This window comes from Ixodes scapularis, unplaced genomic scaffold, assembly GCF_016920785.2.
Source record: "Ixodes scapularis isolate PalLabHiFi unplaced genomic scaffold, ASM1692078v2 PGA_scaffold10__122_contigs__length_95168666, whole genome shotgun sequence".
Taxonomy (NCBI): Eukaryota; Metazoa; Arthropoda; class Arachnida; order Ixodida; family Ixodidae; genus Ixodes; species Ixodes scapularis.
Window position 1 is genome coordinate 55,728,646 of NW_024609836.1, and position 72,089 is coordinate 55,800,734.

Consider the following 72,089-nt stretch of genomic DNA (forward strand, 5'->3'; position numbering starts at 1 on the left):
TAAAATCATGTCGATATTTCATATCACGCTTCTGTTCGGCTTCTTTTATTTCCGCGCTCAGCTAATTGGTTACACTATTTTTCGCATAAAAAAGGCAATTAGCCTACCGCGTTGACACTTCTGCGTACTTTGTGCGCCTAGAGGCTGATTGGCGTTGATAATGACATTGTAGACATCGCCCAGCTGCCTACCGCGAGGGCTCTTATTACACGAACCAAAACTGCCTGCCTCGCCTAAATTAATACCGGCTGCCGTACGGCTTTTTACGACAAGCCAACTTTCACGATTGAACCAACACAGGCACCTCAGTGTTCGTCCTGCACACAAACTAAAAAGGAAAAAACACAAACGATGGAATGTTATCCGTTTAATATCTGCCGAAAGCGAGGCTTACGTGTGTAGTATGTACAGAAATGTTTAGAGGCTTACCATTTTTGTGTGTGTGTGTTTTTCTTGGCTCAAGTCTCTGCTGGTGTTTCACTGATCTTGTTCCTGGAACATTCGTGCATGCGGGGCACACTGATTTTCAATAATGTAAACATCAAACACTCTACGGGCCACTTTTAATAAAGTTACAAGTAATGACCGGACGCATTTTTCTAATTGCTTGTTTTCGTTTAAGACTTAATCCGCTTATACTCACACACACAAAAAAAAAAAAGAGAACGGTGAAACACATTGGAGATAAAAAGCGGAGACGTGTTTATACAAGGCGAGCAATCAGAGCCGCACGTAGCGCGAATTCTGGGAGCGTTAATGACCTGAATAATCTCGAGCTCAGGTAACGAACGTTTCTAGATAATGAGCTCAGGTGTAAGAGACAGAAATTGCACCTCCATCGAACGGATTGCTTTGGCTTGCGCTAGAGCCGAAAACTGCAAAGCTTACAGAGTGCGCACGGTGCCTAAACTGCCGTTCGAAAATTAGGCGCCGAGTGTTTTGAATTGTTTCCTACGTAGAGTGGAATTCTGTTCTACCCAGTGAAAGGGCCCATCGACTGAGGTAGACCTTAGAATCTAAAATAGGCACTAACGGTTTCGAGTGTACGCGCCTTTGCTTCACCATCGGTTGGCATTTGTGAAACTTCCACGCCTATCTGATGAGCGATTACATGACTTTTAATAGCTGGAAAACATTCGTCCTGTTGGGGCAGACCCTGAGAAAATATCTATACTAAGGTAGTGAATCGGACGAGTTGGTAAACGTTATACGCGATGAAAACAGCTCAAACGACGAAGACGAAGTGAAGAAACATACACGAGAGGGCGAAGCTGTCCTCGGAAATGAAGTGTTATGACTGAGAAAAATATAAAGAAAAAAAAAGTAGCCAAAACAGATAACATCAACAACCACCTACACATCTAGCAAGCACAACACTACCTTTGGAGCTGAAACACATCCAACAACACTGTTCATATTCGCTTGCAAAATGCACACCTCTTTATCTGTCGACAAGACCCCTTCCGTCGGTGGCTCTGTCAGATAAAAAGGTTAGCTTTTTTGCACGCGAATATGAATAGCGTCATTTGATGCGTTACAGCTCCGAAGCCAGTGTGGTGCTTGATAGATGAGTTGGTGGTGGTTGATGTTATCTCTTTTGGCTACGTTGTTTTCCTTATATTATTTCCAATAATAAAACTTTAGTTCTGAGTACAGTTTCGTCCTGTCGTATATGTTTCTTCACTTCGTCGTTTGAGCTGTTTTTATTATGTATAAATATTCAACCGGAGAGCAAGTCCGTCTGCTTCTTTTGCAGAGGTTGTGGTGACGTCAGAAAAACGCCGAGCTCTGATTGGCTCTGATCGGAGGACAGTGGGTAGACCTCAAAGCAAGGCGCCTTGATGCTTGTCCACTATCCTTCAATTCAGGCCTATTACAGCTCAGCGTTCTGACGCCACTGCCACTCCTGCAAAAAAAGCAGACGAACTTACGCTCCCCATACCTCTAGAATTGTAGTAAAATTAAAGAAGGCTTTAATTACCTTATACCCTAAGAACTTAAGATACGCAGGGAGTGGCGCCTCTTGAGCGTCTCATTACCTCTTCGCAGCCAAAGGGCTTGCTTTATTAGTCGATAAGAACGCCGACGGACCAATCAGGGAGAAGGAAGCGTGAACATAACCAAACACGCCCTGCGTTTCTGAGGCTGTCAGTGGCTGCGTTTACATGGATGCGTCAGTAACGCATCGAATCCATACGAAACCAATCAGACGCGCCCAGTCCCTATGTTTCTTTTTCGTCTACCAGACAACAGCCGCCATATATGTCGAATCGATGAGCTATGGTCGCATTCGTGTATACGCAGCTAATAACTATAGCGCTATTCATGTTTTTTTCTCTTTCTAACTCATATAAGTGCTATTTGCGCTATTATTCGATCTATCAATTAAATTAATCGATGTTTTTTGGGCATATTCGGTAGTCGCGGTTAATTTCCCGAAATCCGCATTAGCTTTAATTAATTACACATATGCCTACTCGATCTAGATGAGCTTACGGATATTTCATAAACTGAAATTTTGTTAGATTTAAAAAAAAAAGCTCCAATAAATTCTGTAAAAAAAAAAACAACTAAAGAACGCTCCAGCTTTCTTAAAGCAATGAAGCTTCAGTTCCCATTAAAAATGCAATCGTTTGAACCAACCGACAAAATCGAAAGACAGATGGCCGAAAATAATCATGGTTACGGGCCAATAGAATTCTTTTGCTCCCCAAACCCAAACTGAGGTAGATGACATTTTGCCGACGTTTGTAGCTGTGCTCTTGTTTTGTTTTCTCCGATATTTTTTTCTGTTTTGTTTTTCTCGCTGGCTTTATAAGTCTCGCGCGCTCATTCCAGCAGTAGCCTGAACAGTGTTGGTCGCAATCGCAACGACTAAGCATTATTTTTTTTTTTTGCTATTTGCTATTTGCCTTTACACGGAGAGCTTTCGCGCCCGCAATTTAGCGCATGCAGCCAAACCGACAATATTAATGAGAAAAAAAAAACCCTCAGGAGCCTCTACTGAATCGGCTGCCTATCCCCCTTTCCATCCTTGCCTCTCTCTCCCACACGGACGGCCCAACTGGCTTGGCTTCACCTTGGATAGGATTGGCTGCAAGGGGGAAGCCCAGATGAAATGGATTTAGCCGCGGCGTTGTTGTTGCTGAACGTTTCTCCCGGCAGGTGGCGTGGTCGGCGCCTAATGGTGGCGGCTAAATGACTCGTTGGTGTAATAACTCTAAATTGAGCTCGCCACTGGACATGCCTCGCCACGGCGTCCGCGGTCCAACGCAGCGCAGTAAAGCATATGGCGACGAGATACATTTTTCACCCTGTTTCTTTTGATGTGTGCATGGGCGTAGATGTATACCTGCAAACGTAGCTTCGTCGAATATATTTTCTCTCGTTGAACATTTTCCCTTCTAGGGGATTCTTTTTTTTTCCAGCATGGTTTAGTAATAATTACGAAACGACGCTAGTACCCTTTTTTGTCTTAAAAAAAGCCCCTCGTGGGATTATTTATGGCCCTTCCAAAGCAGCTTCTACTTCACACAACACCACATTCTATTTGTCAACGTTTCTCGTTTTCACAGTTTACTGGATCGCCTACGTTACTGTCCAGTATCCAGTGACATAAACTATGTGTGCTTGAGTTATAGCGGTGTCTTCCAGACGATGTAACTATCGGCGTTCCGCTGTATTGCAGAGCCGTATCTTACTCTGTTCGCTCAAGGAATCCAGGCATTCATACTTCTCCGTGGAGGGCAATTCGAATTGAACTCACGATGAAAGTGTCAACCGTATTCGGCGACGTGCCGTTTTTCTAATGGTCAAATGGCTTTAGTTCTGCTACCATGTAATGCGTTCTGAACCCGTTTAAAATATTACCCGCGCGTTTTTTGTCTCACCAAATACTCGGTGAGCCAAACGCAGAGATACAGAAAAGAAAACCTGGAGGATGAAATGGCCGAAAATATGTTTCGACCTCAATACAAAAACCCGCGATGCGACACTGAACATGATCTATCAACGAAACGGCACGCTCATCTTCTCTTATCGTAGACATCAGAACGTTCTGGTAGTTCGTTCTCAGACTTCTCAACAACGTCCTGCATTACAAACTAAAACGAATGCAAAGTCGTTTTAGTTTGACAGGTTAATAAACGCCGGGTGTGTCTTATGCGCATGCTCGTTGCTTCGCGATTCGTTGTTCGGCGAACACATCGAACTATTCTGCGATCTTATGGACTGAGGATCGACAATATAGGAAGCTCGTAAATCGCAGAATACATCGCATCTTAAGTTGTCAGTGGCAATATTTCAATCTAAATTGCACAAAGCCTTCTTTTTTTTTGTAGACGGTAAATTATTAGCAAGTGGACATCTTTGTGCAACTGTGCATTTGCTACCGTGGTTACGAAAGCAGTCAGCTTGTTAATAGGCAAACGCCTCCAACATCAGGCTTCTTTACTGAACGCTCCAGTCTATATGTGAGTGAAAAAATATGGGCGTATCTTAGCTTATGAGACTATCCGGATGCGGATTTTTAATAAATTCCATGTATATGTGCCGTCTGTATGAATTCAGCTTCTATAATTATGTAGGTACTAATTATCTTGGCCCTATTTTTTTATTTCCCGCTCAAGCTGTCAATGTACTGGATTCCGATTTCCATCTCCCTACGGGAGATAGAAATCGGAAAAAATATTTCCTTACGGGCTTTCCATTTAAATGTACGTTCTGCAAAGAACAAAGTCATTGACCTCGAGTGTCTTTTTGGACAGTTTGAAATTCCTTTCGATGTAATTACGTTAACTGAAACTTGGTATTCTGATGAAGGGGACGTTTTTCATTTGCCATCCTACAATGCCTATTGTTTAAATCGCACCACTAGTCGTGGTAGAGGTATGTGTACACTAATAAAATAAGTCATGGACTGTGAACTGTAACCATGTTTTTTCTCTATCTCTAGTGATTATGAAATCCTGTCTTTGCTGAGAGATGATACGTATGTTTCTGTGGTATACTGTCCACCTGATGGCAACATTCCAGATCTTCTTGCTTTCTTTGACACTCTCCTGGGTTTCCGTAGTGACAATAAGCTAACTGTCATAATTGGAGGTGATTTTAAGATTAACATGCTACTTAATACCAACCTAAAAATGACTTCGACTTTCTACTTGCTACGTATGATTGTGTTAATGTGATAACCAAACCAACCAGAATCACGGAAAACACGAAAACCCTTATTGATCTTTTTATCACAAATGTTGATAACACTTGTGTGATCAGCGGACTTTTAAATTATCATATAAGTGACCATTTGCCAACTTTCTTTTGCATAACAGGCAAGCGATGCCATAAAAATTACAAAAAGTCCATCAGGCCTTTTCAAGATATCACGCTTGATAACCTTGGAAAAGTTTCGTGAATGTATTAGAAATGAAAATTGGTCTCTCGTTGTTAATGAAACAAACCCTGATGTAGCGTACAATATTTTTCTGGACAGGTTAAAAAAACTGTATGCAAGCAGTTTTCCGTATAAGACATTTAAACCATCCAAAATAATTCGTAAGCGTTGGATTACCCCACACATCTCATCGAAGATCAATATAAAAAATTGATTGTTCGAAAAATTTAATAAAACAGGAGATCAGACGGATCTAAACAATTTCAAATTATGTAGAAATAGGCTAACAAAGAATTTTCAAAAGGCAGAGGCGGATTACTATCATAGGAACTTGGGCTCGTCAAGTGGACGTGTTGATGTTCTATGGAAAATGATTAATTCGTCCTACAATGTGACTGGTCTCATATTGGTGTGGAAAAGCCTCGTGTGAATGATACAGAACTTACAGATGTTGCTTAAGTTAATGCGATTAACGATCATTTTGTAAACTTAGCTACAAACGCATACAGTAACGAAGCATGTTTGTACACCGGAAAAAGGAAGGAGAATTTTGTTTTTCTAGATTAAGTTATTGATACCGAGGTGTTTTCGGTGTTTATGAATTTAAAGAACACTACGAGTAGAGATGTTGATGATATCCAGATTAAGCCAGTAAAGTATGTTCTAGACATTATAACACCCTATGTAACACATATTTCAAACTTGTGCATATTGACAGGAATATTTCCTGTGCGTATGCAAGTAGCCAAGGTTTCCGTTCTGTACAAGAATGGAGATAGGAATGGCATTAATAACTAAAGACCTGTATCAATACTGCCAGTCTTTTCAATGGGACTTGAAAAAGTTATTCCTGCCTGCTTGTCTAACTTTTTTTTACAAACATAAGCTAATTACAAGATCTCAGTTTGGATTTAAAAAGGAGAAATCAACTGAACTTGCCTTACTTGCAGAGAAATAATTTATTTTAAGAAATCTGGAGAAACGAAAACTAGTACTTGGTATTTACGTACACTCTACTAAGGCTTTTGATTTTCTAAACCATGAACTATTATTGAAAAATCTGGAATATTATGGAATTCGCGGATAAGCTTTAACTCTTCCTTAATGCTATCTTGGAAACAGCAAACAATACGTTTGTAGTAATAATTTCATTTCCCCAATCAAATCGGTAATATCGGGAATATCTCAAGGCAGTATTTTAGGACCTTTTCTTTTTAACGTTTAGGTCAATGATGTTGAGAAAATTGACCAGACAACTATGTTTGTTTTATATGCTGACGATGGGCGACGCTTCCTTTCACTGCTGATAAGGCACATCAACTTATATCTACGGCCAACACGGTGCTAGATAAATTAAGAAAATGGACCGATAAAACGCGTTAAAATAAATACCAATAAAACAAAAGATATGATATTTAGGCCGAAAAATAAAGTTATTGCTCCATTAGAACACAATTATATAAACTCGGTAAATATTTAATTGGTTGAGTCATTCAAAACGCTTGGCATTGTGCTTTTCCAAAACATGTCATGGGACCATCATATTGAGTATTTAAAAAATAAATTAGCAAAGGTTTTAGGTCTGGTATATCCTAATCGATATATATTTCCGAGGTCCATTAAATCATTTTGGTATACATCTCTATTTTTTGCTCATTTAAATTACTGCCACCTGGTTTCGGGTACTACCACGGCAACAAGTCTTAAGATGATACATTTACTCCAAAAACAAATGCAACGTACAATTGGTAATGTGTCGTTCTGCTCGCATACAAAAACCTGTTCAGAATGTATAATATATTAAGTATCTACAGCATGTATAATTATAGGCTTTCTGCAAACATGTATAAACATGTATAAACATGTTTATACATGTTTATACATGTTTATAAAGTACAAACATGAATTGTTCAGTAACCGTACTTTCATAATTGAAATGTCTGGTTTAAACCAACGCGTTCCCAATTATCAATTTCGAAACCCTGAATACTGGAATGTACCTACTTGCCGATTAAACCTAGGAAAAGAAATGTTATTCTACAGACTACCTAAACTGCTTAATTGTTTTATTCAGAGTGATGTTCACCTAGATAACATCAGCATGAAAGAATTGCCTGCGTTGATGTGCCATTTTGTTGTAGACGACTAATGTTTTGGTGTGCGTGTGTGTTTTTTAAGTCTCTCTCGCCTTGTCACTGCTGCAGAACGTAATTCGGGGGCCGAGAGCTCGTCAAGCCAATTCATGCGGCTTTTTTCTCGGCCTCCACCATTGCAAATGGAAATAAAGATATTATTATTATTCATATTATTATTATTATCTAAGTAGCTATATATCTTCAAAGGAAGCCTATTTATAAATGCAAACAAAATCATCTGCCTTCTTTTTAATTTAAGGTAACGTGTCGGCTCATAGTTTATCCAAGTATAATTAAGGTGCAGGATCTGACCATGGTGCTTGTAATTCGGCAAACGCCCCGCTGGAAAAAGTCGATACGCGTCCAAACCTTGGTACACGTTGTTAGTGTACAAATTTTAGTATTATAATGCACTTCATATAATGTGATGTATTTTCGTAAAATTGTTTATTATGCAGCAATTGTCATTAGTATTATCAATGAGCGAGCACGTGAAAAGAAAAGGCAGAGATAAAGGCTTCACTCCTTTATCTCTGCCCCCTGGGCGGAAAAAAAACACGCCAAAGAAATAAAAAAAAAAAAAAAACATCAATGAGAAGATCTTTTCGACGTCAGGACTGCATGTTTGATTAACATAATTACATTACCATATACAGATATAAATGCGAGTGGTTGTTTTTAATAAACTTAATTGCTCTTTAGGGCTTGAGTTCAGGAAGTTTGTTAATATTTAAATTTTACAACACTCTTCAAACTAACATTTAAAAGTGGGCGCTATGACGTTGTCACTTTGTTCGCGGAAATCACTTCGTGTAAGCCTTATATATTTATTACACGCTAGACATGTAAGGGTGTTCAAAACGTAGGGAAGGCAATAAACAAGTCAAAAACAAAGTCAGGGTTTTTCCTTACGTTTATTTATACTATCGTCAATTACTATTTACAAAAAAGCCAGCAACGTCCAGATGTTGCCAACTTCTACTCGCTGCGAAAGGTATGGACAGTTAACTTACTCAATATAATATTTGTATTTATATATTTATATTCCACTTTAAATTGCCTATGAACCATCTGGTTTATATTATTATTCAATGTGATTGCAAGTACCTTCTGGACTTTTTTTTTGCGAGATACAATTTTTTTAAGTACAACTGACGTTTCAAGACAAACCTTCTCGTGGCATTACTGTACCAGAAAAACAAAAGCACAGAAATATGTTCAATACATTCATCGTAAAGCACATCCTTCACATTGTACCGAGAAATCTGGTCAGTCTGATATTTCCAAGGGAGTTCATCCATGAAGACATTCAGATGTTTTCAAAATATTTCCAACATAGCACTTCCAAAATCATAGTAAAGAAACACCCGTAGGGTGCTCATGTAGTAAGCCGACAACATGGTGAATGTCTGCTCTCACACTCTTCACAAGATATTCTTTAATCTTAGGCAAGAGACCTCTCCTAGTTCCGTCGCAAATGATGTCTTGTTATCCGAACAATCGTTCAGGAAACGTCGAAGGTACTCACGTGTTTTTTTTTTTGTTTTGTTTTTTTAAGAACAGACCAATTTGTAACGCCTAACATTTGTTACCAAAATGAACAGAAGATTTGCAGCGCCAGTGGTATCAGTGAATTTAAAGAAAAAAGTTATCGCGAACTACCTCAGTCACATTTCATACAGACAGACATAAACGACACTTGTAATCTTTCAATGCACTGCAGCAGGTGCTCTTGTTCTTCTATACAGCCACACATCAAGCAAATCATTATATACTAAAAACACAAATCTAATTTCTTTTCAATTTGGATGTGTACGCCACATTCCTATCACATTTACCAAGAAAAACAAAACTGCAAAATAAAAATAATGATTCGTGTTCCTAGCGAGTCGAGTATAAACCGTATGGGACAACATCTCTATACAAATGAAGAATGTAACAAACCAAGTATCCTGGCGTCTGTTAATTCGTTGTGATTCTTGGTGTAGTGAAGTCGTAGCAAGTTCGTCATGTCTTGAAATGTAAAAAAAAACCTTGCATGCTTTGGAAACGCTTTTTTATGAATAGGTGTGCACCTGCAACATAGTCGGATTCTTTTCTTCCCAGCTTATTCGCTAACGTTATGCAATATTATTTGGATTGTTTTCCTTTCTTTCTTTTGTTAGAGCCACGCCCGACTATTGCACGACTCTGTTGATGAACAAAAGACTAGCATCTATCTTTTGTGGGATGCATGCCCGTGATAACGTCTAAGGATGTCATGAAAACGAGCTTTCCGAAAATCCACTGCACGCATTCGTGGTCCGGAACGTCACTGAATCCTGACATCTTGCAGAAAGATGACACCTCAGGTGACACAGTCGATACTCAGCGTGGCACAGCTGACGGCAACCCAAGTTTCCTAGACTGTCGCCCCACCTCTTTCACAAACACACACACACACATGGCCTCGCGCCACCTTACGCCTTGTGGTTTCACAGCGGTTCACCATGCAGATGGCCACACGCACAAGCTATCACCAGCGCAATCTCCGAGCTTCCTAAACACGACTAGCACTCGGCAAACTGTGCTTTTTCGGAGCCGACTAGTCCGTGAGGCCACTCAGCGCGGCAGCAGTCCGAGCAGATTTCAAGCAAGGAGCTCGTCTTTCGAAGCGATGTGATGGTCCAAGTGAACCTCTCACGTGCAGAACATGGACTCTGCCCTGGAGCCTCTTGTCTGGGAGGTCATCAAGTGGGGCGGTGGCTCCGGTGGCAGAAGACAGAGCGGGGACCAGCCGGATTCCCCGGCTGTCCCCGCAACTGATTGTCATAAGGCCTGGTAGTCCGGTGTCAGTCCCAGACTGAGGTCAGTCAGTGCCGCTGCCGAGACAAGCGGATGGCCCAACCTGAAGCCGCTTGTGGTTCCGGGCAGGACTGACGATGGGTCTCCTGACAGCGAAGACGACGGATGGGACAGGACAGGCGTGGACGTGGACGTCTTCAGCTCCGAGCCGAAGAGCCCGTTCATGCTGTGGTGGTGGTGGAGGGAGATGTCCGAAGTGGGTGTTGCTGGACTTCCCGGGAGGTTTCCCAGATGGAGGTGGAGGGGTGCTGGTGGTGGTGAGGGCTTTCGGTCGCCTCCCTTGACCACGCTGCTGTCCGGCGGACTCATGCAGCCGCCTGAGTCGGAGCCCGACTTGCTGGAGTGGTTGCTGTTCCCGGAACTCTTGTTGGGAGTCTTGTCGTTAGGATCCCTGCGCAAGGACAAGACGGAGAGGTTGAAGATACGTCATCAATTGCTTGTTGAACTATCTAGGAGGTCTTCCTAGTTTCTTTTTCTTTTCTTTGTATTCTGGATCACTGATGTAAATTTAAAAAGGTAAAAATGCCGGTTTACGGAGAGAGGGTGCCTTGCCGCTAACTGTATGTAAGGGGTGACAGACGTTTCCATTTCTATGCAGCACTATTTTACATAAGTGTGTCGTACAGTCTCCAATAAAATCCTTGATTTTAGATTCCCTAAAAGGCATAAACCTAGAGATCGAGTGAAAGAAAATCTTAGAGCGTCACTGAAAGCGTTCTATAACCATACATTCCGACCACATAAGATTTTTCATATTAAGGAGCGATACATAAGTGAACATAACAATATCTAAAATAATTTAATTTAGGTCATCATATGTTCAAGGTTGGCTAGATTCTAGATCAATTCAGAGCAATGCATTCTAAAAACTACGGTTTTATTACACAATAGTATGGTGCGCCCGAGTTTTAAAAAATGACTGAACTAAAATGACTTTTTTACAGTTATTGATGTGGCCCTCTCATAGATCCAAGATTTATTTACGAGTCTGAAGCTTTTGTTCCACACAAAAGAATAAATGACATTTATCTTCAAGTTTCCTCTCAAACACTTAAACTGCGTCAAAAAAGGCGGCTCTATTAAAACCGTTTTTTTTTTTCTTCTAGAATCTTAACAAATAAAACAAAGTTTTCTCATATGTTGCCTCTGCCCTTTAAATTGTGTCGACACAATGATTGCCAAACCAGCGAACGACGAAGCGGTTCCTGTCGGTCTTTCCGTGAAGCTGTTGGCGCGACTACGCGCTTGTTAGTCAGCACGAGAAAAAGACACGAACTTGGTCTCCCCCGATACCTATTTTTGGACTCGGGTCTAAAGAAGTAAAAGTAGCCGCAACCGAAGAAACGCAAGACATTCTTCAGCGAGACTTCTTTTTTTGTTTCCGCTGCTGAGGGTGCGTTTACTCTCATTGCAGGTTGCATAATGAGGCAGGAACACGTTTCACGTGAAGATGCCACGTAGTTTTCGTTAATCGCGAACTGTAGCGTACGCCTGCCATCCTCTGGAGCAAGCTCCTGAAAGCTGGCAGTGACCCTCCGTAGATGCCTTCCGCGCTGTTATGTCGAATAGCCTAATGAACGAAGAAGCTACCTCAATGACTATGCACTTATTTATATGCTATAATAAAGATCACTTTCCTTGTAACTGTATATGAGACACCCTGATTAATTTAGATATATATAAATCTTTAACTTGTTCAATGACATTGTTGGAGATTTCAGTGCGGGTTGTTGGATATACCTTTCTTCTGCGGACTATGCTACATCTATTTCATAAAAAGTGTAATCTGTCCCTATTTTGATATGATGGTGGCTACAAGACGCATTTCAGTGTTATTTGAGGCATACGTAGGTAATCATGCAAGATCTAAAGTTATTTTAGGTGCACCGCCCGCACGCCGCTTAATAGTACAAGTAACAATTAATGCCCATGTCGTACTCTATGCTAGGGCAGCTAAGTAACGCGATTTACCTCTAGAGCAGATCGCGCGACCTGGAAATATCTAGGTGAGTTTCCGAGAATGCTGTAGCGCGACTGAATGTCAGATTGAGCGCCGGAGAACATTCTGGAAGAAGGTGTACACTGTTTTGTACCCTATCCTCTACTCGAAATGAATACTCACATTGCTCCATATGGCGCAGGTTTCCAACAAAAACAGCGTTCCTTCAGTCATTAAGAGTGTTTCATGCTTTATTTAAATATGCAGTTTTCTAGGGATTCCCAATTTTGAACAGAGCTACGCTTTTTCATTGAAGATACAAGCCCTGCGTGAGAAATTTACTTAGATTAGTATCACGCAACAACAAATCAGGCTTACTTCTATGGGGCATTGAGGACGCTCCTGAGAAACAAAAGCGTTCCACTATGCGTGACGTATAAATAGACAGAGTCTGTCTTCGCTTCCATTATCTACACCGACCTGTTGCGGCGCACCACATAAATCAGAACATGCATCACGAATATCAGCAACTGGCTGATGAGACTTTAAGCCAACAGTACACCTCCCTGCAAGTTATTGAGACTCAAGAACAGATTGCACTTGCTCTCGCAAGTAATCAAGTTATTATCTTTCGTGGGCATATACTGTGATCGCACCAAATCTCGTTGCGGGCGGCATTTTTTTTTTCAACGGTTATCAGGTTTATTTTATTCCTGTACAGTCTTCCTCCTGTCAATGATTCTCCGCGTTCATATTGTTCGTGATGCCCGACCAGAAATAAATAGCCTCCGCCTCTCTCGTGGCAAAAATCAAAAATCAGAAATGCGCCACACAGAGCGCCACCAGCTAACAAGATGTATCCCGATTGACCAATTCACTCGCGTCCTACGAGTCGCATATTGCCACAGTCACTGACAGATCTAAAAGAAAACGCATTGTATGACGAGTTTCAAGTATTACAGCTCCACGGCCGATGCGTTCGCAGCATTATCCAATAAAAATGTCGACAACCAAATAGCGAAGCAAGAACTGTGAAGATTACAAATCATGCCCTGGATTTCTCGACCTCCCTGTGACTACGGAATTGTGAGTAAACATTGAGTACTAATCTTTTTATAAACATAGCAAACTAGTACTATGGTTGTTTTATAGACATAAAGAAAAACTACCCTTTTACCGCCTTACAAAAGAGGTTACTCCGCAATGTTTCTTGGCTGTGTTTGTTTTGTTGTGTTTTGTTAGAAACGAGAGACCTCGAACGACGAGTGGTCCCTTATGGATTGCTCGATCGCAAGCCCTCAGTTAATTCCCCGTTTTCCAATTTCGCTGTACTCCCCGCGGGGTGTCATCGCTGTTCTGCCTTGTCTCGTGGCAAACGGACCAAAGCGTCGAATATCGAGCGTAGCAAAAACGCGCGCTCGATTTCAAGCAGTTGTAGCAAGAGTAAAAGTATAACACTGTTCTCTTTCCGCCAATTTAAGAGCCTCCTGCATTGCCGCGACACTAATAGTGCTGCATATTTTTTTTTTTTTTGTATTGGTGTTTTAGGATTTTGTGTTCGAGCAGTTGATATTCGACTCACTTTGCAAGTCTTTCACCCTCACATAAACCTCTCCACTCCTCCACCACCCCCACCTCACACCAAGACCCAATGAAGAAAAAGAAAAAGTCAAAGAGGAAACGAAATTTATAAGAGAGCAGCGGGAAGCGAATCGTTCCTCGAATGCACTTCCAAACACAAGAAGGGAAAAGGAGCTCCCTGCCCCGTCTGTAAATCCTTCCGCCCCGCGCAAAGAAAATATTAAAAAAAAAAAGCCGACGAACACATTTCGCCGGTTCTGCGCCTGGTACATACGCCGCTGGCTTTCGTCGTCCAGCGTCTTCCGTTGCCTAACACACGTACTTACACTCTCTCTCCTTCAATCTTTCCCTCCGTATCTCTATTTCTTTATCTCTTTTCCGTTTTCTCTATTTTCTTGCCTCACACCCTCTTCATTTAGTGCTGGATCTTCGTTCTTTTATAGGGTACATTTGCCTCTTATTTTTTTCTTCTAGCCGGGTTTCTTGGGTGCGAGTGTTGTGAGCGATGCTTGAGACGGACGTGGTAGAATAGGCAGAGAACGAGATTTATTTTTAGGCGGAACGAGCGGTGGTCGCTCTCTCTTCCTTTATCTCTCTCTCTCAACCTCTTTGAGGCGAGGGGAAAAATATTGGTAAGAAAATGAAATGCCCACTATTTCTTTGCCGCGGTGGTAATTTCTGTCGGTGGTTGCTCAACACACGGCAACCCTCAAAGTTCACGGCGAGAATATTATTCTCTGTGTAAGTTCGGAATTAAGCCGTGAACATTTCTTATTTACATGCAAAATAATACACTTTAGTCGCTTCATAATCCTGGATAAGTAGACAGGAAAAACACCTAGTTCCTTCTTCCTAGAAATATTACAATCAACAGTTACGTTATCTGGCCATTAGGCATGCATATTTATTTATAACATTTTTAATCAGTTCGTTGATTGTGGATGGAAAAAAAACTAATGAAGCATATGCGATCCGTAATTTGTTCCGGCATCCGTCCCCACCAGTCTGAAATACGCATATATCAAGTCGGGTTTAGAATACCTAATGCCAAATCAAGCGGTCAAAACTATGCGTATGAACCTTTTAATTCTGCCCTCTGGTCATAGTTTGACGTTGCAATATATCGGAGGTTGGCTACAAGGACCATATTAGATCTCAAGCAAACAAATCTAGCACTGAGGTATGGCGTCGAAGGCTCTTTTCCCACTCAAACCTTTATCGGGGAGCAAAATATTTGCCTTTGAAAAATGTTCCATTTGTAGCCGATGTTTCTCAAGGTGCGTACCGGAGGCTAGCCATATCAATGACTAGAAAAGTATTTATTTTGCTTGTTAACGCAAATTTCAGCACAAGTATTAAAAAAATGGCTGTTTTAACATAATTCATTTATTCTTGCGCAGTCTAGTGCAATATCTAATAGTCCTATATGAATTATATAGCTAGATAAGTATCGAAACATGATTGCTTTGGGGTTTCATTGTATTTTTGTCTCGGGTAATATCAAGGTAGGAGCAATTTTGCATTGAGTATTAAAATTTATGTTGTAAACGTTTACATCATATTTCTGGGAAATATTGTTTTTAAATGTGATTTTTGAACATGTGTTTTATTTCCTAAGTCAAGCTTGAAGGCAGAACTATATACAGGGTGTTATTTTTTTAAGCTTAACAGATTTGTTTTAAAAAAGCCGTGAAAGTTACACTTATGCCGCTTGCAGAGGTGAGTTATACGGCCAGGGGGGCATATTATAGGGGGCTAATCGTAATTATCAGTCGTCTAATTAATTAAAACTTGTTAATTAACTTTTTAATCAATGAAAATAGACATCTGGTTCCAATTAGAAACTTGCTCAGAGTCATCAAAAACAACTGAATCAGTCATTTTCAGACAGACTTTCGGCGCCTGAGAAGCGTAGTAGTGCACTAAAGTTACCACCCGTGGAGCAGGTACAAGGCTGGGGCTAGATAAGCGACGGAAAAATCGCGCGGGCGCCTTATCGCAACCGCTAGCTTTGTACCTGCTCCACGAGTGGTAACTTTAGTGAACTACTACGCTTCTCACGCGCTCAAAGTCTTTCAGAAAATGACTGATCTAGTGATTTTCGATGACGCTGAGCAAGTTTCTAATTGTAACCATATGTTTATTTTCATTAATTAAAAAGTTAATTAACAAATTTTAGCTAAATAATTGACTGATTGTTACGATTAGTCCCCTATAATATGTCCCCCTGGCCGTATAACTCACCTCCACAAGCGGCATAAGTGTAACTTTCACGGCCTTTTTTAAACAAATCTGTTAAGCTTAATAAAACATCCTCTATATATATATATATATATATATATATATATATATATATATATATATATATATATATATATAAGAAATTTGCTTCCACGTCATAGCTTCGGATAAGCAAAGCAAATATATTACCCTTCGCACTTCTGTATTATAACATTTTAAAGAAATTATTATCGTTTTATCTCGAGCATTAGATGAGAAACTTTTTAACAAAATGAATTTCTATTTCAACACCACTATCACTTACGAAATCTTTACAACCAGCGGCGATAATAATTTCTCAGTCATATACTGAACGGATCTGCTACTGGCTTTTTTATTTGCCTTGAATCTTCACAAACAAGGGTAATGTATTAGCAAGGACATTTGTAAAATTATTCATACTTCGAATACACAAGTAAAAAAAAAAACGTTTTATAGCTATACAACAAGGTCAACAGGGGATCGAAGCCTTAAGTATACACATTCGATGTTGCGCATCCTGCACTGCCGCGGGAGAGTAGTTAAAGAATCTGGTCGATGTGCCGATAGGCGAGTTTTGGATAACAACAAATCTTGATCCGTCGCCGATTGCATTCCATCACTCTGTGTATTCCATGATTTAAGGCATATCGAGAAATGCCGCTCACGTAGTAAAGTAGTTGGTTCTTTAGAAACTTCTTTGAGTTTTTATTCCCGCAGAAGGTAATCAATGTTTTCGAAAAATACGTTCTGTCTAAAGGTTAAATAACTCCTATGAAAATAAAGCATCCAATGAAGCGTTGACGTACGCAGTTGCTTTTCAAGCAAATATTCTCAAAACAGCCTGCGAAATAAATAGCCCAATTCGGCACAGCTTTAATTATAACACTCGAAACGTAGACGTTTCTTGAAGTGACTTGAGAAGGGACACATCCAAGAAAACATTAAACTAACAACTGGCTTTGCAAAAAAATAAATAAAAAGAAGCTTAGTTTGTTTGCGATAATGGTTGAAGAGAGAACATCTAAAACAATCACGTCAGCTGTCATTCGCCTTCTACAAGAAAATGAAACTCCGAAGTTCATGTTTCTCATTTCAACCGTCGCTGCATACATTTCTACAGGGGCCCCGGAAAATTGAAACAAATTTTCTCATTTAAAATTTATGAAGAAATAAGCACTATCACCTACGCTTGACGCTTACCTTTATGGTCATGTTTATTTGGCATAAGTTAACTTTAGCTTTTATTCAGACAGGTAAATGAGGCCGAGGCCGAGAAAGTAATATTCTAGTGTCATTATAATAGTTTTTTTTTATTTTTGTATGGCTCATTATTCTAATATTGTCATCTAATCCTGTAATAATAATTACGGAAGCACATTTATCTAAATGCAAATTGAAATGCTACGGTAAGGGTGAAGGTTATTATATAGCCCTGCTAAATTTATATTTTTTTTTTCTGATTTACTTCCAGGTAAATAGCTTTTCTTGTGCAGGTGTTCAAAAATGTCCCTGACGATATCTTGAATTTGACGATCGAAACCTTAAACTATTCAGTGGAACGGGTCAACTAGTTGGATGTTTTACAAACTTATCTAGTTTTTTTACGTTTCTAACACTCAGATGCAATTCTCACAGTGCTAAATGTCTTGATATGTAAAGTTGAAGTAAATTTATCCCAAATAATACAAAAGATGAACATAGCCCCCTAGTTTAGGACAATGTATTCATACACTTCTTGAAATTCACGATTCAGCGAAGCTAAATAAATGTACCAGAACGAAAAATGAAAAAAAAAAAAAAAATTAGCACTGCACAAGGCAGTTCATGTCGCTGTTGCATTGCAAATAATTTTAAATAAATACTATAATAGCGTAACATTATTCCGTTAAACATTTGAAGCAGCTTTAACGGAGAATCGTGTACCTCCAAAGTAGGACAAAGACATACTTCTGAGAGAGGACTTCATAATGATACTCCTCCCCACAACATTGGTAGAGGTGAGAACATAACCACAAGCTCCGCCTTGAGAAAACCACTTCCTCGGACCAAAACCCTGACACACCATTATATGAAACGATCATCAAACCCCGTCATTACATAAATTATGCCACATCGCACCCTACCTTTCCGCAAGCAGGCCTACTAAGATCCCCCGTTAATGATGATCACCACGCTTCGCCATCCATGGTTAGCCCCGCAGCGGAGCGAAGAGCCAGTCTCCCAATCCGCCCCCCCCCTTCCCACCAGAACCACGTTTGTACGTTTCTTCTCTTTCTCATATTCTTCACTTTCCCAAAAGGCTCGTCCCCACAGATCATTTATTTTCTTTCTGGTGAATTTTTTTTGTATTTCTTGGTTTTCAGGTTAGTGGCAGGCGCAACATCTGTTCGGTATTTGCAGAGTCGTGCTCACGTGGTCGTGACCTTAGGCTAACACGATTGGGCCAGGCTGGCCTTACATTCTGACTCTTCATATCCTGATTGGTTAACTGACTTAACTCAGGTGGGCAGTCGCTAGAAACTTTGGTGTATGGGGCTTTTCCGCTTCAGGAGAGCTATATAACAGGAAACAGCGATGATTCAAGTACGTTTGAGTACTTTTTTGTGCAAGCAGAGAGAGGCTATCGTTGAAATCTTCAATTCAGTACCAGCAACCAAATTTGGAACGATTTCGGATATAAGGGCTTAAAACTGCAAAAAGTATTGAAATTGTGTACTTTTAAATACATGGCAACCTACGTTTAGAATACCAGGGGTACGTGCGGATTTATTGTGACCTGCACATGGACTGTACTTCTCTCTGGTTATAACTCGCTCACAGCAAGTATTTTCCCCCGTATTCCCAGCTTACTACAATAAACCTTGCAAATTTTGAAGTAACAAGGTAGGAGGTGTCACTATGCTGACAAAGCGGTGCTATAGAAGTGTATTGTTTTCAAGTGTTTTCATTAGACTTTCAGTTTTTGAACATCCATCAGGGCGGACGTCCCACGTTCCCGTGCGTGATACAAACAGTAGCGGTTTTATGCCACGTTTCTAAACAAAGGGCGCAGACTTCATGCCGTACAATTTGTACTTTCAGAATCATTCATCACTCTCACTGACACAGCCATTGCAAAAACACAGGTGTCGTGATAGCATGTTATATCTCGTACGCGTAAGAGTTACTTTTCAACGAGCGAAAACACCGAACAATATTTTTTCCCATACTGGGCGATGGTAACGGAATTGGTCAAAGTTTCCGTGGAATGAACTAATTATCTATAGCATGCGGATAAGCAGAGGTAGTTGGCATATAACGAATACTCATAACTGACCCTGACGGACCACCCTTTCTGCTATATAGTGTACGGCATCTGCAGAACGAAACAAGCAATAAGGTCAATGTTTCCCAACAACCCAAACGCAAGCAATAAAACGTTGTAATTTTGTTTCATTCCTATAGCGCTGATTTTTTTAATTTTTTTTTTTTTTTTTTTATCTTGGCAGACTAGTCTCTCAATCCGCAAGCCCCGGAGAAACTTCTGTCGCGAGTGCATGAAGAATCACCATCATCTGGCTCTAAACTCCTCTTCCGCGCGTAAATCTCTCTCGTATTCGGACAGAAAATACTTTACGCGTGCGCAAACGCTGATAAGATACAAAAGAGAATACGAACGTCATCCGCCCTGTACATTGCTGGCAGCACCAAACCCCAAGAAGGGTTGCCATACGGGCGCGCTTTTATGCCTCTCGCCGGGGGTGGCCGGCGAAACCTGTAATTTTAGTAATGAATCGTTCCACTCCTAAACGGCTACGCAGATTAACTCGAACCAAACTAAGACCTCCCCTTAACTCGGTTTCACCAGGATACCTCCCCCCTTTGGGGGAACGCCCCGCGTGTGTATGTTTCTTCCTACGGTCGACTCAAATCCTTTGTTTCAGTGAGACCCATTAGTTATTCGTTTCAGCCGTTTGCTGCGAAGACAGCCACACTTTTAGAAAATTGTCGCCGCGGGACTATGAAAGGGAACACGCGACTGTAGTTTGAGAATGAGTGGGCGGGAGTGTTGCAGGGTACAGAACCGAACACAAGCGCGAAAAAAAAAATCAGAGCAAGACAGATATTTTTGACCGAACCGGAACAAAACGTAAGCGAAATCAAGCATTTTTTACTGAGCCCGAACCTGATCTAAGCCGTAACCTCCCGTGGTGGTTACCAGTTCAGTAGAAGACAGTTCGACGCAATAAAAGTGAGCTGCGGCTTTTGCGAGTGGCGGCGCGAAGTCAATTCAATATTTGCGAGAATGGCGTCAGCGGGGCAGTTTTCATTAAACAAACGGTGGCGACGTGGAGACCGTACAACAATAATGAAGCAATCAAAACTATTTCACGTCTGTGTGCAGCACGACTTGGCGTCGGCAGGTCTGTGCGGTGGAGTACTCTTCTGTACTTTGTTTCACTTAGAGTCCCTGAATGTTCTCAGAGTACCGAAACTTCCAAGCTTCGCTTCAGAACCGAATAGCGGCGCAGCAGTCGCGATCCCTTACATGGCGCTGCCCTGTGCGGTCGAAGCGAAGCGCGTACAGTGACCGCTCAATCTCCTGGCCTGCGACGACACTGGTTCGATTCTATTAAAGTTAATTTCTTCGTTCCGAAGTGTGCGTCACTTACTCCTCGCTAACTCGTTTCTGTCTCCAGCCTGGAAACACATCGAAGTCGCGTGTTAGGCTTGGTGTCTGAAACGTAAAGTTTGAAACGCAGCATCAGCGCAACCGGAGCGAGCAAACGGACCGGCAATTTTCCTTGGCGAACCAAATTAGCGTCTACGTGATATAAAAAAAAAATCTAGAGAAAGCGAACGCACCTTCCATTCAGTCCTAACTGATTGATGCCCTAAGCTCTCGGCCGTGCGTGAACGCCATACCCGTGGCAACGCGGAAACGTTTTAGATACGTTTTTTGTTACTTTGGACCTAAATACATCATGGCCGACTGATGAGTTCCGCCAGGGGTCCGATCAGCCAATAAGAACTGCCTTCTGAGGTGATTTACTCCCTGTAAGCGGACTGAATGGAATTCGGTGCTCTGGGAACATACAGTGACTCTAGTTTAACCTTACCATGCACCGCAAAAGACGCTACGAGTCACCCCAGCAAATTCAGAGCTCGGATGGTGTCACGCGCCCTTCCGACAGGGCGGTGCGAGACGTGGAGAGCCAAGTCACGTTACAAGTTACGAGGGGTGGATTGGCACGGGTAGCTCGTAGCATAGGCACAACAGTTCGTAACCTTGTGGGCTAAGAAATTCGTAAGGCATGTGAGCTATAAAGCTATTATTTGTGTGTGTGTGCGCGTGCATATGTGCGTACGTGCGTGCGTGTTTCCTTTCTTGCTGCTAAGCAATGTTTCACAAGGAAAGTGAAAGAGAAACAGAAAAATCAATGTAGAAACAAAATGTCCATGGCTCTCGTCGTTTTTGTTTGGCGGTGGCAAAATCTGAAGTCGCCAAGAGATGAAGCCGCGACGAGTGTGACCAACACTGTGGCGCCGGTCGGGTAAGCTCCAGTCTCCTCGAGTGGCCGCGAACCCTGAAGCCTGCTTAAAAATTTCTTCTTTTTTTTCATTTTTTAAAGGCCTTATGTCGCGCATTTTATTTTATCTCCTTCTATTTTCTAATATGATTAGTTCACCCTTACATTGCTCTCTTTTCTTGAACTGAGTAGTTCAAGCAAGGCGTTGGGAAGTGCGGGGTAGAGGTAGTTTGCAATTACGGTGCGTCCTATACTGTCACGGTGCACCTGTGTATGCCGGCTGATCGACTTCATGTGTGCGTACTGCACTTTGGAACTATTTCTAGTCTCCTGTGTTACCATTTAATTTCTATAAAACGATGTTTTTCATAAATTCAAAAGATCACAAAACGAAATTAAGCATATATTTGTTTTGCTGTCCTCGTATTCGCAGCACGGCTTCTGCTTTCTATTTAATGCAGATGACACCATGAGGACACCAAAATTAATGCAGATGACACTATGACACCGTCTTGACGACTTGGGGCTGTGGACGTTTCTCTATAAGAACCGGTTTGAACCGGTCTCACATGGTGGAACCAATACCCAAACCGTTATTGTGAATTCATCGCTGAGTCGGATCCAGCCGGAAGAAAATGCAAAGCAAGCTGAACCCGAACCAGAACCGAACCGGAATAATGACCTGTTCAACTACTTGCAGCGTCATGCTCCTTCCAGGTGCATACTGCTTCTACATCGTTAATCGGCAAGTCAGAGTGCTTCGCGTCATAGAGGATCGCTGTGAACGTAAGCATAAAGGCCCGGTCACACTCTTGCGACCGGGTAAACCCTTGAGAGACCAGACCGGTTTTTAAGCCTCTTGCGATCTCTTAGGACCAGCTCCGCTGCATCGCATCCGGTCCTAAGAAGTTCCAAAAGGCTTAAAAACCGGTCTGGTCTCTCTCAGTCTTACTCGGTCGCAAGAGTGTGAACGGTGCTTAAGTGTGAACTGTGCAAGGATACAACACTTCGTTCCCATTAGTCACATCGCATTGCTACATATATGTCCCTGTTTCAAGCCCGATAAGTTTTGTTTTGCTAAACTTGTACATGGAAAGCAGGGTTGCACGGAACGGCGTTCCAAGGAACGACGTTCCTAGAACGCGTTCCTTTTAGGAGGAACAAAGAAACGCAGTTGTTCCATTTTGCATCGGTGAACTGGAACGGGAACTCGTTAGATTTTTACTGCAACGGAAAAAACAACGGCGTTCCTCTTTTCATCCAGTTGGGTCATTTTTAATTTATATCTAAGAGGGAAATTCTCAAATGTATAAACACAATATCATCACAACGAGCAGGGTCTCGTTAACCTTTTTGGTTACTTAGAAATTTATTTTGTGGGGTTTCGCTTGGTAACCGTAGGGTGCAGGAGAGCTAAAGGACATTAATACTTTTTTTTCAGTGCCTGAGGCTGCTGCACAAAACACCCAAAGTTTTAGTTTAATGAAAATACACAGAAAGAAGAGGGACGTGTCAAGCCCAGGTACTTTCTTTGCTCCCACGAATCCTCCTACACACAGACATCTTAGGCCGACTACAGCCATCACTGAACTTTCTTAAAAGAGGCCTACAGTTACAACAGAAGAAAAGGTTACTAGACATCGAACGAAACCTTGTATCCCGAACATTGGTAACCTAAAATATACGCAAAAATTGACCTTCATTCATTTTGTGTGTCGTTCTGTGTTTGTCCATTGTCCGTATCCCCGTCTCGGGTTGTAAAAATGCTCAATTCACACCAGCTAGCCTGCACCCTCACCATTGCTTCGCAGCAAAAACAAATTTGTTTGATGTAATTGAACATAACGATCATCAAAACACAAATTTGAAGTATATGTAACGATTCGTTCTATTTTTAAACTGTAACGGGAACGAGTTTCATTCTCACAAATAGAATTTGTAACGGTAACGCGTTTTAAAAATCAGAAGGAACGAGGAACGAGCTTCTGAGGAAAGTGTTGAACACTGATTGAAAGCTGTCTTCATTTATTCCAACCATTTAGGAAATAGAATAGGTATCTCAGTTTTAAAAATATTTTGTATTTGGATTTAACTGCTTTGGAGCTAAAATATCAGTGCCGTCTAAGCGAAGTCCCTGACACCTGTGGTGAACATTCAAAGCTAGACCACTAGAATTTGGAGTCGTAAACGGCGAGTGAACGAAACAACCAAACGGGCTCTAGAACGAACACTTCGAAAAAATGCCGGACTTCCTATTCTTCTTATTTCACAGTTGTTTCCTCATGATGGAAGTGATGAATTGTAAACAACTCGCGTAGCCCCTGTCTCCTTTCTTACAAACCCGAGTGAGTGTACACACTGGAATGTCTAACACAAATCAACAATCAACGACAAGCTTGCTCTACTACGACAGTTTCTGTGGGTGCTACCAGAATACGTCTTGATCCAGACAAGCTACCAGAAAAGTAGCAAATTGGCAAACTAAACCGTGATACCCTGCCAAAGCGTGGTTTATCAACCGCTGCTTTCTTTGGTTGCGGTAATCTCAAATAAGACTGCATTCGTAGCTACCTGTTCACTTCTGAGTAAAAAACAAACGAAATAGTTTTTGGGCGTTGTCTTAATAAGCTCTCCACGGACTCACTACCATAAAAGTCTCCCTTCTTAGCACTCAACTTTTAGAGGTACGAAGCACCCCAAATGAACGACGACAAGCAATACTACAAGTTCCAACTCAGAACACATGTCAAACAGGCCAAACAAACTACAATTTCGCGCTCTCGTGTCACGCGTCTTCGACATTCCAGATTAAACTGGAGTCTGGAAGCGTAGACAAAATTCTCAAAACAAGTTACGCCCCTGGATGTAAATAGAAAACGATCTGAACCTATATAGAGAAGAAAAAAAAAAGTCGAGGAAAGTGAGGTGGACGCTGGACTAACATCTGTATTAATATTAAAGACCTTTTCCCTCCTTTACCCCTGCTGCCCCCAAATAATTTGTCCTGTAATTTAACGGAACAGTGCTTACAGCCTCTGATGAGCAGTGTATACACAAAACAAATAAAAGTAGAATCCAATGTCAGCCAGCGACCTTTTAGCATCTTAATCGATCTGAGGGACAGACGCAACTTCCGCTGCTCAAAAAAAAAAAAAAAGAAAGAGAAGAGAGGCCCGTAGGCCTAAAAATAGGCCTATGCTTCCAGCGCGACGTCGAGGGGAGAGCTGCACAAGCTCGGCGATAGAAAAGACGGCGTTGCTTCGCTCGGCGTTGGTGCGGTTGCCTAGGCCTGCGGCTGCCTGCCGGGGCGGAAGATTCGTCTCGAGTGGGACGACGGGAGCTTCTTCCGGCCCTTTTCGTGGTGGCGCTTGGTTCCCTTTCTCTCTTCCGACGGCGTGGAGGACCCGTATTTTTAGCCGCCTCCGAGACCCGTGCTCCGAGGGGCCTGCCCGATTCCCTAGGGCACGTCTTCCTCCAGTGCGTTTTCAACGAACTGGACCCGCTGGCACGCTTTCGATGCTTCCGGTTCGATTGCATCTCCAGTGTATGGTCTGTGTTGGATATCAAGTTCCGGGGGAATGACGTGTTGACGTCAACCTATGTGCACGAAAATGCGGTCAGTGCGTAGGTGTGCTCGTGAAAGCTTGCCATGGCGATTAACCTAAGACGGGGTCACGAAACGAAAAATTAAGGTGGTACCCTTACTGAAAAAAAAAAAAAAAAGACATGCATATACGACGGGTCTTGGGTAGGTAATTTTCAAGACGTAGTTCGTTACCATTACTGTTACTTTAAGATAAAAGTAGCGAAGTTACCGTTACAGTCGCCTCATCGAAAAGTAAATCGTTACAGTTATAGCTACGCCTAAAATGTAACTGCGCCACTTTAAAGTTTCTTTTCCATAACACTACAAATTCAGAACAATGTAGAAAATCTGCCTCTCCCCAAGGTCATCTTCACTCGCCCAGAAAAGTGCGAGTAACGACGGCGCAAGTTGCCACCGGTCATGACACTCAATATCCTGGAACACAAAATTTTAAAAGTGAAAAGTGTCACTAGACTTTACTCGTGCCTTGATATGTAAATCTTGCATAAACTGCGACAAGTAGCGACAAAGGTGATACCCTTACTGCTTTCGTTACTTCAGAAAATATCCACAGTTACAAGTTACACCTTGAAAAATAGCGCGTTACTGATGAACGCGGCCAAAAATCGGAGAAGTACAGAAAGGCGTTACTACTTTAGAGTGCCTACGACCCATATTCGATAATACCACAGAAAAAAAGCCACGTGACACATTTCATGATATTTTCTGAATGCAGATCGGGCGAGCTCACAAATGGCTCTTAAATGACATTGTTTTGTTCCACCTGTTTTCTTGCATAATGTTCGAACTAACCATGCTTTAATTAAATAGGTGTTGCGCACGGCACGAACAATATTATGTGCGCATTATTTGTGTAACAAGTGAGTGTGATATTGTATAATAAATGAGATTGTCTGGAAGCGCGAAAATTATGAAGTGCGCTGAAAAAAGTTCGTAATTGTTTGACTGCATAAGAGCGTTTTGCCAATAATATTATGGGATCAGGGTTCCATGGGTGCATATAGTTATTTTCACTAGACTACAATTTAAGTTTTCTTTTTCGCGTCAAACCTTCGGATTAGTGCGAAAAGTAGAAAATGCAGTTAGACAGTAATTTACAAATCCACGCTTCGAAACTGCGTGATGGTTGACGTGGAACCTTTGTGGACATCTAGGGTGGGCCGCTTAGGTCCGGAATGAGACACTTCGACGACATTCGGTTGACGGCGTTCGAGATGTTGGCAATTAAAGCCTCGGAAATCGCTTGACTAAAGGGTGATGTCGTTGAGGCCCCAGTGTGGCATGGCATGAGCTTGTCCCCAGTTGCATTTTGCCAACTCGCGCACGAAAGAAAAAACAAACAAAGAGCGAAGCAAGAGTTTTTTGATTTCCTGCTGTTTGCTGAAATGCTCTTGGACTGAGCAAAATGGTGACTTCGAGTATAATTGCAATACATGATCGCAAGCACAAAGAGTCGTTGCGTTTCAGAAATTTTTCATGCTGCCAACAGTGCCTGTGGAGTCCTACACGACAAGATGGCACCTTTACGAGCAAACAAAAATCCCGTGTAATAAATGAAAAAAAAGCTGATTGGGGCTCAGTGTACAATTTGAAGAAAATGTTCCGGATACTCCTACCGTAGCGTCCTTGCTAACAGTGTCGTTATTTTGAAGGGTCTTATCAGGTCTGACTCTAAAGATGAGTTGTGAATAAAGAAAATATCACGGTGCATGCTCGGTGTAAATATCTATAATGTTTAAGGTAAGTAAAAACACCCCTTTGGCCTCTCCACTCTATCTTAATAAAGCCGACGTTTCGCAAGTGCAAAATGCTGGTAAAACGAGCGAGTGCCTGCCTCTCTATGCCGTGCCATATGGGCTATGCATGTGCACGTGAAAGATGCCCAAACATCGCAGTTAACGCGAATAGAGACGTTTTCTTCCAAGGTTGAAGCATATCCAAAACAAAAAAAGAAATATCAAGATTTTCTGCCCGAAGAATGAAATGCAAGACAAGTACAAACATTTGGCCATTCCGATTACTTATTATAACATCTCGTGCGCAGAAAGTGAAAAACAGGGGGTCTAGCCTCTCTATCTTTCCGATTTCTGTTGACTTTTCGAAAATATTGGAATTAAAGTACATAATTTCTTAAATAAATAAGCGTTTTCTCATGCGCAGTCATCTACATATATGAACATCAGTGCTAAATACTTTTTTGCACAAAGTAGTAAACACGCTGCAGTAATCGATTGATCACTAGCGACAATTCGTCCTTCCTTTCTTTCCGCTTGGAATGATCTAATCAGAAGAAGAAAGGTAAGCTAAAGAAAGGATGCCAAAGACAATTAGGACTGTCGAAGGATAATTTTTAAAATTTTTCTTCAATGAACACTTTTATTTTCATCTTGTCCTCGAATGGTTCCAGAAAGCTTTTTACTGAAGTCTTTCGAAGTAATTTAAAACGCAACACCATACACATAAGTTCCACATAGATTGATGTTTTACATAAAAGAATTGCGTAAGAACAAGTAAAATGAGTATGAGGTAAATGAAATATAAGTAAACCTCAAAAAGGTGAAAGGCTTCATGAGAAATAGTGATCTGGGTCAAATCCGCAACGGGTCCGATTAGGACGAAAAAGGAGAAACGAACAACAATGCCAAACATAATGCCCGGCATCGGAGACAATGTTTCAGAGCCACGGGTTTAGGCAGCTGGGGGCAGCGCGTATACGAAGATGGCAAAATGGCACACGGTGAGGGGGAAGGGTCGGTCGGGGAGGGGTTGAAAAGGGACATGCGCGAAATTATCTCTCTGGGTATCGGGTGTTGGTGGGGGTCTCGAATATCGCTGACGGTTGCGGCCGCAGATTAGCTTGTCAACGCGCGTGGGACCCGCAGGCTCGTCTGGTCGTGCGCGCTTCTCAGAAGGTTATGGGGTGAAGGCTGCAAGCCACCGTCTTCTTCGACAAACAAACCGAGGTCATTGAAGGTGGTTAAAGCACTGCCTGTTTTCCTGCACTCAGAGGTTGGCATCCTTAAATATGCCAAAAATAATAAGAAAGAAGGTACAGGGTGCGGTAACATTAGCAGGCCCAGCGGCGCTCCGCCAGGGGCGCCAGAAAAGTAATGTTGGAAGCTTGGGGTACGTTACGCTGCTAAAAGCGTAGCTTAGAATGGACTGCTACTGTACCTATCGTTGAAATGCGGTCGTTTGTGTTGTACCTTATAGCGTCGAAGGAACCTTATGTGGCATTTTAACCTTTTAGGTTAGCACTCTGCTGTGCCAGTGTGTCGCATGCCAAATCAAGCGATACTCGGCAGTGGTGTATCGGAGCTTCCATACTTGTCTTGGCGGTTCTTGATACTCGAATTTTGCGCGGAAAGAACCCTGGGTTTGTTCTTTATGCCTCCTGAAGAGGTAGTCTCGAGTTTATTCAATGGCTCAGGTAAAAATTGTGAAAAATATGTGTAGAACGTCGACAGTCTAAATCATGTTGCTGTTCTACTTGAGATTTGTTTCGTGGGAGGCAGTAGGGAATACTTTGAAGCATGGGGCATACTGTAGATCACGTTTGGTGATCCGGATTCCCATAAAAATTAAAACCGTGCTACCCAACATGCGTGTAAATGTTTCGTGCATGCGTGAAAAATATGATAGATCAAAGTAGCATTCATACGCGGGTCGTTAAAATATGTTAATATTCAGTCATTCTCAAAAAAGAAATCAAACCGTAATGCATCGCAAATAAAATCATGCACATTCATGCGATGATGTTCAGATCTTAATGTGAAGACTTTAATGATTATCACAAGCGCAAGGATACTGAGCAAACTGTGCAAAGGATGTGTGAATGCCACCAATAGAACAAAGCCTACGCAGCAAGAAACTGAACACCTGTAGGTGGATAACAGCAAAACTCATGAACGAGCGTCTCCAATTACAACCTAGGCGTTGCAAATGGTTTCTAGTGAATGCGAGCCTCAGCAAGTCATTGCAAAAATATAACTTTTTAGTGCAAGTGAGATGTCAGTGCTCGTGTTTTGCTGCATCATCTCGTTTGAATTTATTAGTGCCGCCCGATAATGAGGGTCATAACAATGTGAGACTTAACTGTAGGAATAGAGGGGGTCGTTGGGAAAGGAGCAAGTATAAGAGGAGGAGGACGGGCTAAAAACGGGGAAAGGGTAAAGTGCCGTACAACCGAAGTTTGAAAACTTGGCTTGTTGCGACACGCGGCCGAGCGTCCTTCAGAACCATGCAATAAACACGTAGAAGAAGAAGAAGAAAAAAAAGCTTTGCAGTGACGAAACACTTTTTATGTTCCTTCTTGAGTTTCTCACTAACGGCAACTTCTATGTTTGTTGCAGGCTTTCTGGTAGAAAGAGGGGAGGCGTTTCGAGAAGCTCCTGAACTCGTGCCACGTTCTTTACAGACCGGGGTTCTGTTTCAGAGTTTGAAAGGGGTTTTAAATTCTAGCCTAGGGTGTCTGTCATTGCGTCTTGGTGTCGCAAGGAGACTTGAGAACGGCCGTCCTGCCAAACGAGTCGTGCTCAAGATTCCGAGGTAACCTCCTTCGGGAGTGGCCAAGAGCGATAATGCGTACTTAGCTCGGGAAAGTATCTTCGTGGCATGAAGCCAAACCACGGAATGGAAATTTACCTTGACTAAAAAAACTTTCAGCAACTCTAGGGAATCGCTTTGTTTTCTGGTAAAGAACTATAGCACCGGAGGAACGCTATGGGGCGAGGCTTGTGGCCCAATTCGCTCTACAAGTTGCATGTCAAAATTTGGTCGAACGTTTAAGAACGATAAGCGCGAATGTGTCAGCTGGTACATATGGACCATCCCAAAAGTTGACCTCTGCGCGGCATCCATTTATGTTCACGGCGCTGTGGAATGTGCTACAAACATGTGCAGTATATTTCTGTTCTGCAGAACGACACCTCGGATGCGGCTGGATCCCAGTGACCGGGCAGTTTTGACGTGGACGATAAGCACCGGAAAAATGTAGACGTCAGCGTCGCCAGAAAGGGGTTTAGGGTATACCAACGCCCACGAGACGCTGACGCGGGAAGCTGCTCCATGAAGCGAAGCAGACGCCAAGAGGGTGTTTTCACGGTTCACCATTTTCCGAATGAGCGTTTTCCGGAAACGGAAATCACAAAGGTGAGTCGTCACGGCACGAGCTCGTTTTCTTTGTGCGCGTTTGGGTTCCAGTCACGTTAGTAAACTCGCCGTGATCCTGCACTATTCATTTTATCCGTTCGTGTTTGTTTTACCAGGGAATAGCGATTCCCTCAAAAACACGTGGAGCGCCGTGACGTTGCGCTTTTGGGTCCCTGGAACTGTAGCCTCGGCTGTGCTCGGAATCTGCGTGCTTTTTCGGCTCTTCCGGAAACCCTTCCCAGGGATTACATGGCCGTACTCTTCTCGTAGTCGAAGGCTGAACAGAAGAATTACGTCAAGTTTCGATTAAATCGCTCAGCTCCACCCGGCTTTTGTTGATCATAGATCAATAACGATGACATAAATATGGCAGATTAACCGCATCTGCCCAGTACGCGTGCGCACAGGCAGTGCCAGAAAAGTCCCATTGACGGTTTGGAGCAGTGCTTTTATAGGAACCCTGGCGGCTATAAAAGCCCCCGCCCACCCCTTTTGGCCGACGCCAGCGGCTACCTCAGCCGTTGCAGCGTCTCGGGGTGGTTGGTTCGGGACCCATGTGGGGATGCAATAGTGGTCGATTGGCGTTGCTGCACACGCGATCCGGGGGTATGGGCAACTTAAACCAACCAGGAGATCTAGGGTATTTGCATTAACTGCGCAATGTCGCTTAATGGTGGATTAGCGAGAATGGTCGACCGAAAATTTACCATTTCTCCTTATCAACCATCGAATTTATTCTCGCTCCCCCCCGGCCCGAGCCCTATTTTCATCAGAGACAGCTGTGTGATGGAATGCTTACTTGGACAAAGCACGGCGGAGTTCACAGTGCAGAAAAACAACAGGAACATGGCTGAACTTATCTGTATTTTCGCAATGGGAGAGTCCCAGGCGAAAGAGGACGTTCATTCTGCCTTCGCTTTTGGCGAAAATCTCGACAAGAATGAACCATGGCAGCGCGGATATATATATGTATATATATATATAAGTTCTCACTCATTTTATAGGATATAGGCAGCTATTTCCGAGCCTTATGTACTATATAAATCAACTTCTATATTTTACTACAAGTGCTAGTATTTTTCGGCATCACGTCCTCCACTCAGAAGCAATGGGGGGCCTCTGCCTTAACCGAAATACAGCTTTTACCCGGCATCCTTACAAGTAGGTTAAGGTACTTCAGTCGTACAACAGCTGTTTCCGCCGGTTTTGTAGTTTCTGCACGCCTCCAGTCGTGCTGAGCGTAAAAACGTAACATGCAGAGATAAGCTGCTTTTTCAATTTTTTTTTTCTCGGGCTTTGGGCGGTGTTGCGAGCCGTGCAGGCCACACAAAACGTGTGTTTTTTTTTTTTGTTTTTTTTTTGAAGCAGAGTTTTTTGTATCCTTACTGAATTCGCTGCGTCTCTGACCTTCTCTGTGATGAATCAGTACATACATAGGTTACCGATGATGATTCGGTTGAGACGTCCAACCAGGCAGGTTTTTTTGTTTTTCTTAATTATCTTTCAGAAGGCAAAGAATGAACACTTGGGAACATTGAGAGTTTTGTTCTAAAATTGTACGCAATGTATGAAAACAAACAAGCTTGTATTATGTTCCGTTTGATCATAATAGGCTTCTGGAAAAGCATCACAACCCAGAGTAATTAAAGCAGTTAAAATATGACGCAATAGCTACGTTGCCTTTAATCTGAGACGTAACTTTTGTTACGCTACGCCACTGTTCTGTTGACATTTGTCTTCTCTTTTTTTGTTGTCCTTTAGAAACTTGCATGTTTTGTTGTTATCGTATAATTTTTGTCGCCTGGTTCCTCGTCCAAGAAATTCAATGCTTTTGCGGACCGTGTGGTCGTAAAGTGTTTACGATTATAAGCGTATTTCTGTTTCTACCCTTTGTACGTTTATCTGATGCCATAATGTTTGTACCCGGTGAGAAAAAGCAGAGAACACGTTTTTTCGCGAAAAAACGCCAGCGTATTTGATAGTGACTCACTCGAGGGACGCGAGATGGCGACCGCATCGCTCAGAATGATAAATTGCTGTAGCTTTGGTACTGCTGACGACATTCTTATGAGCTTTGACATGACTTACGGACACACCATGAGATTGGAATGAGACAATATTTTACTGCCTCGACCAAGATACAACATGAAAGGCCTCTGGTAAAGAGAGTTCTTGTAGTGTGCGCCATATGTGACGAAACAAAAATAATCTGCAGAGGATAGGCTCAGATTACGGTAATAAGACCGGCGTGTGAAAGTAGTATCATTTCCTCATACTACAGGCTTATGTTGCTGTGTTTGTGTGAAATAAAATGCATCGGAGCGGCTGATAATGGGAGAACCGTTCATCCTTTATACAGCAGAACACTGACTCTCACCCGCTCAAAAGTGTCGGAAGATGTAGACAGCGAAATAAATGCTAAAACAAAACAAATACGTCTTAAAGACTGGTATAACTTTTTCGAAAATCATCCTGCATGTCAAATATAGTACGGAAATTATTGTTCACAAGTCATAAGGGTACCCAATTCCATGAAAACTTAATATTAGAAATAAAATTCGATTTCGCCGGTAGATGCATTTGTTGCTTTTGGCTTTGAATTATGAGCACACTCAATGTTTAAGGCTTTGGTGAATCATAAGTGAAAGTATTTGTCAATCAGTGTCTCGGTCTGACAATTATCTTTATACAAGTCTGGTATTGGTGAGTTTTTAATCACTATGTAATTATTTTGAACAAAAACTGGGTATTCGCGAAAGAAATTATTCTGGTAGGACTCAGTAATGAATGAAATAGGTCACATTGTTCTCCGGGAATTTAAAATGATATAATGAAGAATGAAAAAAAACGTGTGTTACTTAGCTATCGTTTGTGAGTTCTATGTAGTCTAATTATCAACAGTTGTTTCATAAGTTTGTGTTATTCTTGCTCACTGTTAACAAGGTTCACCGCTATGATAATCAAAATATGAAAATAACTGCATTTTTCTAATGTCAATTGCAGGCAAACACGAGAGACGTGCTGCAGGACTTCCCATAGTAATTCGTGATATACGTCAAACCCCGCTACGATCTGGAAGCAAAATAATTGCTTTATTGTTCAAAGTTGCTTCAGTGCGAGATGTGACACTACCTCTAAATAGAGCTCGCTTTGGCTGTACCCGAATTACCGACACTCATAATTTTATTTAATATAGAAGTGTTGCTTAGACATATAAAATAGTTCCAAGTTTAAACACGTTACTGCGAACACTTCATACATGCATCTAGATTGCGTGTGCAGCATTATTTGGAGAAAATGTTTGCTAAGCGGAATATTTGTAAGTGACTCTCAGCAAAGCAAAAACATGTTTTGATACGTAGAAATCAAAGGTTACCAGTTGCACCAGTGCCAGAGGATCTTTATCTCTCAATTTGTTGTTTAAACACAACAACGCGTTATTCGTGAGAAAGCTGCCTAGACTGTTTATTCATTTGAAATATTTGTCAACTTAACGTTTTCAGTGTAAAGGAAAAGAACGCCCGTTAGGAGTTTGAACAGTAGAACTGGGCATCAATTAACATTTTAACCCAATTAATCGTTACCTTTTCATCGAGTAATTATTTAAATATTTGATTTGCGCTGACCTCCAACATAAAATCTGAAAAAGTGTCAAAACTACATATTTCTTACCTTTTACTAGTTATTACAGCCTTATTTAAATATTTTTATTGAAAATTAGTTAATGGGCAGCCTTATTTAAACATTTATGCTGTACCACCCTTCAAAACAAACAAAAATAAGGACATCATACTACAAAACGAAATGTTTTAATATATTTGAGGCTCATAATCACTCTGGATTGCGTGAATCCGAAATTGTTTACCGCGGAATACAACAATCTAGCTCCATGCAGAATGTGCACTAAGTAGTAAATCAGGCATTTTTACTTCCTCCCCAAAGTTTTCTATATAAAACCGAACCTATTAACCGGTTAAAAATGTAATCACAAATAAAGGATTGTTTTCAAGGTTAATCGATCAACTGCTTAGCTCTAGTTTGGAGCCGTAGTCCCTAGCTCGAATCGCCTTCTCCTCGTGTAAAGTCACCACACTTATGTCAGATTTCAGTTGTACACGAGCACATCGGCATGTAAGGAGCGAAGTAAGCTAGCGAGGAATAAAGCTCAGGTCGTCACTCTGCTACCGTACATTTCGACGGGAGAAAGTGGCGACTTTAAAGAGAGGTTGAAGGCGAGGCGGAGAAGTAGAGAGAGGGTAAAAACAGGGAAGAGACAAGGCGACGAAGGCAGCAGAAAACAAAGAGAGAGCAAAGTAACAGGCGAAAAGAAGAGAAAAGAGAGAAAAGCCAGGCGACCTGGAAAGCGTCTGGCAGCTCTGGGTTGCCAGAGCAGACCAGACGTTACAGGAGCTCGGGACAGGCGGAGAAACAAAGACACGCCAAAATACGCGGGGAGCAGATAACAAAAAAAAAAAAAAAGAAAGATGCACAAAGTCAAAATAGTTTAGATGCAAATTAACAGAAAGAAAACAAAAGACAGCGGAAGCGTGTCACGGCTTTTGGCGTTTAGGCTGGCTGATTTAGTCGTCTCGGGTGCCAAGCAATTTTATATTGCTGTTCGCGTGTTAACGCTGGACCTGCGGATTGGACAATTGGTCTCGAATAAGGCTGTCGCAATCCAACTGGTGTGCCAACAACTTGATTCTGGTTTTCCCGCTTAAAACGTTTGAGTTATTTGATTTTAAAAAGTTGCGCATCGTCGAGGGCGGACTTGCCAGCTGACGAAATACTTTTCACTTCCTTACTGCGTTCCGCCCTTGCGGATAAAATAAATAGGTGAAACACCTGAAGAAAACGCGGAACAATATATTTGTACTCTGGAGTTCTTCATTCATACTCGCGTTCAGTAAAACCGCAATCACCAGAGGAATATATGTAGCACTTTCAGTGGTGTATTTAATACTTTTTTAATGTACATTTCGGCATGCACATTGATCACAAAGATTACACGTTGAAAGTGGCAGTAATCAAGGTGCCGTGGTTGTCTGAATAGTTAAACGGGATAAAACCTACGTCAAATTTTTGTACCTTTTCTAGTTAATTATTGCTAACAATATAATTACAACAATCACAGTGCATAACAATATAACGCCTTACATCAGAGCACTTTGGTTTGGCAGACGTTTCCCACTAAGCAAAAATGTATCCGGTCAGAATAAGCCTACACTCATAAAGCATTAATCAACTGAACCTAAATTGCGAAGTATACGATGCAGTGAAACAAATTGCAACTAAACTGTACTAAAGCCCATATTCAACTGTGTTCAAAACCAAAATTGCAAATAATTATTTGCGGCCACGAATTCTTTTATTGTTAACGAGTGTATAGCGAACACTATGAACCATGTCTGCGCTTCCACGTCGCATGCGGGGATGATCGGTGTTGTCTTCGTTTTCGTGCGCGTCGCGATGATTCTCATTAGCACCTGAGCTCTCCGACACGATCTACAGACTCAAGCGGAAAAATACACTTGCATCGCAGAAAGCGCGCCTGGAGACTAAACTTGTTTATTGAGGAGCCTTTCGCGCTTCGCACAACTTTGTAACCGATTGCCGGCTGCGTCTGCCGTTAGTCGTTCTTTCTGTTTCGAGCAGTGTTGGGGCGGTAACACGTTACAAGTAACGGCGTTACCGGTAATGCGTTAGTTCGTTTTTCTTTGGTAACGTAGGGACGAACTCGTTACATCTTCAAAACAATAACGGGCAACGTACTTATATTACTTATTTCCAATGATGGGTAACTCTAGTTACGTTACTCTTCACATCTTCCAAAGACCTGGGAAAAAGTACGCTTAAATTTGTTTCGTGTCTTCATACTTTGTTTCATATTAACCCCAGACACAGCGGACGCTACGAGCTGATGGAACAATCAGACGGCTTCAAAAGGGCACCGTCATGGTGTTCGTTATGTTTATATATGTACATGTTTTATCATCGCTGAGCCAATCATGAGCGGAAAAGGGCTAGTAAGTTGCGCTCTTAACGCCGCTTTATTGGTACCATTCGCTCGTAGCATCGGCTGCGTCTGGACCGACGCTGAAACAAAGTGTAGTTAACAGATCATTTATTATTGCACTCATTCCGCATACCTTCAAACGTTTGCCTTTCTTTTCCCCACGCAAAACGTCCCCATCAGCAAAAAACCACAGCGCCCACGCCCTTCGTCCCAGTGTTGAAAAAAGCTGCCGCCAAAAACACACGCGGCTACCGTCAATTTACAAATAAAAAATAGACGCAATGGCAACGTGTGTTACTTTTTAACGGTAAAGGTAGCGCGTTCTTTTTATTTCGTGGTAACGTAGGTCGGCAACGTGTTTCTTTCCTTTATTTTGCAAGTAGCAAGGAACGTATTTCGTTACTTTTTTTTCGGTAACGCCTAAAAACAATGATTCTGACACAACTCATATAATTTTCCCCGTTTTTTCTTTTTTTTTTCACTCCTTAGTTTGCAGGCACCAAGATTGCTGCTTGTGTGCCACTTTAATGGCAAGCTAGGAAAAAAAACGCTCTTGTCTGGCAGTCCGCTTTGAGGCTATTGCACTTGTTTAGTCATTTGCCATCACTAAAAAAAAAAGAGGAACAAAAAGCAAACATTGAAGAAATAATTCGGGTTCCTAAAGGAACTAGACGTTTCTCAATCGTTTTAGATCAAATCCCTCCTGCCCTAATTGAGCAAACTTCTAACATCTCCTGTCCGCTTGCCCCACCGCCATTCGATTTTCCCACTACCCCAAACCCCCTTTTCCACACTGGCGGGAGTGGCTGGTTTCGGCGGCTTACGCCGATCAGCTGGTTCTTGTCCGCTTAGCGGACGAGCACCTCTGAAGTCTTGATGTGACCCCCCCAAAAAAAAAAAAAAAACTCTTTCTCTTATAGCTTATGAACCTAACATACCCCTTAGAAATCATCCAGAACGTAAGTCTTCCACAGAAATGCATTTATTTGCCCAGTCCGCCACTGAAAACTTGCTTATGCCAGCTATCTTTATTGACAAGGTGCAAATTGACGATACATTAGAGCAACAGATTTTTTTTGTGTTATAAAGAGGCCGAATGAAGTTCAAAAAATGTCTGAAGTGTTGTTTTTTTGTTTGAACCAAAAGGGAATATAACGTCTCATATTATTATATTGCCTAAGTAATATAGTGATGAGTGTGATATTGCTTAGAGGCTTACACGTCTTCAATAATAGAAGGTTGAAAAGCCTCTTTTAATAGCTCGATTACTTCTGCAAGGAAAGGTGTTAATAGATTTATAGGAATAAGGTGTCGTTCAGAGCTAAATCACGCACTATCCTCACTAAGTTTCAGAGTCCAGACACCAGGCTGAGAAAACTGTATCGTAAAAGAATAAGCCGTTTTAGTAATATAGATGTAGAAGCAACTTATTAGCGTTCTTGGGTACGGGCCCCAGAAGGAGACGTTGCGTTTTATTTGATTTATGTGAAGACGTTTACATGTCGGCGCATGCACTCTCCGAAATTATTTTGGTGTTAGTTATTTTGTGACTGGTATTGACTTTTATGTGGGAATATATGGTATTTACCTGCATCTCCCCTACACACGGTGGATTGTGCTCGCATCGAGTAGAGCTGCAAAATGAATTTGTCTGATCTCCCATGTTTAGGGTGAGAGCTAAGACGATGAGGAACCAAACTTCGTTGGGCCCAACAATTGGTTGCCTTGTTTCTGTAATAACTTTTTTTAGGCGGGAATAAATTCTGGTTTATTAATTGACTATTCATTTGATTGCCTAAATAAGTGTGTGTGTGTGTTTTTGTTTTTTTGGGGGGGGGTATTTAATTTAAATACAAAAAGTACAGAAATAAAAAAAAAAATTGAGGTGTATCAAAAAGACGGCAAAGCCAAAACGAGTTCTGTATAACCCAGGAAACCTTACTAACCTCAATGGTGAACAATGCACTATCTATTAAAGTTTTTTTTTTTTTTCTTTTTGCGGTTCTCTATTTTGCAAGTCCGATGCACACAGCGTGCGCTTGCTTATCATACATCAGCTCATAACGATACTGTCCTTCGTTTCATCATACGATGACTTGGTGGGTACTTGTTATATGTAATTAAATGACTTGTAGTCGATTACCTCTGATTGTAATGCCATAATCGTTTGAATGTATTTATGAGGAAGTAGTCGCAGGATTAATCATCCTTACGCTTGAAAGTACTAAAATTACTTTAGTCGTTACTATTTTTCCCTCCCCCTTTTTAATGACAAGCTCTGTTTATATAACTCTTCAACCAAAGAATCCTTGAACCAAGTCTCCGACAGGAGAATATTTTACCGAAATTGGTGAATTAAGAAGATAAGTGGTTTATGATTGGGTGAAGCTAAGCCAATAATAGAGAGTTTTAGGGAACCGTTTTCGCACATCGCGACTACGGTACGATGTGCCCTCCGGTACGCACTGCGCATGCGCGAGTCTACTGGGGTAGCGCATGCGCAGTTCGTACCGGAGCGCCCATACTACCGTATCCGATGTGCGAAAACGGTTCCCTAAAACTCCCTAATGAACTGTCCGAAATACCCGTTTTGAAACGGGCGGACACATCTATCGTTTTAAAAATCAGAAGTAACCATAAAAGTAACGGTTACTCTTTCAAGTAACGTCCAGTTACGTTTCTTCCTGAGTAATCGAGTATCCTAATTTAATACTTTTTAGCCGACAATTATTGCAATTGTAAGCGATTTTTTCCCCAGTAACGTGTACAAGACTGCTCCGTACGGTAGATCACCGACCGACGCTTTCAGTCATGCTAACCAGCTTGGCACAGTGAACCCGTCACGTGGCAACACTCCCTATGCGTCACTGCGTCTCTCCAGAATGATCACGTGACACTCAAGCGACATTGAATTATCTTCGAGGGCTCGCGGTTCATCCTAAGGTGAATAGGAATATAGCTTGGCTCAAGTTATTTTGTTTGAGGGAATGTGGGGATGAGGCAGCTTTTATTTGCCTCTCAGTTTATTTTATGTTTTCATCCTCGACGAGTGGCTGCTTCCTCCCTCTTCTGTTGCACCAAGTACCGGTTACTGCAGAGCATTTGCAAGCAGAAAGTCGTACTTTTAGTAATATCCGTGGTGTCCATCGCTTAGTATAAAAGTTGATTTATTAAAAAAAAAAAAGTGTTCGGACACACAGGACACAAAAATATGTCTACTATACACGCGACTTCAAGCAAACCGTGAGCATTTATAAGTAAACAATGATAACATTATCAAAGAAAAGAGCTGCCCCTTTGCTGTACAAGCTTCGAAAATACAGTGTTAACACAGAATGTGAGGTGCTAATGTGGAGAAATCGTGTACATACGTGGAAACTGGATGGCGCGAATGGTATACCTGTGTGCTAACTTCAGCGGTTGCGTTGTAAATGCGACTCTCTCAAGGCCTATTGGAGTGTGAAACGAAATAGACAGAGCCTGCGGAAAACATAACGATTAAAACGCGGTAGTGACTAGCCGAGCTCCGGCTCCAGCTCGAGGCGAATGAGAACCAAACATCCGAACATACCTCTACTCGTTGCTACCGTTTCGGCAAAGGGAGTACGTCTGACGGTGTGTTTTATTTCGTTATCTGTTTTTCTTGATGCTCTTTCATGCACTCTTTCATTGTTGAAGCCCGAAGCGCGCTCGTCCCACCTCTTTCCACTTTAGTAGAGCAAACGCTGGAGAGGACGCGACCTCCTCTCCACCGTTCGCTCCGCTGAAGTGGAAAGGTCTGGGAGGAGCTTCCACTTCGTTCTTGACCTGTCACCGAGCATATAGATGAAGGCGCTCGGCGGGCACTGGTGTCCAATCAATGAGAAGACGAGCGTTGCGTCATTATTCGACTAGCAGTCGGCTTTGGGACTTCCGCTCCTGTTTGGGCGACGGAAATGGTTAGGTGCCAGCCGTGTGTTCGAAGCTTAGACCAAACTGTGAAAACAGATATTGGTACCTCACATATCTGAGGAAAAAAAAAACGAACGATGCCCAGGAACATTGCTCGCACTGTCATAGTATCTGGAGCAACGCAATACGAAGTCCATTCCCCCCTCATTCAGATACTTTGTTTCGTTGCAGTAGACACACCTAAACAATGGTGTATGTCAATGATCAATCGGCGATCTTAACAAACCCCAACAAAAGTTTAAAAAGATTCTACTCAACTACCCCCGACCAATTAATTTTGAGGTAAAGAAAAACAAAAGAAAACAAGGAAGCGCAGGCGCATGAACACAACGGGGAAAGTTTTAACAGTGGAACGCTTTTACGTCTGCTCAGGGCACGCCACACTTAATCCGCAGGGAACCCCAAAACCTCATTTACTCCCTTTTTGCAAACTTGCTTCTCTTCTCGTCCCAAACACGCAATGCAGAAAACCACGTGACGTGCGTTGTCCCACGAGCAGTGTTTTGATTCGAGAAAATTAACGGGCCCATCGCGTGCGACCTCACTTAACCACCAAGTGTGTGTGCTCCCTCCAGGGCCTTCGTGAGTCGCCACCATTTACGCTCGGGGGAGGGGGCCTCTGCGCATGCGTATAAAAACAAAAGCGTGAGAGAAAAATAGAGAGAGAGAGAGAGAGGTTGGGAGCGTGAGGGGGCTGAATTTCGAGAAAGAGGGCGAAAAACGAAGGAGAGGAGGTGAAGACAGGACAATGGCGTCCAGGGCAGGTGTTGACGAGCGCCGTCTGGTTTCTGCAAGCTGGTCTGATTGGTTGATTGTTAAGGAGGAAGGCCGTTGTTTCGTTTGGGAGAAGGGCTGCCATTTCGGCGCCCCCCGCGGGTTTGATTCGCCCTCTCCATTATATCTGGGGTGTAGGCTGAATACGGCCGGGTAGGGGAAGTGGTTAGGTGAAGCGTGTTCCAGCTTATGGAGGCGTTCGACGGGCTTGTATGTTTTGTGTGCGGGGGTGCGTGTATCTTTCTACCGGAAGGGGGAGGATTACTATACCATACCCCGGTTTCATGAACAAGTTGTTTCTTGTCTGCATGCAGTAACGGGAATGTCAAAGAAATGTCAGCCGACCAAAATTGCGATTGCAAACCAGTTTCACGATGAGGGTTAAGGGGAGCAGTGAAGAGCGGTTTTGTGTCCGTCGTGCACTATATATTTTACTTTTGCGTGTGTATGTATTTACCTTTTAATGTTCAGAATTTCCTGCCTAATTCAATGTTATTATTTGCATTGGCAGAGGAATGTCATTATTATGAAAGATGTGGGAACCTCTTGAGCATTGGAATATCGAGATGGTCTAAAAATATACATGTAGCAACCTTGCATGCTGAGACGCAGAAGTAATGTTCCAGTTTTTTGGGAATTATAATCTTAGACTACACAGGTCCGCCAAAACAATGTTTCCACCTACCTAAGACCACGTTGATTCACCATTGGCAAGCAAAACAGTTGCAAGGGTTGTCTGCTAGGGAGTCTCATATACAACAAGGTCCGAGGAACTGTTTGCTAAGGAACACTTGTACCTTGACTTGCATTGTACCTAGCTCTAGGTTCAACCACAAGTAGCCGCCTTTTTTGCTTCACCAAGCAGGAAAGCCTCCGACGTTAAGATCCTTTGTTGAGGCATGGACGCTTCAGCTTCAACTAAAAGTTTCACCGTCGTTCTTCCACTTTTGATACGTGCTAACTATGGCAGCTCGCGAACACCCGACTAGCTTTGCAGTTACCGAGACCCTTGTTTTGAGCCGCCGGTCCATCACGCTCTGCACTTTGTCAAACTTGCCTAAATCAGCAGCATTTTTCTCCAAGACACGAACGCATAGCCAATAAAATCATTCCCCTGTATCTCCGGCAGCCATTAACTACCAGCCACATCACCAGGTGGTAGATAACAGGGAAGGCGCATAAACAGGCGCGCTTATTCACGCAGTGCAGGGTTGCTTGTCGTAATGTTTTGCATGATCAGTCTGTAATAAAAAAAAGTATTGACATCGCCGGATATATTTCTTCCGAAGACCTGTTTATTTCCGACTTCATTATCTGTTTACAAGTCTGGGAGTCACACACTATCCCAATATTATGTCTAGTAAACAAACGTTTTGTGTGATCAGCAGTCAATCACGTTTCATACGCCGGCAATCTTATGGCAATAAATACTACCCGGACTGGCTAAAATACAAATATGCATCACCTAGTATCTTGATTCGTTAACAGGACGGCTTGAGAAGCTTGGCGACACTTCTCTCCGGTGTCAGCCGTTTTCTTAATCCTGAATTGTTGAACTAACTTAAAACCTTTCAGTATTTTCCTTGTTGAATAGTCTTTCAAAAGGAGTTATAAAAATATGCAAACTAAAAAGGTAAAGAAAAGAAATCAAACGGTTGAGTGATCTAAAACCATTTAATATCAGGATTTTCAAATTTTCAGTGACCACAAAATGCACCCTAGAAAGGTGCCTAATTCCTTAAAATTGAAGTTAAAAGAAACGAACTCCAAAAATACCCAAACTACTAAGAAGTAATATACCTCTAACAATGCTGACATTAGAATATTATTTTCGCAGCCTGGGGGAACGAATATAGACGGAAACCTCCTTGTTCATTTACTGATCAGAAGCGTAAACCGGGCTCATATAGGCCACGTCACAGTGTCCATGTAACAAATGCGAACGGCCTCTTCTACTAGTGACAGCGATAGCAGCCATTGTGAGGTTAGTGTCTTCGGCTTTTTCAGTACTTCAATCAGTTGCTGACTGACATTACGTCATCAGATATCGGAATTGCTTTACCATAACGAATTATCATTTTAGAAAATCATTGACAACGTTATTTTAAGATTAATTTCACGTATCACAACCACATTACCGGCGATATTAAATAAATATTGCTATCATAGCTTCAGACGGCTATCAAAAGCATCAAAAACTTTACTGCAACCTTTAAACGATGGGCTGCAAGTGTTTAGAATTCGTCTGTCCAATGATGGTATAATAATCCAATAGAATCTAATATGGCCTTACATGATCTGCTTCAGCATGAAACAGTATCATAGGCATGCGCATCAAATGATGCTCAATAGTTTGAGGTTGTCATATTTAAATTGTTCGCCATAGAGCCTTCGAAACAAGATAAGAATCGGTGAATTTCAACAAAGAGGAGAAAATACAAACTTGATGAACTCCTGGTACACGCACCCCAATCTAATGCGTGTCTTATATTGTATTTTAAATGCAATGTAGAACGTCGTAAGAGTCTACGTTAGTTACGTTTTTTTACTGCACCTGAAATCTCGTAACGATGGCTATAATAACGCTGAGGATTCGGCAGCAGTAAGCGCACTGACGCCATTTGTCTGCCTCAACGCTAAACAAACTCTGCGCCAAAACAGTGTGCGATCAAGTGAATGACTCTATGACGCATTTGCACATAATGGCTTAATAATCGCTACATTCAAAGTATCATTTTTTTCTAATGCGCATATACAATTAGCAAATGGCTTCTGGCCAGCCTTTCAGAAAACAAGCCTGTGGCAGTGGAGGATCCGTAACTTCGCACGGAAGGACATTGAAAATGCACGCAACCACCCATTGTTCTTTGTGTCTGCGTGTCACACATTACGGGCTATATCGACGCCACGGAACGACCGCTTACTCGGAGTGTCATTGGCTACCCGGTTCCTTTGTTATGGGCCAATCGGAAACCCGCTACGCTCGATCAACTTCAATTCCCGCACCACGGCACGTCTGATTGGCCCATCAACGCCGAAACGGTACGTTCACTCTACCGGTTCCCATTGTATTCTCGCACTCCTGGTGGATCGATTGTTTGCCACTATGACGTGAACCTACGACAGCTTGCATAGAGGGAAGGGGGGAAGGGAGCTATTGTTGAACTAAAACCACAGTCCTTATACCTCTCGCTGGCGGTATGCCTGTACTTCTCGCGAGTTCTCAACATAATACGCGCCATTGTAGTCGAGTGATGGCGATCTCTGCCGGAGCAAACGAGCTGTCAAGTCGACAGCTGACGAAGGCCTCACGGTAGAAACAATAGGCAGCGATTGGCAAGCACCTCGGGAAGGTCTGCCTCCTGGACACCTCTAGCTGTCAATCAAAACGGTGCTCCGACTGCGGCTGTTATTGTTTGGCGGAGGTCCGGGAAACGGCAACGCTGTGTTGCTCGTTAGTGCGCGGAGCTTCGTTACGCTGCTGTATCTGGTTTTCGCGCTTCTTCTTTTGTTTTGAGAAGGGTGTCGACGAATGTATACCGACGGCGCCTGCCTGTCGCGGTGGTCGTCCTCGTTATGGGTCGGAGCGCAAAACCTTTGTGTTCCGTGGGGTCGCACGTAAGCTACCGTGAATGACGTCAGTGAGAAATGCTGAAGGCGAATATGAACGTGCGAATGTGCAAAGATATTTGGAGAGAGAAAAACTTGTTCTTTGCTAGGTTGAATACGACGTATTCAATCGCCCTCTGAGAGATCGGCATCTAAACTACGTATCCAAACCGCCAAGGGTTGACCGGTTTTTCATAATTGGGTCAGACTCTTATTTTGTTTCAAATCTCTACCCCTTTACTACATGCCGTCTTACGACTATTGCTCAATACCTAAATTTACTATTTCGACGCCTATTTCTCTTGAAGGAAGGGCGAATTCCTTTTGTGCTTTGATTCAATGTGTTAGTGATATAAATTGAACATCTGAAATAACGTAATCGTTCTCATCGAATCGAGGAATCAAGAATTTATTCTATCTCGAAATGTAAACAGCCCGCCATGAGTGTTCCTAAAGCGGTGCTTTTTTAAAAGTTATGACAGAAAACAATTAAGCGTCAGCTACGCTACACAGGTTGACGTTTCTTAGTCGATGTGTAGCAAGTTGAGAAAAAATTCGCAACGCGGAGATTTACACCAGAAAACACTCATGACAAGACAATCTAGCATAGCATTACATCACTCTCGTATCTCCCGATGAGCTCAGAAGAACAAGCTGTAAAATAAAACGCAAATATTACGTTCTTTTTAAACACGTACACGTATATACTTTTACTGAAATTGGAGTTGTAGTTGCATCTACCTGACTGCTATTCCAGTGTTTTTTTTCACAAAGTTAAGGAGACCAAACAGATCGTAAAACGTTTCGTGCACACGACTGCTTTTTTTCTTCAAAATTAAATTCAACACTCACTGTCGTAAACACTCATCGCGTCAACAATGAGTCAACACTCATTGTTTTTTCACACACACACACCAATGTTTGTCGTCTTGCCAATTGCTTTGAGAATGATCTTCGAGTATAGATTTGTAACCACATACGAATCCAATCCTTTTCCCTGGCTACTTAACACAGATAAAGCATCGACTCAACATTCGTGATCCCCTTTTTTACGCCAGTTCACAACTCACAGATGTATAGACATTTGGGTGCCTCCATCTTGCTGCTGCCGTGTGTAGGTCGTCTGCTAGTCAAGCCATGGTTGCCAGACGGCAGCAGAAACGGAGCGTTTCCCATTCACGGTGGCCAGACAAGCTTTTCAAAAGTGGCGGCTGGCAGATATCTATAATAGTGCACCTTTATTTCTCGATAAGCGCCGCACCCGACGTCAAAGAAGACCCTTGTCTCGCGCAAAGAAAGTCTTTCGATACGCCGTAGAACAGATCCCCCTCCTTCCTTCCGGGCTTTTCTTCAGGCACCCACCGATCCCTTTACGAGAGTACGTTCTTGCAGGCTCCAGACCTCGGCCACGTGTTTACGTCTGAGTATATCACTCTGGAGGGCCACAGAGAATGGGGAAAGGGATCTTGCAGCCGCCTTCCTCCTCTCCCTCCCCACTGACCTCGGATGCCTCGGAGGAGTTCCTCGGGAGGAAGCCCTCAGTTGTGCTTCAGCGCGTGCTCAAGCTCGACATTTGATCAGAATTGCGTGGGAAAGCTTTCGGCGTCTTACTACATCATAGATATAATAATTCTAATAGAGAGAAAAGAAAAAATGAAGCTAATGGACTAAATCCACCACCCGTACGCTAAAATTGCGCTATCATAAACTCAAACGTGAGGACAAGTAAAGAAAAAAAAAAGAGTATTGTATACCATGTTTAAACCAAATTTTTATCATACCAATGAAAGTTTCGCCCTCCCCCCTAAAAGCTTTTGTATATCTTTCTACATAAAATCATGCATATTAAGTTCCAGCACATACAATTAAAAGTTAAATAATGTGCAAGCGTCAGATGTTATGCCGACTGTTTGTTTACTCAAATGTCGAATTTCTTTACGATTCATGATTCATTCACGATTCACGAAAGAAGGCAGGCAATGAGGAAAAACAACCTGGGATTCAAGACAAAATTAATTGAAAGATTTTTAAGATTGAATCTTACTCGGCTAGGTTCACAGCAAACTACTTTGGCTCCGAATGCTATCTGTGCCCCCTTTTTAACGGTATGCTTTCATAATTTTTCGTGATTGTTTAGCACCCTCGTAGTTTGCGGGAAAATAGACATTGACACTACTTTGTCTTGAACAAATACCGGTTATACCTAGGCAAACAAAGTATTTATAAGTGGTATTTTAATCATTTTGTACTTTCAATAGCCGCAATTAATAACGCCACATTACTAGATTATCATTTCTACACTATGAACATTAATAGCGCCACACGGAGGCGAGACTGGAATTAAGCTGCCGTGCTTGTGTTCATATCATTGTCTGTTCTTCGCACATCTTGCTTACTGTGTTAAAGCAACTAGCCAACTTTTATATTTATTACGAATTTACAGGTGCACATATTTGAGAGGTTACGTTTTATCTCTGCACTAAGGCTCATATATAATCGGCGTCATTACTTTTCATTTGATATATCAGTAAATCTAAAAACGAATGTTGCGAATGATTCCCACGCGACATATTCATGTGACACTTAATGACAGGGAATGAAAGCGAGTAAACACATATCAATGGTCCACGCAATTTTGTCCTGGAACAAACAAAATGCACAGAGAGGACATAAATAAGCGTCTGTTTTAAATGCAGAAGCTAAAAATCTGATTATGATACCCACGCAATCATGTCCGAAATTAGGAAAGCGAACACTCGAAAACCGTTAGGCTAATTAGTTTTGTATCAACCCAAACGCGCTTTTCCTTCACTCACCTCTAACCTCCATGAATACATGGATGACCAAGTGTGTCGCTTAAACGGCGGATGCTAAAAGTAACAGCTCGCGAGCTTCAAAGACATATATTTTAAGAGCAAACACACATTGCTATAAGCAACACGGCAAGAGCAAGACGACACTCCCAAAATGAACCAATGTGTGTTCTCTTCTTTTTCTAACATTGACCGGTTCTTACGCTGTATTTGCATATTTGTTTCGAGTTAGCGAGGCACCCAGGGGACATACACGATCTACGTTTTGATAACACCACAATCTAATCTTTTTTTTTTTTTTTTAACGTTCCCCAACCTCTAGCACTAGCACTCAATATACGAAGTGTGTAAACCACATGCAACGATCACTTTCAACGGACCAGAGTATACAGACCTTCAACAACACCCGAGCTTATTAGCTTCTCGTAGACCGTAATACCAATTAACCAAGACGCACGAACAACCAACCATACCCTGGATTAGCCTATCGCAAAATAAAGAAAATATATTGTTAACCCCTTCTGCCAATTTTTGCTCTTTTCTTGTTATGCAGCTCAGGCGTGTACAGGTCCGCTTCACTTCATCCGCATCGCCATAGTATCTGCTACGTCCATCGGCGCATATACACGTTCCGTCGGAGCCTTCTAATTGGTCGGTGGGATATCATCCATCGAGAAGGGCGTGTGTAGGCCTAACGCGGTCGGTCACTTTAATGTACAATCCGGGACGCTTCTTTTCGCGGGGGGGAAGCAGACGATGTTGCGGGATAATAGATAGGCGCTAGACGTATCTACGAAGCAGAAGTAAAAATCGCGGCGGCGCACGAGCGCGCTATATACCTCTAGCGGGATGTGTATAATTGCGTTCTGTAATTACAAGCGGGTCATTACGCTATTCCGTAGCGCACACGACTCGAACGAGGGGATACGGTCGTAGGCGTGCACGAAGACGTGGTTTGCATTACGATCGCGCGGTGGATGTCTTACGGCGATGTATTCGCCTGCTTGAAGCCTTCTCGAACGTGTTCCTAGGCATTGGGTATTTAATTGTGCTCGTTATTGCCTCCGTAATGGCGGTGTATGCGTGTGTTAATCTCCAAAACAAAGTCGTGTTCGAGATTAGCGCGGGGTTATGGGATGGGCGCTGTATACTGCGGATAGTTGCTACGGCATCGAAATATTCTTGAATGTTTACCCAAGAAAAGGTCTTAGATTTATGAAAGCGATAAGGCAACCTAGTCAACTAAGGTGAGGGCCTCTCATGAATCTTTTCCCCGTATAATCAGAATTAATTCAGTTTGGAAGCACGCGTAGCGTCCATTCGTGTATTTATCAAAATTCCTCATTTATTACGCTTAGACGAGTTGACGCTTGGAATTATTTAATCATAGAGAGCTGATCAAGACGAAATAAGTTTTCCATCAACAACTCTGATAGGCATCAGCTCGGTGCAGCACAAAACGTATCTCATTCTGCCACGTAATTTCTGACTTATTAGTAATATTGAGTAGCATTCGTCAATAGGATCTAGGGCGAATGCTGGAGCAAACGTCGACTTTTGAAAAAGCAGGATTGTTCAAGAACTGCCTTAGTGTAGACAAATCAATCACTACAAAACTATTTGTGATAACCTTAGCGTTTGAGTCTTAACACGATTTCTAGAACCAGTGGCCTATCGCACAGCACAGGGATGCAAACTTCTATGTGTCACAACGCCAAAAATATTTATTATATTATCAGCTCTGATGTGTTAATCATGTAAAAGGTCGCAAATATTTTATTTCTGCTCTTGACCATAGCATTAGGCATCGAGGTGTCTCCGATCTTGCACAGGGAAAATTTCGACCATAAAGCATGTCTTTCGTCGCCTTTTTTGGATGATCAAGCTCTCTATTTATTTCTTCACTTTATACGCTTGATACCTATATGATTGCACACAAGAAAACAATATCTGTTATTCATCATTGTTTTCTTTATTTTGTTATGTTAGTTAGTGTGTCATCTGCTCTGCTATGTACGTGGTATTTTGGAATGTACAAACTTGAAGTGCCTACTAGCTCTGAAGTGACAATTTGTGAAATAAATGAAAATATAACTCGTTATAGAACTTCAATAATTCGTCCGGATGTCTAAAGAACAAGTTCGCGTTTCAGTCTAGTGAACAAACACCAGAAAATATTGATGGAAGCTACAAACTTTCGTGTGGCTGAATTTAACAGATCAGACAGGGGGGGGGGGGGGGGGGGGGCGATAACTTATAGTGAAGCTTTAGATAAGTTACGCGAATAACAAACCAGAAAAGATGCCGCTTTGTTGGGGATAAGTCGAATATTCACAAATGTTTGAATGTATACAAAACGGCAACATATTGCAATTGAGATGAGTAAATAAAAAGCAAAACATTTTTTCCGGTCGTTTAAGCTCTAGAAATATAGTTCATGGTATTTTTCATTTCAAGCATGTGACGGAAGGTTCCTATCTCATATTGTGTTCACCGTTTCTTGTCCTGGCACTAAAGTATAAGTTTTCTTTATCATTTCATCTTGGCTAGGGAATACGTCAAATGTCTAAAATATGAGAGCAACAACTCACCTAATAAATCTAACAAGCAGTAAACCATTTAGCTTGCTCAGTGTGGAAATTGATTCTTATCGTCAATTGGACACTGTAAATATTTTGTTTTTCTTCTAGAAAACCTGTGAATATCCGAAACCCGATCGACGCGATAAGTAGACCTTTTGGTTTATTAAGCATACCAAATCCTAAAGTATAAACGTTCTGTCGGGAATGCTGCTAGATTATGCAATCTTACGGAACGAATGACTTGCCGTCAGCGGGGGGACATAATCATACATATTGACTAATGGTAAGGGATTTTTACGCAATGCCTGCGGTGGGGGCACCAATACATTGAACCATATGCTTGCATCCTGCATTGGTTCTTGATATTCATTGTGACTTACTCTCAGGTATAGTTTTTACATTGTTTTTGTGAACCGAAATCGACGTTTCATATAAAAGTGTAGTAGAATTAACATGGCAAACGCCACTGAAATCTAGCATATTGTGTCTTTCTTATTACACATCAACCGCCGCACTCGTCGGTTGTGCCTCTATTTCAAAGGATATTTATATGAATAAACACAACCTTATGATTTATTAATGATCATTAAGACAAATAAAGGCATATGATAAAATTAGGACTTAAAATGTGATCGGGCTCAGAATAGGTCGCGCAAACATGAGCTTGCTTGGCTCTCACTAAAGGACAATGTGTGATTATAATGTAATAACAATAAAATGTTCCTAATGCGTGCACATGGTGTTCAGCGACATAAGTGCTTCTCGAAATCTCGGGATCACGATTCTGAGGACAGAGCGTGCCTTCACTACATGGCATGCGTCATTTCCGGTACGCGGACTAACCTAGATTCTGAAATATCCACGGTGAACAAAAAGTCAATCTAGATCACAACGCTGGTCCACGACATCAAATACAACACACGTGATCATACTTTTCCTTTTCCAGGTTAATCTACTATCCCCAATATCTTAATGAAATTACAGATGAACAATATTAATCTTTCAAAACTCGCCAGCTATAGAACATTTCTCAATCACAGTTAATCAAGACCGTTTCAGGATAAAGCCATAATAACCTTTGGACTGTCGTAGGGTTTCATAGTGGGCTAAGAAATGCTCGAAATGAAAAGGAATTTTAGGTGTCGAGTACCTTCTGTTTAAATATCTCAAGTCACTCTTTGGCTGCACTTCGTCCAGTATATTGCGACCGCAAATCTCGAATAGTCGTCACTGATGAGATCAATAAAGCCACGTAAGGTTTACTTAGCTAGACTTCAGAGCCACATGGATATGGCGCCCCTGACCTATTTTACTGCCTGGCGGCAATCGAGATATCACCAACTGCGAAACAAAACGCACGAATTAATGTATTCACTGCACATGCATTTTGACAGGTACTTGGTTATATAAAATTGGACGATATCAGGTCGAACTGAATCGGGCAATGTACAGCCTAAAACAACCTAAAACCCAAAACAATTGCAGGGTCGTCTCCTACCTGTCCTTGGCCTCGGCAGCCCTGTCCCTCTGCCTGCGATTCTTGAACCAATTGCTGACTTGCGTCGTGGTCAGTCCCGTGGCCTCGGCGAGCTCCCTCTTCTCCCTGGGCGACGGGTACGGGTTGTGGGCGTACCACTCCCTGAGAATGTTCCGCGACTTCTCCTTGAAGCAGTAGCTGGTCTCCTCGCCGTCCCAGATGGTCCGGGGCAACGGGAACTTCCTGCGAATCCGATACTTCCCAACTGCACCCAGGGGCCTACCCCGGAGCCTCTCGGCCTCGATGTAGTGCGCCTTGAGCCAGAGCGCCTGGAGCTTGGGGTGCGAGGCAGCGGAGAAGTGATGGGATTCCAGGATCCGGTACAGTTCCTTGAAGTTCCCCCGGTGGAAGGCGACGAGCGCTTTGGCCTTGAGCACGCTCTCGTTCTTCTGCAGGTGCTCGCAGGCCGGCAAGGACCATAGGAAGCGGCCCAGACGCTCGATGTTGCCGGACTGCTGGAGCACCTCGCATACGCATGCCACTTGCTCCTGGGTGAAGCCGAACGACGGGAGCATCGTGCTGGTGGCGGACGGACCCAGGTGGGACATCCGTTCACGGGGACGGACGGGACGGCGACTCGCAGCGGCGACGTCCTCGGAGCCGGTAGCGCTGGCAGGGACACATTCACGGGCACGGCGAACACCACGTCATCATCACGAGTTTTGGCGTCGGCGTTCGTTGGGTTGGTCGGGGGGGTCCTCTGCAACGCGTTCGCGGTGCGCGCGGGACCGGTCGGGGAAGTGAACTGACGCTGTTTCTGGGACCGGGGAGCGTTTGGGGGCCCCGCTGCCTCACGGGCGGTTTGTGGGACGGCCGTTAGGGGAGAGTCCCATCTGGGCGGAGATTCCGCGATCCTCACGGAGGCGGTACTTGCGCGTTGAGCCCGGTGGCAGCGGCGGCGGCGGCGGTGTCTGCCGTTCAACTCTTTGTGCGTAGTTGCTTTTTGTGACCCGCTACTTTATCGGAAAATGGCTGCGGCCCCTACGTCGTCTCCTCCTCCTTCCCGCTCAAACGCGACCGGTGGTTTCGCTTTCCCACAGTAGCGACGGGAGACTGAGTCGCGGTGACATTATGATGCGGTCGCGGGTCGTTTGTGCTCCAGCTATTCTGATTGGCGGTCGTCATGGAAACGGAGGGACGCCCGTTTAGACTCCGCCCCTCCCGTCTTTTTGCAGGGTTGCTCGGTTTATGGAACCGGTTCGAGCTGCGCGCGCCCAACGAACGGTGGTAATTTTTTTCGAATGCTTGCCTGGGAATTGTGATATTTTCTTGGTACGATTTGTTTTTGAGGGGGCTGCTAAAGTTGTCAAAAGTAGTAGGATTAAATCAAGGCTCATCGCCCCTTGGCACAATCAGAAAACACGCGAGAAATAATAGAAATAATAATAATAATAATATCTATTTTTATAAACATTATTTCGCATATCTGCATTAAAATATACTCCGTTTGCACGGATAACGTTTCTGATCCAAAAATTGTAAAACTCACATTTTCCAAAATATAATTATGGAATGTTGGTTTGCATATTAAATATAAGCTTGTAGGAATAGGCGCATAACACTAAAGAGAAAATGCTGCTCGCGGTGGAAGGCTGCACTGAAATACAATATCCGATCCCATTTTTTTGTGTTTCTTTATTATGCTAGTTATCAATTTCGAATAGTATTAGTAAAAATGCTTTTCAAAATTATATAACAAATTTAAACACAGCCTAATTCTGATTTTTTATAAGGAATTTATAATGTTGCAAAATTCTGCAAGCTTGGCCTTTTAAATTGGCAGATTTGCGTGTTTCTATTGAATGATGCTCAAAACAGTTTGCACCATATTGCGCTGCGGGACGTTCCGTTTAAAATTTAGTCGCGGACAATGCATAATGCATTGTCCGCGACTAAATTTTCCGCGACAAATGCATCTTACAAAAATACAATACAGTTAAATAAAGCAAAGCGGTGCAAAGGATCGACTCACTTGAAATATTATTTCTAAATGTTACTTTTCGGTGTCTTTTCTGCACTGACTGCCTCCAGGGATATTTCATCTTCGTAGGAGAATTCATAAAATGAAATAAAAAAACGTACGCAAATTCTTTAGACGCTGATTGTCGTGCTTAATGCGCCTGCACTTAACCGTTCTTTATTAAACTACTTTTTAAACTTTTTTCTTCTAATTTTTAAGAATGTAGGCTGTTCACCCTATGGCTTTCACTTCAAACTCGTAGCATGTCTAAAAAACGAATACATAAGCGAAGGTTATATGAACCTAGATATATTACGCTGGAGCAGTTAAAAAAGATATCTCTAAGGTTGTGACTGGAATCACTCACATTTACACATTTTCCGCGATATGTTAAAGAATAACCACGTCTACCTAAACGAGCTCTGCTTTTGTGTCAAATGAAACGTCAGGTTTTCTTGCGCCCTTCGAAAGATACACAATCTCGGGTCTACGGGCAATTTCACGCCCACGAAAGATCTTGATCGAACTCGAACCTGCACCGAAATTAAGAGAGACTGATTTTGTGGCAGATTGAATTTCTTCTTTCCGCAAGGTGGACAATTGAGAGAAGGACGGATAACTTTTTGCATTGCCGCTTGCCCTTTCCCACGCCCATATAGAGTTCACATCCTCAGCCTCGATTGGCTAACTAAGGCCTGTTTATGCCAAGTGTTAATTGAAGTTCGCGTATCTTCACTAAGAATGGGCAATTTATGAATTAACCACCCGATGAATCAAATCATGCTTTAGTAGTGATTAAACGTTTTTAACCTGTTAATCGGTGGCATTATGACGAACCGAAAGAAAGTAAAATTAAACGCTTTTACCACGCAGACGTGACCGAGTACGCTTGCATGAAGGGCAAATCTAGGTCAAATTTTAGAATAAAGTAAACCGTAGGGGCGAGACGTGTAACTCCAGACAAGTACAGAAGGTTAGACGTGTCTCCGGTGCATTTCATCGCCGCCTGAATGTCCGTTTTGCGCAGTAGAGACCATTGTGAACAATCAAAGGAGATCGCTCATGCCGGAGAATTCCAAAGACCTTTTTTTACTCATGCAGCTGAAGTAATAATCTGTGAGTGTGAGTATCTTTGAATGGTTCCCAACTACATACACATCAAGAGTATAATTTGTTGTATATTCTAATTAATTAAGTGATTAAAGTGAGGCGATTGATCGTCGGGTTAAAATTTTTGATTGACACCCAGCCCTATTCTTTACATCTCACTAACGTACCACCTGAGCTTTGCAAATATGCACTCTCTCTACCTTCAGATACAAAAACCCTGATTTCAAGTTAAAGTATGGAATGTCTTGCTTTGCTGAGCTCCTCAGTTTTGTGGGGCATGTGCACACGTTTTAAGCAGTCGATTCTTTATCCTCAAGAAAAGAGGAAGGTGAGGAACCTAGGATCCAACAAAACCCTTCTTGCTGCCAGATGAAGACTAAAGCTATACTTCAAACTAGCATTATGGGGAAAATAATGATATTTATCGAATTTTGTAGGGTTTCTCTTTCATCTCTCCCGAAACGAAACAAAAACTTCATATCTACAATTTACTATTATATAATTCATATAACGGTTTACACCGCTGTTGAAAGACAGATAAATAGTCTAACCATAATCCAAAAGCGCCATAAATTGCCTTATAAAAATATATGAGAAGCTAGTTTTCCTATAAAGATTAACTATCAGAGCACTGCAGTTCCGTTTCTAAGCTTACTTCACGAATTAAAAACAGCGCGGAAAGACGAGGACCAGACAAAGAAGTGACACGGATATTTTCTTCTTTTTTTTTTTTTCGCATCACACGGGCTGAATTCTTTCGTTTCTTTTGTTCGTGACACCGCAAATATATATTGCGATTTTGCGTTCAATAAACTCAGTTGTAAGTCAGCGCTACGTCCGTGTCACTTCTTTGTCTGGTCCTCGTCTTTCCGCGCTGTTTTTAATTCCGAAGTATGTACCAACTCGCCGAAGCCTCAACTTTCGCTTACTTCACGGTTCGCAAATTCAGTTTGTAGCAAATAATGATGTATTATGGTTTAGCTTTTAGGACTGTGTTGTAAGAAATATACACTCAATCAGCTAACATACAACAAATTGTCACTAAATAAAAACTACGAATTCACTTGTTTAGAGATCATTGTTGTTTATAAAAAATGGTGCTCTCATATAGGGAATTATTTCGAGGGACTCTACAAACAAAATTAAAGGGATCTCCTCAGGCCTGCCCCCAGAAAACAGTATTGCCTCTACTTATTACTTTGCTGAATTTGTTTTTGTAAGCAGATTCGGTGATTAACAATCACGGTGTATTGAAAAGAGAGCGGTGGAACATTTTTTTTTTACCTTTTAGGAATTGGGAAGGGGGGGGGAGGGAGGTGCAAGAAATTTACACACAACGAAATATCACTCAATTAATTGTCACTATGTAAGCCTGTGCCACTATGTGCCACTATGTTTTAAGCATGTGCCACTATTGCCAGTATGTGGCAATATGAATTCACTTTTTTAGAGATTACGGGAGCGCTGCTAACAGTTAAGGAATCATTTTGGTAATTGTTTCAACAAAAACCATGCGATATTCCTACAGGCCTCTTTAGGTCTATTCCAAATAGGTGACTGAGCTGCGCTGTGCAGATGTTGGCATTTAATACGATGGAAAGTGAAGGCTATTGTCATTGTCAACTTAAGTCTAGCGGCGCGTTTGTTGACTTGTGATTTGATATATATGGTATTCAAAGAATTTCGGTTTGCCGCAACTTCGAGTTCTTAAGCTGTAGAAATGAGGACAGCAAAGAATCGCGCTGATATTAGCTCACATTTGCGTCAAGTCAGCCAGTCTTTTTGTGTTGCAATAACTGGCGTAAATTTATTTGATAAGCTTTTTTTCCGGATACGCGAAAATAGTTTTTTTCTGGCACTTTGCAACCGAACTCATATTAAATATTTCCCCTCTCCCGAAACAAAAAGAAATCTTCCAATTCTCTATTGACTATCATATAATTCATATTAATGTTTACACTGCTGTTGCAAAGCTTATCGAGAATTTAACGTTTCACCGAAAATGTCGTACATCTCCGCCCTATAACAAAGCACGAAAAGCTAGATTTGCTATAAAGATTAACTTACATATCACAGGAGTTTCCTTTCTAAGCTGATTTAATGGATTGTAGATCCAATCTGTAGCAAATAATAATGTAGCATAATTTAGCTTTTAGGACTGTGTTTCGAGAAATATAGACCCGTCTCTGCTCTGTTCCATCTGCGCTGCCATGTCTGTTTATGCTGACGCCATGACAAAGTATAGAAGGTTGCGCTTTTTGCAAGACTTTGATTTTTATCGAAACCTTCGCACATATCGTGGTGCAAGAACGTCAGAAATGCAGAGTCACGAAGCTCCAGGAACAACACCGATGCCAGAGTGCTGTAAAAAGCAAATTTCTTATTCAATGCGCTGCCCCTCTCTTTACAAACCTGCGTTTGAAACTGTTTCCCATTTTTATCGCTGGGGCAAAGATTTCGGACACTGGTCTATACACTCGATCAAGTATCATACAAGTTTGTGACAGTAAATTGTCACTAAACAAACACTGAATTCACTACTTTAGAGATCATTGTTGTGTCTAGGTATAATACTGTCATACGGGGAACTATTTTGCCGATTCTACAAAACAAAATTATGGGATCTTCTCGCGCCTTCCCATAGATACGGCCTCTATAGATTAATTTGCCAAATTTAACGAGCTATTTGTATTGGGAAGAGAGCCGTATAATGTTTTACCTTTTAGGAATGGGGGGCAAAAAATTTATATGAAGCGAAATGTCGCTCAATAAATAGTCAGTAAGTAAGCAATATGAATTCACTTCTTGAGAGACTACGGGAGCGCTCTGACAGATAAGGAATCATTTCGGTAATTATTTGAACCAAAACCATCCGATTTTTCCGCAAGGCTGCTTAGGTCTGTTCCAAATAGATGACTAATTTGCGCTGTGTAAATGTTGGCATTTAATACGATAGAAAGTGAAGGCTATTGCCATTGTCAACTTAAATCTAGCGGCGCGTTTGTAGACTTATGATTTATTATGGTGCATTCATAAAATTTGGGTTTGCCGCAACTTTGAGCCCGGAAGGTGTAAAAAAAAATTGGAACAGCAATTAACCACGCTGATATTAGTCCACGTTTATGTCAAATGAGCAATTCTATGTCTGTTGGAAGAACTGGCAAGAACTTATTTTATAAGTTTTGTTTTTTTCGGATACGCGAAAATTGTTTTTTTTTCCTTGCACTTTGCAATTGAACTCATATGAATTTATCGACTAAAGAAGCACAAAAATCCAACTACTTCCTTTGCGCGTATTAAAATCGATGCTTGATTTTGATTTGGAAGGCAAAACCTGCGATGTTTTTAATATAGTACGATAGTTTTGTGCGGTTTTGGATAATAATTTGTAGTTAGTTCTCGTGTAGTTAAAATGAAGCATTGCTATTCGAATTTGATTAGGAAGTTAATCATGTCTAACATAAAAAATCGGCTTCAAAACATCAAGAATCTTCTCATAAAAATGTTCGTCATTTGGTTTTCATTTTAGACGAAATGAATAATGCAATCTTCGACGTTGATGACGTTCAGACCGGAAGATGGCAGGCAAAGCTGCGCTCTCTATAGCTCTAACAAGGTTCACTAAGTTTAGTCATTTCTCCTGTAGTAATTTCTTCATCAACACTTTCTCTTTCATTGGCGACTTTCGATTTGTGTCAAAATAAGGTGAGTGCAAGAATAAAGTTAAGGCAGCTGTCTAACCTTATGGTAGATATTGTCCGCACTGTGGTCACTATGCTCTTTGTTATCTGTGTGTTGGTGATACCAATAAACGCAATAAATAAGCAACATTAACAGTGATAAAAAAAAACATTATATGGATTTTAGGATTAAATATCTTTGCTCGTTTTATTCATTTCGGAAGAAATACAAAGCCCAGCATTTCATAAAGTTATATAAATATTTTACATATATCGGTCGCTTTATTTATAGTCGAACGTGCTACCTTCTTGCTATATTCAGTTGGTGTAAATTACGGCTAAGTGCGTCGCCTTAAAGTTACATTCCACATCTGCAATATATAAAATTATAAACGGAAAGTAGACATACGTTTGAAGCATTTTATGAACGTCATTAATTGGGCGTCTTTTCCCCTTTGTTCGTATGCATATTACTGAAATTGCAATACCACCAAGCAAGCGTAACCAGTGGAAGCTATATGCTCGTGTTTCCACAAATAATGCGGGGTGCTTAAAGCCAACAGTATATATTCCTCTATAGCATCTCATATAGTATCAGTTGTTCTAATACCGCGGGACAAAAAAATCTTCCGACTTTAACACGCATTTAACTAAACAGAAATCAACTGGACGTGGGCTACAATCATTCAATAATGACACTAAAAACACGCGAGTCCAAAACCACTTTTTTTCGGCGTTTAACTGCAGCGAAACAAAATACCTTCGTACGTTTTTGCGTATTCGAGACCAAGCGAAGTGTATACAGGCCCCCGGACTCCGTGTCGCCTGGTCCTGTTACCATATCTATAACCAGCTTTTGAATGCGAGCTGAAACCTGATTCTTCGAGGGGGGGTTTCTGACGCAGGGTTCTGCCGGGTCACGTGGTGATCACGTGCTTGCGGGGGTCACGTGGGACAAGACGAGTCAAACCGCCTGTGTGCCTGTCGCCAGGACGCTTCTCTCTCTGGGGAAAGAAGACATCTGGATGCCGAAGAACACACGCCGCAAGGCGACGGTTCAGAGAGTCGCCGAGAGACAGGCGCTGTTTTTGCTCGTATTAACGGCTAGTTGTTCTCGCCGAGAGTTACTGAAAAGCTGGTGTGCATTTGTGTGTGAACGCGGGAGTTATGAGATTCGTCGTGGGTATGGCATCATCATGTTTTAAAGCTCCTAATGATATATGATGTCGTATGGTTTTACTTTTAACTATGACGTTCGTAGAGAAGCCGTGCAGTTGCGTGATTTGTTTACATTTTTTTTTTATTATTTGCCGAGTGTATTAGAAGGCATTGAGAATCTAGTACGATGAAAATCGTACAAATAAGAAAAATGAGACAAAAACGGTCTTCTGCTCATTGGTGTTTTACCATTTAAATATGTTATGCTGCTTCAGAATATTACGTCTATAATTTTAGCTATACTCCGTTTCACCTTATGTTGTACCGCAGCGAAGGCTGGAAGCGCGAGCTCATAGCGTTGGCAGCTGCCCTTGGTGCACGAGAGCGTGTGCCGCCGAGATGTGCCCTAGAGTGAAGAGCTCGCGCTTGTAGGCTTTCCTGAGGTACATCATAAGGTGAAAGAGAGTGGGAGGCACTCACTTGATCGAATGACGTTTTACCGACCGCCCACGTTTCACCTAATGACACTTTAGCGAATAGTCGGACGCTACGAAGTGGGGTTTTCGGGTGGGCCAACTGGGTTCACAATTTTGTAATGAGCCGCCGCAGACTGTCGCCGGGAAGCGGCGTAAGCGCAGCGCGGCGCATGGGTTAACGCGCGCCCCCGTTATCCGCTAAAACATCGATTCCCTCAAACGTCGCTGTTCGCTAAAACGTCATACGCTCATGTGATATGGACCCAAAGAGGGTATAGTATGACGTTTTTGGTGCTTTATGACTGCGTAACGCTAGATACCATTTCGAATTTCTCTAGGATCAGTTTTTTTTTTTTTTAGTTTGGTGTGCCTTTGGCTGAGAAATTTGTTTGCAGCTGAAGGATGTTTTTGACTCAAACAGCACTATTATCACACCATATATTGCAAAAGAAGAAATAATGCTATCCAACCGGACCGGGATACCTCATGCGCCATTTTTTTCAAAAATGTGAAAAAGTTCAATACCTTATTATCGTGTTTTCCACGCAGATAACGCTCGTTCCGTCAGCAACTTCAACACTCAGACATTATCACCAGAAATTTGCATAGGAATCTAATATCGGGTAGAAACTCATTGTGTTCAGACTCAAATGAAACGTTAGGCCAAGCACCAAACTCAATATCATTTTGTGAAGGCTGTCATCCGTAAACGTATCTCCAGACTAAAACCAGGTTTGTTCAGATAAGTAGTTTTATGAAAACAATTAGCGAAACACAGGTAGAATGCACGATAAAAAGTCTACCCCGGCTAGCATGAACAAAATATGTATTCGATATTTAAAAATTTTCTGCGGGTAGAATAAACGAATGGAGCTTGCAGCACCAAAACAAAGAACAACTGTTAAAAATTAGTCATTTCTTTAAGGTGGAAAAACGTTAATCTGGAGAATAAATAATCTTTAATATTAGGAATACGGCATACAGCATCCATTATAGTTTAGTTTTAAGTTTTCATCGCAGCGGACTAGGCTATTTCTTGCCGCGTTACATTAAAGACGAGGTGTTGCTAACATGGACAATCTTTTTTTCTTAAGGGTAATAGCCGCGGGCCAAATTATTACGTGACGCTATATACTAGTTTTGCGGAGGACCATCTAGGAAGCCAAGGGGGCAAACACCAAAGCACCTTAGACCCCATCGTTGTTTATTCTATGCTCATTGCTAACCTGTGGGTGAGGAGGCCAACCAACCTCTCTTTCTGAAACCGGCGAAAGGCGCTTGTCTTGGGGAAGACACGATTTATGACAGGCACCGCCTTCTTACTTCTTGCGAGCTTCAAAGTACACCCCCTGAGCAGCGTCTTCCTTAGAACAAGCTCGTTATTCAGACCGAGCGAAAACGAACCCGAAACATGACCCGCTGTAACCCAAGCCATTCGGCACAAAAAGTTTGGTTTCCCTTCTGCTGTTTTCTGGAAGCTCCTCGCCTCTTCCGCCCGCGCATACCAGGCGGCCGTCGCGCATCCTCAAAGACCAGGACTCCAGCCCCACTCTCACCGTGACACTGAGATCATCTACGACCTTGAACCCGAGGAGCCCAACACAGAAGGGAGCAAAGCGCCACGACGACAGTTAAAATTTACAGCTTTTCGCCAGAAAACCCTCCAAAAACCACCACCAACGCGAGGTGTCCACGGCGTCGCGTCGGCAAACGAAGTGTCCTCCCCTAAGGCCCTTCTACTCCGCAAGACCGGGGAACAAGAAAAGAGGCCGCCTGCTCAGTCACTACTACACACCCTACGGACGGACGGACAGGAAACAGCAGAAGGGAGTTGGAAAGGGACTTGAGGCATGCTGCATGCGGAGAAGAGGACCAACGTCAGCGTGGGGAGCATCAGCCCCCCCCCCCCCCCCCCCCCCCGGAGCGTGGAAGGGTCCGCAAGCTTGCCGCTTAAAAGACGTGCAGGCTTTCCCGCTCCTCTTGGACCCAGCTGGAGTCGTATCGGGTTTCGGCCGCGAAGCCTTGACGTGTCTGGCCCTGATGCCGCCCTGCCGTGTCGGACGCGGCTCGCGGCTAACGGCGCGGCGGACACCGAGGAGTGTGCTCTTTTTTTATGTCTATGTTATCGATGAGGACTTTTGTGTGTGAACGCGGAAAGGAAGGATGCGGGCTGATGGAGGGGGTGGAGGGGTGCTGAGGAACTGCTAATGGTTCGCGAGATGGGTCGGTCTCGTCTTGGTTGTAGTCGGTCTGCCTGGGTCGTTTCACTGCGGCGGTGGTATGCACGTTGGCTTGTGGAGTCGCTGCGCGGGGTGGGGATAGTGGTTTTACGCTCTAGTTTGCTTAGGGGAGGAATGTATATAAAAGAAAACACAATGTTTTTTTTTTTTTTACTTTACATATTTGTTACGATATGTCTCTACTTATCCCTGGAGTTTACTTCTGGTTTGTTGTGTGCCACCAACCGGGAAGGAGTTTGCCTTGCTCTTGTTAATAGAGTGTAGCATGAGTTCGAGTCATCATGTGAGCTGTTTTACTCTCCATGTTTTGAAAAATGCGTGACGAGAAACTAATGGCGCATAACACTGAAAGATTGGTGTCAAGTGTAAGAAATATATTTCCTGTGGGAAACCTATTCTTTCAAGGCAACAGGATGTTACTGCGCAGACTGCTTTCTTGGTTGAAATATATTTCTTGCTTCGTCATTCACCGAAATTGCAGCGATTGGATCTTTCGAGTGGTTTACTGGAAAGGAGATGCACCAGGTTTTTTAGCGTGATGAATTGTAGACGATTCTTACTTATCTCTATACATTCTATGGTAGCACTCAACTGCTTCACCGCACTCGAATAACTTAGAATATGTTTGCGGGTGGATTGTACGTCACATAACAAAAAGGCTGATTACATGGGTGGACTGGAAAGTCATGACTTTGAATAACTTTTTTTGTTTTTCCGATGCGCTTATAACGAGTATGGTGCCATTCCAAAGAGTGTCCAGACAACCTGTTGTGAAATAAACTCGCGAAGATTTGGTGATGAGTCTCTCATCACCAGAGAAAAATAAAAATGTCCGGACTACACCTCACCACACATAAAATAGCTGATACATGGAACCAAGAGTTAATAAAAACAACTTCGCTGTGCCTAACCTCTGACCGAGCTCCTTTTGTTGTAAAATATTTGAGCAGCGTTTCTCCAGTAAATAAAAAAATATATTAGTGCTTAGGGCCGAGGCACAGCAACTGTGTTCTAAAAAATTGTCGCTTTGGACTGTACTATATATGATAGCAAATTCAGCCAGTTCATAAATTTTGTAGGTGATATAAAGGCACAACCACGACAGCAGTGTCCTGTCGTAGTTGTCTTTTTTTTTTTTTTTTTCGTCGGCGTTTACTGAACTGTTTACCCCCACCCTGCAAACGCTTTGAAAGGAAATAAAAACAAAAATATGTATACTGAAATTGATATTAACCCATCTTGATGGTATGTCACCGAGGTTGTAACTTCTCAAGTAAAAAAGTTGGGGGCAATTCTCTTTCCACTATTCGCATAACGGATGGCGTCTTCTCTGCCTTCTCCAGAAGGCGGCGTCCTAAATGGCACCATATAAGCTTGAGGTTCGCGTCATTTCGAAACGAACAAGTTCCATCACGTGTTATATGGTCCACAGATTTTGCACCAAGGTGATGTTGATGCTGTGATTAAGAATCTGTCAGAAATAAAACAATTAAAGCTCGTCATCTTGTACTGTTTGAATTTAAAAGTAGCTTGGCTGACATATATCAGGGAGTATGTATAACGAAAATTTCGAAGTTCCTTCTTTTCACGCATTTATGCACTGACAGCTTGAGAACTGCTGGGCACGAGAAATTTTAAACTTCAATTCATATCTCTCTACGTCATTGAGATTTCGGGATTACCCGATGAGAACGTTAAAGAACAAATCGCCAAGCCAAAAGCGTTGACATATCAAGCCACGCCTTGCGTTTCTTCCACCAGCGACACTGTAGATACAGTTCCAGAACTTACAAAAAGCCGTCCTCAGATCAGAAGGACGTCTTAAAAATATATACAAAGATTGGTAACCAAGGCCGAACGCTGGTTCCGAGTGAGCGATAGAGCGGTTCGCGTACCTTCTACACGCACACAATTTAATCTATAGTGGAGAATTCTTCGATACGAGCTTAATAAAAATTGGCACCCGCTTTTGAACCAGAACCTTGCGCCCCTCCGGCTGCCAGCTTGTTAACGTGTTTTATATTGATTGAAGCGCGGCTCCGTTTAGCCGCTGCGTACACGGCAATCTAGATAACATCCTTCCAGCGTTTCACACACCTCGTTTCGAAACGAAACGAGGGACCGAATAAAAACGGTGAGCAATACAAAACAAGAACAACAACAACAATTAGAGAGGAAAGCCGAGAATGAAGTTCGCGCTTTGGGAGTGCGCGCACGAGATCCATCCAATCAGCGACCGCGCGGACGACGAGTTGTGTAACGTAATCGAACACGAAACAAGATAACGTCGAGCGAACACGACCGAGAGCACTCCGCTTGCGCCGAAGAAGCGCAGCGCCATCTATACACGGTGGGCGTGCATGAAACTCACCCACAAAGGAGATGGGTTGTGGCTCTTCCCTCGGTATTATGCAACCATCATCATGGTGGCTTCTCTCGCTTTTGTACGCGCGCAGTTCTCTTAACGACTGGCCGACTGGTGGCGCTCACGCCGCGATACTCCCCTCGTCCGCGAAGGGATGTTTCAGTCACGATTTTTCCGACGGCAGAAGAGGTGGGAAGAGGGAGAGGGGAGGACAAAATGGGGCCGGATTTATTGCGCATGTTATAGCTCTCGGTCGTTAGGCCTCGGTCGGCGGGATGTGCCCGGGTTGCCCCGCGAAAGAGAACGCCTACGAATGTATTAGGCGCTTGGGATTCGTTACCTATTTGGGATGAGGCGCCTGCGTTTGGCGAAGGCGGCCGAAGCGTCGATCTGATATGTTTGTACAATGATGTATTATTGTTTGGTGGGGTTCGGGGCAAAGAGGGGCAATGATACTTGACGGAATGCATCGAAATACAAATACAAAGTACTTCGACAACCATTAGTTGCGCCCAAATAAAATCGCAAATTTGACACAAATGTTTTAAATATAACACTTTAATTATAAATATGACAGTAAAATAGAGCCCCCCCCCCCCCCAAAAAAAAAAAAAAAAAAAAGTAAAACAATTGATGTTTTGGCCACCTCCAAACCACCCTCAACTCTTGCACCTTCTTCCGAGTCACGTTCTTTGCTGTAATGTGAGCGTGGAACCCTCGTGCACCTTTAGCTTGGTGATGAGGAAGGACGCTAATTTGTTGTCGCGAATCATTTGCCCTTCGAACGCCTGCGAAACCGTTTGAGCGCTCGACGTACCCCAGCGCCTTTCATCAACCGCCCGCGCGCAGCATCGCGACCTTTTGTCCGCGAGCGCCGGCGGTTCACTGTCGCGGGGTTAAAAAAAAAGCTAGAATTCAAGTCGCGACGATGAACTGCCGGCGCTCGCAGGCGACCAAGAGGCGCCAGAAAGGTTGCGATACTGCGCGAGGAGTTCTTAGGGAGTTTTCCTAGATCGTTTTCATCGTCCCGCAACGCTCTCCGCTACCAGCTATACGATAACCGGAACTCTACAGTCGAACACATCGGCGCGCAGGCGCAGTGGCGAATTCTTCATTGCGGCGGGCTTAGCGGAGGGGGAAACACGGTCAACGAAAACTCCCTGTTGACAGGCGCTGCGTAGGGTATACGACGAGCGTTGGAACGGCTTCGCAGGCTTTCGAAGGGCAAAGGACTGCGACAACAAAGTAGCGTCCTGCATCCTCAGCAAGCTAACGGCGCACGAGGGTCCCAGGCTCACATTTCATCAAAGCGAGCGTGTGGTATAGACGAGATGGAAGGGCAGTCAGTTCTCGCGTCGCGATTGCTACGTCGTGGCTCGGCCTACATTGATGACGTGTCCACTGATATTCGAAACATTTTTTCTGATACCGCATGCGGGTCAAATGGACCAGTATATAGCGCGGTACAGCGTCGTGACAACAGTGTATTACTCATCTCGGCAGTGGTGTAAGAAGTGGCGTAATGTTTGTCGCCGCTCGCGTAAAAAACGTCATCTACAAAAAAAAAATACAGCACGAAGAACGAAATAAATACACTCACAAGCAATACAAAAACACCGGAATAGATAAGTAGAAGTAATTAAAGTAACAAGAAAAACAACAGAAGATTGAGGAGATGTAAACAGCGAGGTAAGGTGATCTGAAGGGATAACATTCGAGAGACAGAACGCCGTACCTACAATCCCTCTGCTTCGCGCTAGGGCACGTGGGTAAAACTAAAATAGGCCTATTGTTTTTGGACGCACAGGCATTCCTAAAGTTTCATCGGCTCTAGCCCTTTATTTGTTTGCAAGAGAATACGTCGACGTTTATAAGTAAATTAAACGCAGTAGATGAATGCTATTACTCTACATTTTCCACCACCATATATGATGTATGCCGGAGCCTTATCACCAGTGAAATGTGACGTGCATTATGTTGGCTTACAATAAAAAAATATTAATAAAGACTAGGCAAAAATTACAGATAGTTCCACTTTTTCGGAAAGCACTTAAGAAAGCCAATTGCCGCAGTACGGGAGAATTAAGCTCGACAAACGATTTGGCTGAAAATTTGTTTGGACCTGACAAGACAGTTTGCGCTTAGACTCTGAGAATTGCGTAAGCACTCGAAATCTCATGCTGAATGTCACAGCGCGGGCTGTATTTTTTAGGTCTAAACTAATTTTTGGCTTCGTCATTAGCTGAGTGATTTCCGTATATATGAGCGACCTGCTCTACCAAGAACCTTGCAAAAATGCAGGTGCATCGAATTTCTTACAGACTGTACGCTGCGCTACGTACATAATTCATTTCGACACAATGACGTGGAGTGTTTGAGAGCTTGAATGTCTTCTTTCAACGAAGAGCATATGTCTTTGAGCGACATGTTACTACACCGATCTACTTTCACGACGACTCAACCCAACATTCTGAGCGACACTCAGACTATACGTACTTCGTTTATCTTGTGCACCGCGGCCCCCACCCACGCTAGCTGCTTGCCACGACTACACCGAGCTCCGGCGGTACTTCAAGGGTTGAGAAATTCCGCGGCCCCGAAAACACTTTAGACGTAAACAGAACGCGATGTCTCAAGAGGCGGACGCACCGTTTACACACGTGGCTAACAGGCACGCAGAAGCGAACCCTCGCATCTGCCGGTCTGCGAACGAACGTACAGTCTTCGGCGGTTATAAGACGCTGGTATACTCCGTTTCACCTTCCCATGGGCCGCAGCCATTGGTATACGTCTTCTGAGAACCAATCCATGGCCACCCGAATGTCACGTGATCAGTAGGGAAGACGCAGCCACCCAGAGTTTTGGATTGGCTTGGATGGCTGGTAGCGTCCGTTGCGCTTCATCGTAAGATGAAACAGAGTATAGACGACTTCATGTTGAGTACCGCAAGCCTTATTTAGATAAGAGAGAACAGTAGAAGAAGAAGAAGGCGGAGATAGGGACAACCGAAGGCGGCGGGGTGTTTGAGTCCCGAGGGCGCGACAGTGGGCGGATATTTTACGGGGGAGCATCTTTTACGACTTCCGCGGACGGCGTTAAACGATTTCGGTGAGAGGAGAAACCCTCGCCTCTCGTAAAGTCCGCAGGAGGCTAACCGTTCTTCTGCGCAATGTCACCGTTAATGCCAAATGATGGAAGAGTCGCTCGCTCCCGTTATGGTTGCGAGGGGAGCGTGAGATCGAATTGTGTTTGGAAGGCGCTTTTTTTCTTCCGTTCGTTTGCGTCTAAATCGTTGCTTGCCTTGACTTGATTGCGTGGGATTCTGTGACTCTTGTTTTCTTTTTTTCTGCGGAATGTAAATTGCGTAGAAAACAAGTGAACAGAATCCTGAATAGGCGGTCGTCCGCCTTTTTAGAATGAGAGATCAAATATATTATTTGCTGCTTTTGACAAAATGTTGTTAAACATACCTGCTTTCTTCACGAGATTATGTGAGCGTGACGATGGTCTGTTTGTACCTCTCTAAAAAGAAATAATACAGTGAGGCGATGTTATAAAATGCAGGCGTTCATATATATATATATATATATATATATATATATATATATATATATATATATATATACCTTCGTCAGGAAGGCCGGAGTCCGGCCTTCCTGACGAAGGCCGGACTCCGGCCGAAACGTCGAAGATTAAATCGTCCGTTGTTGCTGTTTTTCACTAAGGGTTTTTTTCTTCTCAGTTTTATACCCACGCCTTCGGCCTCCCGCCACCATGCCCGTTATATATATATATATATATATATATATATATATATATGTATATTAACGTCCCTTATCTTTTATATCAGATAAGAGACGGAACAATTGCGCGGGCGCCTTACCGAAACCGCTAGCCTTGTACCTACTCCACGAGTGGTAACTTTAGTGCACTACTACGCTTCTCACGCGCTAAAAGGCTTTCTGAGAATGACTGATTTAGGGGGTTTGGATTGCGCTAAGCAAGTTTCCAATTGGAACCATATGTCTATTTTCACTAATTAAAAAGTTTATTAGTGAATTTTAATTAATTAGCTGACTTATCGCAAAGATTAGCCACCCACATAATGCCCCCTGGGCGTATAACTCACTCGCACAAACCGCATAAGTGTTGCTTTCATGGCTTTTTTTTTTTTTTTAACAAATCTGCAAGAATAAATATATATATATATTGTCACGGGTGGTGACCAATAAGCAAGAAATAAACAGGAATAAATAAACGTTTAATGTGGCGAACTTGTGCCAAAAATAAAAGGGGTACAAAGGAAAACAACAGAGCGTCGCGGGCGTCGATGTCGGCGAAACCGCAGGATCGAGCGCAGGGGCGAGACTGACTCGACAAGGTCGCGGTCGGCCTCTTATCTAGAGTGCGTCGCTATCTCGAAGATTCGGCGAAAGCGGTCCGAGCGTCGCGTGATCGGGGCGAGAATGAACACGCACTTTCTAGAAAACAAATGCAGGGATAAATGATAGGAGCTACGTGCGGTACATGAATAAACGGGAACTTTCTGGAGGACCGTGACCGAGCGTTGCTTTCTCAGCCTTGCGCGCGGCATTATCCCCCCCTTTAAAAAGTGCATCGTCCCGATGCAGCACAAAACGAAAAACAACAAACAAAAACAAATCCAAAACAAAAAGGCAGCAGAATCGCGAGCCGCAGTTCACAGTTCACCCGTCGACGAGAGTGGAAAGTTCTATCGTTCGTAATACGGCTTCAGCCGGACAACGTGCACCACCTCGGGTCGCGGCTGACGTCTTGCAGATGGGCGCGTTCCGTCGGGGAGGACTTCGTAGTTAAGATCACCGAGGCGACGAAGCACTTTGTAGGGTCCAAAGTATCGTTTCAGCAATTTCTCACTGAGGCCGCGGCGACGGATGGGCGTCCATACCCACACCCTATCTCCGGGCTGGAAGTGGACGTCCCTGCGACGAAGGTTGTAGCGGCCGGCGTCGACGCGTTGCTGGTCTTGAATCAGGAGTCGGGCGAGCTGGCGAACTTCTTCGGCGCGTTGCGCAACCGCCTGGGCGTCGTCGCTCTCGTTGTCAGATGGCTCATGGGGCAGCATGGCGTCCAGCATGGTCGTTACCTTCCGACCATGTACCAGCTGGAAAGGGGTGAATCCAGTGGTCTCTTGAACCGCCGTATTGTAGGCGAACGTGACGTAGGGCAGCACCTCGTCCCACGTCTTGTGCTCTACGTCGACGTACATAGAGATCATATCGGCGATTGTCTTGTTGAGTCGCTCCGTCAGCCCGTTGGTCTGCGGGTGGTACGCAGTTGTACGACGATGGCTGGTGTGACTGAGTCGGAGGATTTCTTGGGTCAGTTGTGCCATGAACGATGATCCGCGATCTGTAATCAGAACTTCTGGAGCGCCGTGCCGGAGGACGATGGACTCAATGAAGAACTTGGCAACTTCCACAGCAGTCCCCGAAGGAAGAGCTTTCGTTTCGGCGTACCGCGTGAGATAATCTGTGGCGACGATGATCCAGCGGTTCCCCGACGTCGAAGGCGGAAAAGGACCAAGTAGATCCATTCCGATCTGCTGGAAGGGTGCAGTTGGAGGAGAAATAGGCTGCAGGAGTCCGGCCGGCCTCGTCGGAGGTTTCTTGCGTCGCTGGCACTCCCGGCATGATCGTGTGTACAGGTGGACGGTCTTGGGGAGCTTGGGCCAGTAATACTTTTCACGAATACGGGCCAGTGTCCGGCTGTATCCAAGGTGTCCGGACGTCGGGTCGTCGTGACATGCTTGAAAGATCTCCCCTCGAAGGTCGGTCGGTATTACCAGCAGCCACGGCGAGTTGTTGTTCCCGAAGTTCTCTTTGTAGAGTACACCTTGCCGAATGGTGAAGGTCGGCACGGCTCGTGAGAAAACACGGGGTACGGTACCGCCGCGCCCTTCCAGGTGCTCGATTAAGGCTCGTAGCTCCGGATCGTCTCGTTGACGTCGTGCCATGTCATCGGTGTTCACTGCCCCTAGAAAGCACTCGTCATCATCGTCGTCGCTGCTGCCGGAAGGTGTTTCGACAGGGGCCCTGGACAGGCAGTCAGCGTCGCTGTGCTTGTGTCCTGACTTGTAAACCACAGTCATGTTGAACTCTTGTAGCCGGAGGCTCCATCGAGCGAGGCGTCCTGACGGGTCCTTGAGGTTTGCAAGCCAGCAGAGCGAGTGGTGGTCCGTGACTACGCGGAACGGGCTTCCGTACAAGTACGGACGAAACTTCGTGATTGCCCAGACGACCGCAAGGCATTCTTTCTCAGTCGTGGAGTAATTTCTTTCTGCCTTGGACAGTGTCCGACTTGCGTAGGCGATGACTCGTTCGGTGCCTTCTTGTACTTGAACTAGTACCGCGCCAAGTCCTGCGTTACTTGCGTCAGTGTGAATCTCGGTGTCCGCATCCTGATCGAAATGTCCAAGAACCGGAGGCGTCTGGAGTCGTCGCTTCAGCTCGTCGAATGCCTGCTGCTGTTCCTCGGCCCATTCGAACCTCTCGGCGTCCTTCGTGAGGTTTGTGAGTGGTGCGGAAATCCGTGCGAAATCCCGAACGAAGCGACGATAGTAGGCGCAAAGTCCAAGGAATCTTCGCACGGCCTTTTTGTCTGTCGGCACTGGAAATGACGCGACGGCGCGAGTCTTCTCAGGGTCTGGGCGCACGCCTTCGTTGCTAACCACGTGACCTAGAAACTTCAGTTCGTCATAGGCGAACCGACACTTTGACGGCTTGAGGGTGAGTCCAGCGGTCCGTATGGCTTGAAGAACAGCTCGGAGTCGTCGCAAGTGCTCGTCGAAGTCGCTGGAAAACACCACGACGTCATCGAGGTACACCAGACAGCTCTGCCACTTCAGTCCTGCCAGTACAGTGTCCATAACACGCTGGAAAGTTGCTGGCGCCGTACATAGTCCGAAGGGCATTACCTTGAACTCGTAGAGCCCATCTGGCGTGACGAAAGCTGTCTTCTCTCGGTCCCGTTCGTCGACTTCGATCTGCCAGTAGCCGCTCTTCAGGTCCATCGATGAGAAGTATCGAGAGTGGCGTAGCCGGTCTAACGTGTCGTCGATTCGGGGGAGTGGGTAGACGTCTTTCTTCGTCACCGCGTTCAGCTGCCGGTAGTCCACGCAGAACCGAAGCGTTCCGTCCTTCTTCTTAACCAGTACGACTGGAGAGGCCCACGGACTGCTTGATGGCTGGATTATGTCGTCGTTCAGCATCTCTTGAACTTGCTCCTGGATCACCTCCCTTTCTTTAACGGAGACTCTGTACGGTGATCGATGCACAGGGCGCGCGTCGTCCTCGGTAATGATGCGGTGCTTCGCAACGGCTGTTTGACGTACCTTCGACGACGTCGCAAAGCAGTCA

The 72,089-nt window shown here is 43.2% G+C and overlaps 1 protein-coding gene across 1 annotated transcript; it reads right to left on the reverse strand.

Moving 5' to 3' along the window:
* Positions 1–8,422: 8,422 nt before the first annotated feature.
* LOC8039001 (homeobox protein SIX1) lies at positions 8,423–52,765 on the reverse strand. Its single transcript, XM_029983926.3, has 2 exons — positions 51,665–52,765; positions 8,423–10,762 (listed from the first exon to the last, which is right to left on the reverse strand). The coding sequence occupies exons 1-2, from the start codon at positions 52,249–52,251 to the stop codon at positions 10,336–10,338; spliced, it is 1,014 nt and encodes a 337-aa protein (XP_029839786.1). The 5' UTR covers positions 52,252–52,765; the 3' UTR covers positions 8,423–10,335.
* Positions 52,766–72,089: the final 19,324 nt, after the last annotated feature.

Coding starts and splice junctions, on each gene's coding strand:
- LOC8039001 (XM_029983926.3), bottom strand. CDS start 52,251: ATGTCCCACCTGGGTCCGTCCGCCACCAGCACGATGCTCCCGTCGTTC. Junction 10,763..51,664: donor GCTGCCGAGGCCAAGGACAG/GTAGGAGACGAC, acceptor GTCCTTGCGCAG/GGATCCTAACGACAAGACTC.